Here is a 61256-nt window from a genome sequence, read left to right on the forward strand (position 1 = left end):
CTTCTGTGCATTGCGCTAGACAGGCGACTCCATAGACTGTGTCAGTTGGCACAGCAATTATTCCACCTTTATGTAAAATACTCACACAAGTTGCAACGATGTCAGAGTTATCATTGTGGTCGGTTAGAGCAAGCCTTTTCGCTTTTCCATCATGATAAAATGCTGTGTGGTTGGTTGTTGTTCTTTCACGATTGCGTCTTTGTAAAATCATCGACATCTTTCCTAAAATATGTATAACTATTAAATTCACTGTAACACCACTTAATATTTTAATGAATTAGAGTAACACCACGTGAATTAGAGTAATTAGAGTAACAAGAGTTAGAGTAACACCACTTAATATTTTAATGAATTACGAGTTGAAATGGTTTTGCAGAAAGAGCTGCTGAGGGTGAATAAGATCTGATTGAACATAAACATTTATTGCTAAAACAAGAGTAGAAGTAATCAAATTTCTTTTCACAAAACTCATAGCAAAATATTTCCAGGATTGTGCTTTCAGCTTTGTGAAAAATATTATTCATTCTTAATCAAACAAAAATACTAATGTGAAGTGAAGGATAGAATGCTGATGCTCAATTCCACATGTTTTCAAAATCTGGCAAGTTATAGATGCAAGAAGTCTAGCATGAACACTGAACAGTTAAAGACTAATTTAGACACAAGCCAAGGTGAAACAGCAATCAAGGAAAAGGCTAGAGACCTTTAAACAATAACCACATTTTTTTATAAAATACAGTATACCTAATTTTTCATTAGACAATAGCAATACCAAAACAAAGTTTTACCAATCCTGAAACAAAAAGAATATCCTCACCTGTGTAATATTCTCTGAGGGAATTATTTTGTCTGCAGCCAAACGCAAGCAATTGAGGACGCAAATAATGTTGATAAGAAAAAAGACTTTTTTTAAGCATTTAATGAAAATCTAAAAAGAGCAAACAATTGTTAAATCTTTAACTTGGTACTGAAAAAGCTGTTTTTGGAAGCTTATTCTTGGCAAGTAATAGTCTTATGGAGGCTTTGACCTCAGGGCTAAAGCCGAGATTGACTTGGTAAAGATTCTATTGGTGGTGTTGGACTGTTGGTGTCTCACATCAGTCACAGCTAGCTGCATGGTGGAGGAGTGAGAATATCTGAATGACATTCAAAATAACGTCGGTTAGATACATGGCTCTGGAGCATGTGGCTGTGTATCAGCACGATACAGGCCTCGAAATTCGTTTTTGTTGACGGCGGACAAACGTGTCCGGTCTGAGCAGCTATCTCGGCGGACAAATTAAGTCTCACGGCGGACACACCAATTTTAGCGTCGATCGTCAATCGTCATGCTCAAATCATCAGCACAACGACGTTCGCTTGAAGAGTCAAAGCGCCGTGTAGCTGCTTAATACGCCGCATAAATGATTAACTTCCACCGAACGAGGTCGTGTGGCTTCTTGCGTCACAATACTCTGGGAACGAATCGGAAAACTTCTACGATAACGTTACTATTTTCTGCTGTGTAAAGTTTCACTTGGCTTTTTTCTTTAGGTTTATTTTTGCGTGTCATGTGAGGGAAAGTAAATTTTCCCTGGGCCTTTTCTTTCTTACTGTAATACCAAAACTTATCAAATTTTGCGGCATCTTGCTGAATAGCTTACTCGTATAAATCTAATTTTGTAACCAACCTTGCTTTATCAATGTTACTCGAGATCAAAGCCAGATATTGTGACGTGAGACTTGAACTAAGTTGCGCGTGATTGGTGTAGAAGTACCGGTACTCTCATCGATTCTTAGCGAAGAATTCACCTTTGTTACACTGATTCAATGTCATCAATCGTTGAAGCAACATAAAAATCGAAGTTTTCCTGCTTCAATGGAAGCTAAGGGTACAGTATTCACATTTTCTAGATGCGCGGGAAATTATATTCTTGCAACAATTGTTCGTGCTATGCAATGACGATTTGTATCGCTCCTGTGTTATTTTTCGGCGGACAAATATGACCGATCTAGATGGTACTTCCGGCGGACATCACATGGTGTGACGGCGGACATGTCCGCGGTGTCCGCCGTGAATTTCAAGGCCTGCGATACATATATATTATACCGGTAATGGCCAAAATAACTTAAAGAGAGAGAGAGAGAAACCTTTTATTTTGTCTGCTACGAAAAATAGTACACGGTACAAATATATTCAACAACAGACAGGAAGCAGCGAAAGACTATCATCGAATCAGCTGCTTCCGTGTTTTCAATGTGACAAATGTAAAGCATCAGCATTACGCTGCAAACAAGATAAGCATAAGTTCTGTAAAAATGTAAACAAAAAAGTGAACTCCTGTGGTGACTTGGTGAATAAATGCCCCTTTGCTGCTTCTAACTTGCCTGTTGTGTTGTGTTGCATCTATACTACATGCTGTCACAACAGCGCAAATTAAAAACTTTTGGATTATTCTCTTGCTACTGCTGAGTGGAAAGCTAAACAGTTGGACATTGTAATTTAATCTAGCAATCAATTTATTGAAGGTTGGGTATTTACTTTGTGACCTAACAACGTGTATTGTTTGAAAAAAAAAGAAAGTGAACAATAAGTTGAAACAATCACCACAACTTCAAACCACAGCATGTTGATTGTTGAATAGGATGCAACCTACTGTAATTCGTACCATGAACAATTCGTACTGTCAGTGTCAGTTTGTACCTTATAAAAATCGAGAAAAAATAAAAAAAGCCGAAGTTGCTGATTGCAGTTTCCGCAAACATTTTAAAAATTTCCGCAAACAAACAAAAACTCTTAGGATCATTCCCAGAAATTTTAACATGTTTGCGGAAACTCCAATCAGCCCTAAGCCCTTTTAAACTGTTTGCGGAAACTCCAATTAACCCTAACTCTTTTAAAATGTTTGCAGAAACTGCGGAAAAACGGAAACTGCGATCAGCAATGTTCTATTTTTTTCTTCTCGATCTTTTTAGTTTGTGTGTTTGCAGAAACACCCTAACCCTTTTAAAATGTTTGCAGGAACTCCGATCAACCCTAACCCTTTTAAAATGTTTGCAGAAACTGCGACCAGCAACTTCGGCAAACTCTTAGGACCATTACCGGAAATTTTTAAATGTTTGCGGAAACTGCGGAAAAACGGAAACTGCGATCAGCGACTCATCAGAAGACCAGAAGACCTCAAAGACAGGACTCAACCAAACACATAGGGTGAAACTACTTTACCTTCGCTTTACTGTTCACACACTTCAATCCACATGTTTTGGTCAATTCTTCTTTGTCATGAGTTGCCAAGGGGGGGGACTTGTATACCAGCTGACTCTAAGATTGGCTTATTAAAATATTGTCACGCTACAGTACTTGTGCAACAGCGGCAGGAGGGCGAATCGGATAAGACAATGGCTTCCAATGATGCAACACATGGTTCGACATCCGGCTTAAGGTTGCTGTTGATTAACACTGCTCACGTTCATCCAGGGTGTAATAGATTGAATGGGTATACTTGTTGAAGGATTGAAAAACGGCTGAGAGAAAGTAACTGGCCACTCTACTCTCTTAGTGCTGAAGGCTTTGAGTGATGACAACTTTATCTTCTCTTTCCCAGATGCTTAGTGACGTCCAAGTATGGGACCACCTCTACCTACTTGTGCAACCTGATGTATTTACAAATTTAAGCAAAAGCATGCCAACAAAAAATGAATAAACTGAATTGAACATTAGCTATTCACAAAGTTCTTTTCCTATTTGCACACAAGTTCAATATGTTTTCTCAAAATTAGAAGGAATAGAAACCGCGCGAGCACCAACTCGCAAAGCGCGCCAGTTTTTTTTTTATTGGAGAGGTGTTGCCAAACGCTGGAGAATTTTTCCACAATCGCTCAGAAAGTTTTCTGATCCCAGCTTCATTGACAAGCTCTTTTCAATTGCAAATATCAGGGATTCATAAGGTAGGGATGGCGAACTCATTTTTGCTATTGGCAAGCGGAGTGTTAAAGAGCTAAGATTGCGACAACATTCTAACACTATTTTTTACACATCGCAATAAATCATTTCGATTTTCCAAATAATCTGAATGGTGTATTTTCAAGCACATTCAAAACATTTAAGTATTTCAACCCATTTCGAAGGTACGATTTGCAATAACTTTGGTATGCAATCAGTAAAATTACCATATATGCATAACGTATCGAAACAGGCTTTCTGAATCGTTATGCTACAGCTAAAAGATTTGTTCAAAAGCAGAACACAATGCAAAATTAAGCGTAAATAAGATATTTAGAACGGCAATGAACGGCAAACGAAATAGGGGCAGACCACCAAGAATTTGGACTAACGATATTGAAGACTGGTCAGGACTTATTTACAAAACTGCAGTAGAAAAATCTCACAACAGAGAAACTTGGCGCCTCATTACCTCCAACCCTCGACAAGAGGAAGGAACTTAATGATGATGATGAAGATATTTAGAACAAGTTTGGCATTTGGCTACGCTGTGACAGATCATATAAGAACGCCAAATAAACGCTTACGCAGTAGAACACGGAAACACAAAATGCAACTTTGCAAATCAACAAACACGTTTCCACAGCAATGCAAAAGCATCAACACACTCACGCAGTTGTGTGGAACAAACAACATATAGCCTAAGGTATCAAACACAATTACATTTAAAACAACAAAAGCAATCTTTGCAACCAAGGATTCATAAAGGTTGGGCTCGCTAACTCACTTTTGCAGCTGACTGTCACCGAGTGAAAGTGGACAGTAACACAGTAAAATACAGCGACACCAAATGCAATTTGAAAAAATACGAATTGAACATAGGCTACATTGCCTCAGCATCAATCACGTTGAAAATGTGTGAGTAGCTCTAACGGTCTACAAGTATGATGAAATAGCGTAGCATACAATAACTTATCACAAAGTAGAATTAGTGGAACTTCGGCTAGTGAGTTTTCGTACAGTGCGAGTCATCTTTGCTGGAGGCTCAATGACAACGTTATTCAAACGTTTCAATTCATTTTTTGCAAAGCAATTGAAGGCCGTTTGAATAATAAATTCAAAATTGAAATGGCCATCACAACACTTTTGTTTGACTAAAACACAATCAATGTCAGATGTCTCAGCCACGTTTAATACGCTCGAATAGAATGCAGAACGTTGATTGTGATACGTTAAGAACTTTTTTTTAACCTGTTCATCTTCTGAAATGCACTCAAAAGCTTTCACTCCCAAAGCACATAGGCTACTGCTAAGCAGAATTCCGATGGCTTCGACAAACCACCTCGATTTGCCATCTCCAGGAAACGTAGCCTACCATTTCTGGTGAAAAACACTGAGAAGGGTAACGATGTTCTTCCTCATCGCCTTTTATCAACAGGTCTGTACTTTCTTGACATTTTCTGCGACGGGAAATAGATCTTCTGATGTAGCCACTGACGTAGTATATAACAGAGCAATCTGAATCGGATAAGTCATGATAAGACTTGCAGAGGTTAAAAACTCACTAAGCCAAGTGGTGTCATCATTTTCATCTTCACTTCTATCAAGCAAACCACTATGCAAACAAAGGCAACCAGCGCCAACGATTGCCTTCTGCTGAAACAAACTGAGGCAGCGTATCTTTTTTTCAACTTGAAGCAACTGCTTTAAAGACATACAAAAGTTGCCACCACTGGACTGACGATACCATCCAAACCTGCCTTCTATGGGATTTGATGAAAACTTTCCCGGAAGAACATAATCAAACTCATGATTCAGCAGCAAATATTTTGCAAGGGCAGGCATAGCTTCTATGGTTTGACTGCAAGCTAAAAAAGTTTCTTTTGTCAAGCCAATGCTGTTTGATGACTTCCATTGCTTGAACAGTTTAGCTGCATCAGCCAACAACTTTAGGCCTTTGTGAGTTCAGCAAGTCGAAGAGGTTGGCACATTTCATCTCTTTTATGATAACCTGAAACACACACCGTAAAAATTTGAACAAAGGTTTTGAGCGGTCACAAAAGGTACTAAAGCATTTTGACATAGTTAATATATGGATATGCATCTCACATAGCCTACATTTATAGAAACATTTAGCAGTGCTATGGGTAGTTTTAACATGCATTTCCCATTTGAACAAGACATCAAAATAACACATGTTCTACATAATGTAAATTTTTTTGAATTGGAGGATTAACAGCCTTTAGGCCTACTGTACAAAAAGTTGTGTTGACACTGATCATGAATATTACTGCATAAAAGTATAAAGGGCTATCATAAAATTTTGTCACATAGGCCTAGTCATGAAAAGTGTAATTATGAACCAATAAACATACAGTTTGCAGGCCTCATAGCTACCTTTCATTGGTGATTTCAGTGACATGACTTTCCATACATCAACAATAAATTGCACATATCTGGATGCAGGCCCGCAACCAGCAACTATTTTCGGGGGGGGCATTTAATTTTTATCAAAGAACCAGCATTAAAATTATGCATTGTGACATTTTTATGTTAATGTCCACGCCCATTGATAAGGGACAAGAAAGTGTGGCACTACCATGTTACGGTTCAGTGGTCATAACTTATGTCAATCACGTTTTTGTTTAGTACAGCATTAAAGCAAACTAGCCTTTGTAACCTTTTCTCATTTAGCTATGACTACCCAAGGAAGAAAATTACGATAATACAAATATTTACAAATGCCTAAGCCCAACTGAGTAACTTATTCACCACGCTGTCGTAGCTGCTTTTGATCTCGAATTATTTAGTTGTTTTTAAACGCTTTTTATGGTGATGATGGATGCTGACATTATGTATACGCTAACGAAACAGATAATGAGGATGCCAGCCTAATTTATCGAACAAAATCGTTAGCATGGCTTCCAACCAGCGTAGCCTACTTTCGGTTTCGATAGTCTACACTCTACAGAAGGGTTTCCCAAACTTTTTTGGGCCACGAACCACTATTTGTGAATCTGTTTATTCGCGGACCCCCAATTTCAATACAATGGTAAAAATGAATAAAACCGAATTTTGTTTATTTAAAAAACTGACAACATCAATGGGATGGATGGGATTGCTTCTTATTGCATAAGTCATCAATTCTGGGAGTTATTTGTGAAAGGCAAACTCTTAAGTCAGGGTCCACGGAAAGTCTGGACCTGTATATTGTCTTCATGTTGGTAAGAGATGAAAATGCTGTCTCACACATGTAGGTCGTGGCAAAAGGCAATAAAATTTTAGTTTCCTTTTGCGATAGCAATGGATATTCCTCCACAACACTCAACCAGAAAGATGCAATAGCTGTTTCTGTTTGATTGAAACTAAGCATTAAAGTTCGATCAGATGATAATTCGGCTAATTCTTCTTCTTCGCGTCCTGACAGATCAGTCTTTGTTACAAAGAAAGGGTTTAAAATCCAGTCGAAATTCTCATATGTCTCTTTTAAAAAGTACTTCTTGAAATGTGCAGAAAGCAATTCCAAATGTTGTGTAACGTCCGAGTAAATCAACTCTGTATTAATTAAGAACTGCGGCAATTATCTTTGACTGGGTAGGCTACGTACTGTACAACGCATATGTGTGACTTTTTAATTTCTTGTCATATCGCCACGGACCACCTGTGCAGTCGTCGCGGACCACCAATGGTCCGCGGACCACAGTTTGGGATACCCTGCTCTACAGTATGGCTGTACGACTGTACGTGTACGACGCACGTCTATTCATAATACATTTCATACTGCATAGAACGCTTAAAATTTTTTCAAAAAATTTCGGGGGGGCAAATGCCCCCAATGCCCCCCCCCTGGTTGCGGGCTTGTCTGGATGTTTGTGTGAATCCAGGATTGTCGTTTTCGTAAAACTGGAGTCCACGCATTGTAGATTCACTAAATACACCTAAAGATATATAAATAAACAAACAAACAATAAATGCAGTTTCTCTAGTGGTTGGGGATAGTCATGTCCGGCAAACCTGATCAAAGAAACGTGGTTAAATTTGTGTTTTCAAAAATAATAAATGAGGCTCAACTAACCCCAGTCTGTGGCTCAACTAACCCTTACCGTGGTCCGTGGTGTTAGTTGAGCCATTTGACTACTAGTTTTTAAACACCTGTGGACCCGGTTGTCGTCGTTCGATAAGGCTTGTATTTCCTACAAATATTGTTTAATATACCCAGAAGGTAGAGCAATGTGAATGAAGAAATAAAAGCAACTCATATAAAAAAAATTGCAAAAATGCAAAAAGTGGCTCAACTAACCCGACCTTCCTACTAATCGAAGGTAAAACAAATAGCCTACATTGCATAATTTTTTGTACAGTGCAGTGCTTGTCAGCTGCCACAGAAATGATGTAGTGATTATGGTTGTAGAGTACCGTCGACCATTTTTTTGAACTTTAAAAAGTTTCAACTGTTCAGTAATAAATCCAATTAAAACACTGTCATGATCATCATCTGATATTCCATTTGCAATGAAACTTTCCAGTACAGTAATGTCACAGCTACACCAATACAATCCATAGTAGGCTTGTCTTTGCTGGACTGGGCATTACTCAAAGACTTGCAAAAGGCAAGTATGTTAGCCAGCTCAGTCATTGTTTTCAAGTATGTTAGCCAGCTCAGGAATCTGAGCTCAACAAATGTTTATAAGCACTTTTTGGAACGAGTACAGAAGAAACAAAAGCAGAAATCCTAAAATCTCCATTACAATAAGAGACACAAGTAATTGTGGTGCTACTGATGTATCATCACAATGCTGGATGTAGTGAAGTGTAACTATAATCTCTCTTCAACAACTGTTACAAACCCTGCAGGCAAAATCACATCTTTCAGTTGTGACACAAAGGAAGAAAAGTCAATTAAAACATCCTTCTTCATAAATTCTTTATTCAACTGTTTGATTTTGTTGTTTTCAGAATCTCGCCTGGAAGCAGAAGTGCTGGAAGTTGTTGGACGAGATTTTTTTTGTTTGTCGTATCCAGGCTTTCACCCGGTGGTTGAAGATTTAGATTAAGTGGATGGGAAGGCAAGAAAGCCAATCTTCGTGTCCACCTTCAGGCATGCCTTTAAGTGTCCTGCCACAGACACAGCCGCATGCTCTTGAGCGGTGTCGAACCGGCACCCTTTCGATTGCCGTCCCATTGTTCTCACCACTCAGCTATGCAGCCGAGATGTAGGCAAAGAAATAGAAAGATATTTTGGCAACTTAGAAAACTTTCGAGGAATAGCTGTAGCCTTTAAACGAATATACTGCAACTGTTGAGTTTCTCTAGCATTGCGTCGGTCGGGTCGCTTATCAGCAGAAACTTCTTGAAAGTTCTCCTCGTAAAAATGGTGTGCACACACTCTGTGTGAACAATTCAGTTTCCAGTCTTTTTGTGGAATAGCTCTATCCATTTTTTTGTAAGTTTTCTTCTTTTGGAAATCGAAAAAAGTGCTTAATGGCAAGTGGTTGCAAGAGTAGGACCTTATTGCTTGCCTACTATCAGTTCAGTTTGTTTTTATTTCTGACCATCACAACGAACAAAACAATACATGACAAACATCAGAGGTCCAGAAAAAGGTAGAAGCGACAACACGCGGACGTTATAGCGTGCATGATACCAAAGCAGGACAATCAGTTTAAAATATGGCACGGTCGCAACACCTTAATAATACTAGCCTATCCCTCCTCTGTCCGCCTCAATCATACTTGCAGTCGTCATTTGTGTTTTCATTTATTAGTCTGAATTGATCGATTGAGTCAGGATAAAACCTGATTTTTGCATAGGCTACACTTATGAAGAAAAGAAAGGAAGAAAAAGAAAACCAACAAAACCCTCGAAGAGAAGGCTGGAATATCTAACAAAGAAAACAACCAAACGTGAAGAGCTGTGGTTCTGCCTGGTGTGCAGCGAGCCGTATACGAACAGCCGTCCTGGTGAAGAGGGGGTAAGGTGTAATGGATGTCGTCAATGGGCACACCAAGACTGCACAGAAGACCTCCCAGACTATGTATGCCATAACTGCGCCTCAGATTCTGAGTGAAAACATGCGATGAGACACTTGATAGATATGAGACTGTAATTCGACTTGTGGCCGAACTTTCTTGATTTTCTGTTAATATTTGTGTTGTTTTTTCGATACACCTTGTTCTTTTTCTGTTTGTTCCGATCTAAACTGCGAAACTGCATTGTAACACGAAGTTATCCAGTTGGTAATGGCTAATCTTATGATTTTTAAACTTACCCCTTGCGCATTTAAACTTACCCCGCACACGGGGTAAGTTTAAACACTTGAAAAATATTTTTTATTTCAGTATAAAATCTAAACTGTAAAAAAGTTTTCATTATTTTTTGCGAGGTATCTACAAATGTTATAATAAAATATAATTATAATGTATGTTATGGGTATGCAACAAAGCTAAAACAACTTTATTTCATAAACAAACATGACTGTGAGACTAAATAACGTGAAAAGTGTTCAAACTAGCCCCACCCTCTCCTACTTTGGAAAACAGCTATTATATAGGCTTTCGTAGGTTGACACGCTATCTGCTGTAAAAAAAATGAGAACAGCGTAAGGCCCGAACCTTGAATAAGAACTCCAGCCAATCATCCTTTCCATGTCCATCCTGCAGCAGAAGCTTCGCCGCACACATGGACCTCAACAGTCATCTTTGCACCCAAGCACGCCAACCACATATTAAATTTTCTTTTATTGATTTGCTGTCAAAGGGGATTTCGGTATTAGTTTTGCTGTATCAAATCAAATTACCTTCCGGGTGTATCAATTTCCCTAGAAGGTAGCCTAAATTGATACATTTGAGTGAAGTTTTCAACATTTCAATTTAAAAAAAGTAACAAAAATAGAAAAATGAAAATGTTTTTAAAAAGTGTGTAAGGGATCAGACTTTCATTTCAGCCTAAAATCAATAGTTTGTGTCACGTAATTTTCAAATACCGTAACAGGCAAAAATGTATCAAATTACCTTCCCTTCCTCTACAGGTTAACTTAAACGGATAAACAAATAGAGAGTAAGCCTTACCATATAGCCTACTCAATTGGCGAATTCAAGTTCTTTCAATTCAAGCTCAAAATTAATAAACTTGAATTTTCCAATTTTCTGATAGGTAATTAGCGGTTAGCCTACTCTTCCTTTTTTTTGAATTACTCAATCGCATCCTGGACGAACCACATGTGGAACACGGAGTGACAAAATCACACCTCCACGCTCCGTGACTTTATACCCGACGCCGATCCCCGTCCATCAGGGATGTCCCTCGCAAGGCTTGCGTGGGTCAGGCTTAACCGCCTGCGAACTGGCGTCGGCCGCTTTCGTTCGGACATGCACAAGTGGGGCCTGGCTCCTTCATCAGAATGAGAGTGTGGTGCCACGGAACAGACCGCAGGCCATGTCATCTAATACTGCCTAACCCAGCGGCCTCCACACGGTGCGCATGGTCTGAGGGTCCTGGACGACGAGACTGCTGAGTGGCTGAAGAATTCCTGCCCTCCAATCTAGCCTGGAAAGATTGCTCATACGCCATCATCATCATTCGTGAAGTCAAAAGAAGATTTTAATGAAAAGTTTAGCGACAAAGCAATTATTATTTTATTTTGGTAATTTACCTATGTCTTGATTATTTCAGAAAAAAAAGTGCAATTTTGTTTCAGCATATAAATTTTAGACAAACACCTTGGACAAAAAAAACGAAAAAAGACGACTCACATCTCTAAGCTGACTACATAAAAAAAGTATCTCAGTTATTGTGTGACTTGATTATTTTCTGTTAGCTCAGTGGTTCCCAACCTTTTTGATGATTCCTGGCTTTGCTGATATTGCAACTTCATAATCTTCAAAAGCTGAAACCTGAATTGCTAAGGCAACAGGGATCAATTTCAGTAGATGTAGGGGAAGGTGGGGTTAGTTGAGTCATGTTTCAGATTTTTCCTTATATTTTTTTACCTATTGTAGATACACCTATGAAACTCTAAGTGAAACAAAGGTAATGAAGTATGCTTGCTACTACCCATTTATCAAAATGCTATCTCATGTTTAATTGCCATTTTTATTACCTCAAACATAGAGCACCGTTTGACTCAACCAACCCGCATGCAGGGTTAGTTGAGTCAGTGGGTGGGGTTAGTTGAGGCGCAATGGCATTCATGAGATGCATAACTTTTTGGGTCTATATTGCAGCACGGCACCGTGATTGGGCACCGCCCCTATCTGGCACCTCTGATCTATACCATCAATGAGCGTTTATTGTATTCAGAAGTGGGTAATAACCTAATTTGTACTGTGGGCCACAAAAATTATTAACAATACCAGGCGGGCCACATGGCCCCAAATTCGCCCGTTTCCACAGTCTTTCCCTGAAAAAAGAGTCTTCACTGCAACCAGACCCAAATTTTCCTCGGTTATTTTACCCGACTTTATGTCGTTTCTCTAAGAAAATAAAAATATATCTTTACCGCAACCAGGCCCTAATTTCTCACGATTTCTCCCTACTTCATGTCATTTCTCTAAAAAAAGTCTTCATACCGCCTAGACCCAAATTTCACACATTCTATCGAAATTAGTGACGTGAAATCGAATACTTTTCATGCTTTTTTCGCGGGCCACATTGTATTGCTTCGCGAACCAAATTTGGCAAAATTGGAAGTATTTCCATTGGAGACACATAAGTGATCTCTGAACTAGCTGAATTCCGAGCAGAAGTTACGCTGGAACAAGCTTGATGTGCAGCACTAATGTTAGGTGTTTCGAAGGTTGTGGACAACTGATTGGCGTGTTCATTGATTTCTGAAGCACAGTTTTCAGCTTGAATCCCAACACGTAACTCTAAAGGTCGGTTGGTCATTTCTGATGAAGCAAAATCTATGTCAGTGAAAATGTCTCTGTACACAAGGATATAGGCCTATCCCTGTTGTCTCAAAACCGGCAGCAATATTTTTGTGGGAAAAAGCATTTTCATAGGCTTGGTTTGTAATGCCAGCCACATCATATACTACAAATCTTTCCAGGATTATTTATTTGCCAGGAACTCAATGCTCTGTTGTAGTAGGCCTTAAACAGGCCATACACAGCCCTGTCCAAAGGCTGTAATTAATGAGATGTGTGAGGGTGTAAAAGTAAACAGAAAAGTAGGCCTAATGGATAATTTTAATCAAATAACAGCTCATTTTGTCCAAGTAACTGATTTAATAATGCACGTTTAGCAATTCAAATTCAAAAGTAAGATTTCAGCAGCCTGAAACTTGAGGTAGGGTTAGTTGAGTCACTGCCTCAACTAGCCCTGCAGCTATTGACTCAACCAACCCCAATCCTTCCTCGTGACAATTATTGAATACATTATCTATACGTAAAGCTTTATCGGTCTTACACAAATGTACTATGCCTAAGATAGCTATAAACTGTATGAAACTTTGACGCTATCTTCGCTTACGCCTAGCATAGCTTCAGCATCCCAATCAACTTTGAGCTAAAAATATTTACTTTTTAGTCCAAAAAATGGCATTTAGCTGACTGTATAACCTGTATAACTTGCACAGTTGCTAAAGCAAGATGGACGCAGTTACCCATAATGCTTATTGTTTCTAGCAATTAATCTTCACAAAGTCATGCTTGGTTAGTCAGAAAACAATGGTGACTCAACTAACCCACTGACTCAACTAACGCCACCTTCCCCTAACAGAAAATATATTTCGCACTTGCTAGTGCATCGTCAGTTTTGATGATATATTCCTTGATAATCCTCACTTAGAAAACAGTAGACACAATGACCGAAGCCGAAGCCTATAGCATCATTTTAGGAACGACTTGGGTCACATATAGCCCCTTAGTAGGTTGAACCACTCCCCTACCTGTCTTTCAGTCGCTATATTGCAAAAGGTAACAAATGTCGCATCAGTTCAGTTTGTTTTGTATTTCTGACCATCACAACGAAAAACAATTATATGCCAAACATAACATCCAAGTCTCATGGGCAGTGTTCCCTGAACTGAAAATTTCCAGCGCACAATAACTTTTTTTCCGCGGGCATTGGTCTTTTAATGTTGCGTTTGCAAAGTTGCTAGTCAATTACGAACTCAGTGAATTGTTAAAAGTAATCTAAAAGTAGTCTATCAAAGAGCATCAACAAATTACAAACTTAATTCAAACAATTCTTTTTTACTTTCGAGCTTTTCTGATCATTAGGATACACACTTTTTACTGTCGTCATCTCTTTCTGATGCTTTAGTCAAGATAGGTTTGACTATTACTCAGTGGCGGATCTAGAAATAAAACTTGGCGACAACAGGGCCGTTAAGATAATTTGGGCCAGATCCTACTAAGATCATCTGGCCCCAAATCAAGACACCTCTAAGAAATTCGCATTATATCTAAAGCATATGCTGATGTGGTTTCTTTAAACTCCCGGGCCTCTGGGAAACGCTACGGGCCCCTAAATGATCCCTGTTCCAAAAGTACCAACTTGACTCCCTGCCAACGCAACTAGGTGGCGTCTAGGTCCGTCCAAAAAAACACTGTAAAGACGAATGGAAAGTACCGTACCTTGAAAAAGTTGAGGTACGAGGACATATGAAATTAAGCTGGGGTCTCGCGGCAAGCCCCGAGAAAAATTTGACAATTTTTTAACTTATTGTTGTCGTTTTTGACTGATAATGTTTTTTTGTTTTAATTGCATTGAACAAGTTTAATTGCATTGTAAGTATAATTCAACAGATCACAGATACGTTCTGTAGAAGTTAAAATTAAAGGTTCGCTTTAAATTTGAAGCTTTGTAGGAGCGCAGAAATTAAATCACTCTGCGGAGATGGCCTCACGTAACTGCGCAGTTACACACCTTGGAGGGAACACTGCTCACGGGAATTTTTCAACAATTTGATAAATAAATACATCGACGATTGATTGAGAGTAAATTTTCAAAAAGTTTTGCCATGTTGTATTAACTTGCTTTTCTATTGTTGTTTGTCCATCAATGCAGCTCTTCTGTATAATTCGTACTTTAAGATGCTTGGTGGAATTAAGTCGATGATTAAGTTCTGAAAAATAAAAGCCATTTAAAATGTTACATGTTCAAAGCAAATGTAGGCTATGACGAAGTTCAAATAACGAATTATCTTGTTATATCTCGCAACTTTGACATTGTATCCTTTGGAACCGCAACTGGGCTCCTCTCTTGCACCAGCTTGACTGGGCGTGTAGTTGTTCTGTAACACGTAAAGTTGCCTGCCTCATTTTTTGCAAGATTTTAGACTTTTCGAAAAGACATGTTTAGTCTGGGGACGTATTCTCCGTAGATGCAAAACCCGCGCAGCAAGCCTTAATGAAGTTTAATAAAAACGAATATTTTTTTACTAAATGTTATAAACAATTTTATCTTTAGGCTACCAAACAGTAACAGTTATAGGCTACAAAATCCTATTTTATGTGAAATTTTACATCTTGCAGAATTAGGCTATAAAAAGAGTCTGTGATTTTATTTGCTTTTCTTTTTTTGAAGTTGCTGACGAAAGAAAAGTGTTTAATCACTGGTTCTATCTTTGGCCCTAGACAGGAGGGGAGAGGAAGAAGAGGCAATTCCCTCCCCCCACCCGATTTTTTTGTATATATGCAACTGATTAACGCACTTGTAAGTTATTGAAAAGCTGTAGGAAAGTTTTATTAAAAGAAGATGTATTTCATTGACCAAATTTGTGTGGCAATTAGCTATGCAACATTTACGCTGCTAACAGTATAAGCTTGCCACAGGCAATGATATGCAATTTTGTTGTTAAAGGCTTGTTTACTGGTAGCCTACTGTAATGTTGAACGCAGGGCCGCGTGAGCATCATCTCGGCCCTCCCTCCGAAATCCACTGGTGGGCCCCTGTGTTTAGTGATTAAGTCCAACTTAAATAAAAGTTCATCTCTGTTACAGCACCATTTGACAAACTTTTACTATTAATTTAGGCAGACAAATGCGCCCATGCCTGGTGCCGCAGTGCCCACACCCGCCTCATCGACCTGGGGGAGATGCAGGACCTATTAATGCCCATTCAGTGAACGTGAAATACAATTAATTTTATACTCTTGGTATGGAACCGAGCGGTATGTGGTAGACTATCAAATGACCAACCAATATTGTAGATTTCAAACAATCATCGACTTGGTTCTGTAGTTTTTGGTCCCAAACTTCTCACCTTCTTTTTACGTTGTAAAGAATATTTTTACTCTCTTTTTTGCATGTATGGGCTATTCCAGAAAAACAAAATATAAGATTGCATTGGCAACCCGCATGATTTGAGGTGAAATGTGACGCATTAGCTTGGTGGCATTCACACAGATTTGAGAGATTTGGTTTAATCTTAGTAGGCCTAAGATAATGCATTGGTACCGTAGCAAATATAGCATCGAATATGTTTTATTAGTGTTCCAATATATTCTCCCCCCAATTGACTCTTTTAATTTTTTTCGCTATCAATTTACTAATCGCTCATTTTAAGAATCATTGTTTTATAAGACCACAGCGTAGGCTACCACAGATTTGAACAAAATCTGTTTATAAATTATATCACTGCAATCGTGAAAAGAATGCACAATGAAATCGCAACAACAAACACAATTCAATGCGATGGTTGCACTCAGTGGCGTAGCTAAGGGAGGGGGGGCGGCACTTTTCGACTACGATTTTTGATTTTGATTATAATCTGATAAAAAAACGTATTTCATTTTCACATGCTTTTTCTTGAAAGGGCGGCAAAATCTGAATCCGCCCCAGGCGGCACATTCCGGCACATTCTCTAGCTACGCCACTGGTTGCACTACCTTACCCAGACCCGTATTTGTGTCATGCCCCAATTTCTTATAGTAGTCTATGGGTCTCCACAGGCTTTGACATGACAGATGCTGGTAGTTGAGGTCTCAAAAATATCGTGTAGATAAGCCAATGTTTTTGAAATCTGTAGTTATCTGGCCTACATATACAAAACAGTCATCCTAAAATCGAAAGATGCTTAGTCGTGTTCCCCTGGAGAGCCAACTCATTGAAGCCACAATCTCCTCAAATCAACACAACCGAGCAGACTGATACAAAACCAATGTTTTGAGAGAGATTATCATTTGATAACTTAGCTCAAAAAAATGTTGTTACTTCATAAAAAAAGTAGCTTACTCGTACTCACACAAGCCTATACATTCTAAAAGGTCCTCGCATATCATTAGTCGCATGCGTTGGCCTTACACAGGTTGAGAACCACTGACTTAGTTGATCATTGAATTGAATATGTTTCCTATTTTAAAAACATCAGCAAAGCACCACTGTTTTTCCTTATCAAATGACACTAATTAAAAAAAATGATGCCAATGCAATTACCCTGATATCAAATTGAAGGCTCCCAAGTGTACACCTTTCTTTTCCCACTGTTGCAAGCATAGATTTAACATATTCTTTAGGACCTGGCATCGTCTTCCAGGCTGGAAGATTGCTTGTCAGTTTTGTTTTGATGAAATATGGACAGCAACACTAAAGTTTGTGTAAATATAAGAATTACCAATTTAAACAGTCAAAGAATATGCAAGTTCAAATTATTTCGAAACAAAATTACGACAAATGGTTACATGCGCCAAAACGCAATAGTCCAAAGTAGGTTATATCATAAACATTTCAAATTTCAAATTAAACTGACGATAAAGTATTGAGAAGTAGGACATGTGTGCTAATGTCTGGCACCGACGAACATTTGGTACAATAATACTACCTGCGTGGCGGTAAGTAGACCTAAGCCTTCGGTGACCAGAAAAGAGGCAATGAACTACAACGTTTGGCAGCTCTTTGAGACGAGGTGACAACACAATTGATGAAAATTTAATGTCGTTTGTCTGAAAGCTATTCCAAGGCTGGTGCATCACTTGTCTTTTGTATTCGTCAAATTTTGTAAAACAACATGTCACCTGTATTATGATGCCTTTGTCTTCGCATTCGTTACTAAGAGTAAGCGAAAGATGTCTGATAAAAGCTTTGGTGGCTCCATACAGTGCTAGAGTTACCATTGGATGAAGACAACTAGCTGACGACATGTTGATAATGCAGCCACGCCTTTTGTGCTGCATTCCAGGTAAAATGAGCTGAATCATCTGCAACGCGGTTGTAATAATGTGAATTAAATGTGAATAACTTGATGTCTATCATATATAGGCCTAAACACTAACGGAATTTTAAACAAAACATTTATTAAGCTATAGTTTATGCATTTGTCAAAATTGTCTAGGTGTAAAATGGTGGCCTAACGGATCGCCTTACCTTAACAGCACTTAGCATATTGACTCTAGTCAAGTTGGTTACGACATTTGAAAGATTTTCAGTTTCTATAAAATTGGAAATCGGGGCAGCCATTCCAACATTATTGACCAGAACTCCGATGTCGTAGCCTTTGAGGAACATTTCTATATTTTCGTAAATCGATTCATCTCCGCTAAAGTCGATTTGCAAATGTCTGGTGACGACGCCATGCAGTGAAGCTGTGATAGAATAATCGTAAAAACTGTTTAACAGAGTATTTGGCTTATTCATATTTATCCTCGGAATGGATAATTCTTAACGCATCACTTGGCACCACAAAAATACCGAGAGGTTCAACTACAATGGTTCTTGTGGTTGAGCAACAAAGTCTAACAGCACTTCCATTAAATATTGGATTATCCATACCTAAAGCAAATGGGTTGGTTTTGGCAATTGAGGGAAGTAGTGAATAGAATTCAGATACAAATGGTCTTTGAGGTGACTCACTTTAATGTGGTGATTTGATGTCAGTTTTATGTGGTGATTTTGAAGCCGCTTGTTTGTGTGGTGTGGGATTCGGAAAATATAGATTTACATGGTGATTTTGAAGCCACTTTGGCGACATTCTTTGTTGGATTATCAAAATATCATAGTTTGTAGGTCATAGTCGATCCGTCATTTATTGATTACATGACATCACCTCTGCTTTCTTTATAATCTTCCATTCGTAGATAAATATGGAGAGTTGCGTCTATGTATAGAATGGTTGATTAAATCTTATTTTCGGACCTGGCCAGCTTTTTCGAGAGATTAATCCGGACAGGCTTGCAAATTGCAATAGGCCTACTTTTAGACTTGTAGAGGCTTTGAACCACTGACACAGGCCCGGTCGCAATTTTTTTTCCACGAACTTTCTGTCTCATTTGCATATTTCGGTAAGTGTAGTCATTATTGGTTACCGCGTGCGGTTAATTTATCTGTCTGTTACTTCGCATAGAGTTGTATTAATACCGTGTGAATGCAAATATTTATTCGTTGGCTTGTTCAGTTCAGTGGTTTCATCTTGGAGAACGATGGTTCGACGCTCATCGAAGTCAATTTTTTTTCTTTGAATTAATGTTTGTGGTGCACAAGATCTTTTCAAAAAAAGTAGGGTTAGGTTAAGCTTATTTTTTATTATTATTGCAGAATTCCATCGGCAAATAGTTATTTCGGAATCTGTAGGGCCTATCAACCAATTTCTCAAAAAGCTTTCGGAAAATATAATTCGGAAAATCTTACATTTAGAGTGAGCAGAATCAATTTATTTGAACTAGGTGTTTCCAGGCTTTGTTTTTTCAACTTTATTGTTTAGATTTGGACCTGGAGGGCAAAAATTGGCTGCTGACTTTGAAAACCGCGCGAAAAAAAGAGTAGGTAAAAGCAGTTACCGTGCGCGGTAACTAGTAATGGATACACTTACAAAAATATGCAAACGAGAGAGAAAGTTCTTTGGGGAAAAAAATTTCACGGCCAGGTCATAAAGATTGACAGAGCAAATTTCCTGATTGTTAAAGTAGGCTATTGTTGCCGGGGAATTATTCCATGCAATAGTTGCCGCTGATTAGAGAGGGGTTCTTAAAAGCGTTACTCAAGCACACGCCCCGAGAATCGAACCAGTGCGGCTTAAGCGTGAAATTTTTTCGTTCACGAAGTCATGTGCTAACCAACTGAGCTATCGGGGCGGACGGACAAGCCAAACCAATGAAACCAAACCTTGACAAATTAGTTTAAAATATCCAGCGCTAAAATTCTCACTAACTGCTATTTACACATTCAATGGTAGCCTACATATCCGTATATACAAGCTGTATGTTTTAGTAAAAGTTTAAAATCAAGCTGAAATATCACGCGGCGCAAGTTCGACTCTCGGGGTGTGCGCTTGAGCAACGCATTTAAAAACTGCTCTTCATTCAGTGGCACCTAGTAAATGGAATAATTCCCCGGCAACAACACTTCAACAATCGGAAAACTTCACTCTGACAATCTCGGTAACCGGCCTTGTGTCAAGAGCCTCTACAAGTGTGCGAAACTACCAGAAATAACCTATCAAAGATTTTGTCATTCCGAGGATAAAGATTCAAAACTAACCAACCAACATAAATCAGTGCTTATTTGCTGTGCGGCCCTAGCAAGCATTACATGTTTCTAACTGACCCTTATTGTGTTAAAATGGTTACCCACCCCTGGTCTAAAAAATGCAAACCTAGCCACTGGAGTTAATTTTCAAAGGAAACTTTTTGAGTCTAAAATACGTGTTTCATCACTCCAACAAACGCTTGATAATTTACAGTTCAATCATAGAGATGGCTTGCAAAATGCCAAATATTGTAGCCTAGTAGAACTTATTCGTTTTAAAGGAATTGAAATGTTAATGTTTTGCCCACCTATTTCTTTCGAGGTTTTTCTCAACCCTTCCTCGTCCATGTCAATCAGAATAATGTTTTGGCCTCTTGATGCAAGCTGAAAAACATTTTCGGTTGTCTATAATAATTTGTAAGATTCTTCAATTTGAAAAATGTGTTTTTTGTTGTATTTATACTAAATGCTGAAAGGCTGTGCTGTCTTCAAACAAATAAAACGTAAAGTCTGCGTCTCTTGGATTTTGATACGAAAGGTTGGTTGCTCTTTAAAAGCCTTTTTATGTATTCGTGAAACATCGCTTAGCCTACCTGCGCCTGGAGTGGTGAATGAATAGCAAGGCTGTGGTGCAGTCGCCGTCGTGAAGTCGGAAGAATTTTGGCATGCTCGAAGTCGGAGTCGTTAAAAAAAAGGCCGACTCCAACTCCGGTTTGATACAAAAATTAAACAATACAGTTTTTGTTTGCAATCTTTGTTCTAAATGTACTCTCTTGTTCTGTGTAGGCTATTGCGCTTTAAACTTTTACCAGAAAGTAGAACTGTTCGTCCTTGTCAGTTTTTGTATAAGTCATTGTTTCAATTTCAATCGCAACTTTACTGAACTTTTGTTTTAAAAAAAATGAAAAAGAAGAAAAATTTTAAAAAAAATCCGGTACGGTAACTCTCAAAAATTTGGAAACACTGAAGCCGGAGTCGGCCAGTTATAAATTGAAGAGTCGGAGTCGTATATTTTTTGCCCAATTCCACAGCAATTAAATTGTCCTTAGGCACAGAAAGATCAAATGCAAATAAATCTCACCTGCAATGCTATTTCCTTTCCTATACCTCCTGCAGCTCCAGTAACAACTATAAAAAAGTATCGTAAAGTAGCTTTAAAAGAAAGTCATTTATTAATCAAAAATTTAAAGTTACGGCATTGATTTTAGTTTTGTTTAAAAAAGTATGACGTAATATTTCGTTTCGATAGAAGCAGCTGAGTTTTGTTGTGTATTCGAAGCAGTACACAACGTTTAGCCAAGGTTATATATTCATCCTAAAAGAGTGCTCAGCATAATATACTTAAAAATTATTTTGAAACATTCAAAGCTCGTTATCTTGTTATAAGATGTCTGCAAAGAATGTTGTTTCAACCATAAATAATTTTGAACCTACTAAATGAGTATTAGTTAAAGACGAACTTTGGCTCCCATGGAATGTCGCTTAGTCTTTTATTCTTTCACGACTTTACAAGAGGTTTGTAACCTACCAGAGCAGCTAGCACACATAAGGGGTTAGGTCAGTGTTTCTTAACCTTTTTACCTTAGAGCGCAACTGTAAACTTCTGAAAATGTTGTGGCGCACAGGGCGAGCGTGAAATTTTTTGCTAACCAAGATATTTTTAATGTTTAGGAGTTAGACCAGGCAATCTAACTTATATGTTCATGAACAATGATTCAACAACGACGATCCAGGATTTGTCGACACTTTCGGCTCAGAGATGGAGACTGAAGCTCAGCCAAACCAAAACAGTGACGACAGCTTTCCATTTAAACAACCGGGAAGCGAAACGTGAGCTCAAGATTAACGTCAATGGAAAAACCCTGCCTTTCTGCCCAAACCCTAAATATCTAGGGATAGTCCTGGACAGGTCGCTCACTTACCGTCAACATTTGGAGTCACTACGCAAAAAGATCTCAACACGCACAGCTTTGCTAAGGCGTCTGGTCGGCTTGGGCTGGGGAGCCGGAGTTGACACCCTGCACATTGCCACCGTCTCACAGTCTCTACGAGTCTGTGAGCGAGCAACCCCGGCGGCTGAAATCGAGACACCCATTTGTACGTGAAGCACAACTGATGAAAACTGATGAAGACCAATCCATCAGTGCGGCTACCTGGGCGGACCACCAATGGAGCTCGAAGTGGAAGAAAAACTCCAAAGTTTCATCTCCGACACCGGCCCTTACCCAACTGGAATGCATTTGCCAAGGCTTGCGTACTGGCGTCAGACTATTCCGTTCCAACATGCACAAATGGGAGATGGCTCCATGCGCGATCTGTGAGTGCGACAAGAAGGAATAAACCGCAGACCACACCATCTGCAACTGCGCCATCTACCGTGCGCCAATGGTATGCGTTGTCTGCGTGAACTGGATGACGAATTAATTCAGTGGCTGTTCGACACGTGCCCAAACATCTAGACCGAGCCGCCGCCACTACCCAAGGGTGGTAAAAGGCAGAGCCTCTCGACCCCTGGAGTGGCGAAGGAGGTTCAAACGAAGAAGAAGACTCAACGACATCTTATTGTTCAGATGAAAGCTTAGTGCAGTGCCTAAGACGCTTAGCCTAATGTTTCTGAATTATTATTTTTTTCTGACTAAACATACTGATGAATACGTTTGTGTTGTTTAGTTTTATAATATGCTTTGGGGACAACAGAGGAAAATTTTTACTGAGTCTGTATCATGTTTCATAAAAACATTTGTCAGCAATTGTAAATCTGAAAGCTTGAAGTTTATTAAACGTACCACAAACAGCACAAAAAGTTAAAACAACAGTATTTGTAGACTACTTACCTGACCACTTTCCATACTTAGAAAAATTAGGATAAGTGGGAAAAATATAAATCCTCAACAATTTGTAAAATTGGTAAATTATTTTCAAACCATAATACAGAGAAAATAATCCTCCAATCCATACCAGTGAATGACGAAGAAACATATGTTGTTCAAAGAAACCCAACATATTTGAAGGCATTGAGAAAATTAGACTTTATAGTAGCTTATCTTACACTGAACTGTAAAATAAAAACTGGGTAAAAAATTTACCTTTAGACTATCAATCATAGATTATATTCATCGTAAAACTGGGTTAAAAGCCATTTGCGGATTAATCAGACAACCTTAGTGACTGCGATTAATTATCCACCGAGGCTACACATTGTAACAATAATATGAGTGCCCAAGCCTCTGGCCTTCACCAACCCAGCAAACATCAACCGTTTTTAACGTGTGTTTTTCGGCTCGGCTAAATATTAAAACGTTTACAAATAGTTTAAAAACTTATAAATTCAAACTTTTAGTCTTATCAATTTGTTACAATTACCGGTGAGTTCGATTGTCGCTTGATCACTGGTTACAAGAGTAGAAGCTTATTGCTTGCCTACTATCCCTTCTCTGTCTGCCTCAATCATACTTGCAATCTTCAATGTGTTTTGATTTATTGAGTATGAATCGATCGATTGAGTCGGGATGAAAACCTGATTTTTGCACACACTTATGATTCTTCACAACGATTAAACTCAAATCCAAGGTACACATTACAAAGCTGTTCTGGCATTCCTCTAGCTTGCTTTACCGATACTGAGTTAACACAAAAAGGTAGATGGTCTCCAGACACAACGGCTCCCGGCACGCGGCAAAGCAACAATTAAGAATGAAACATCTAAGTCATCCGGCAAGCCACGTCACGGAGAACAAAGAAGCAACGCAAATTCAACGTTACTTAAATCAGCCAGCCAAGTTACAAATTCATCACAATTACAAATTAAGAGGGCAATTGATCCGCCGGAACAGACAAGCAAAAAGCCAAGTAGAGCAAATTATATCAAATATAGCTATTATTCATTAAAATCTTCTACAGCCTGTTTCACACTAAAAGGGGAATCATCAGAAGGTTCTTATTCAAACAGAATCATTGAGTATTTTTATGAAAACTTCAAAGCGTTTTGATAAAAAGAAATGTTTCTATCGGGTTTCAATGGTTTTCTGTTAAAAAAGATCAACAATTTTCCAATTTCAAATCTTATCCCTGTTGACTTTGAAAATTCTTAAAGTCATAGACAGAATTATTCATCTGGCAACACTTGATTAGACCATTCCATTTAGTGTTGCCAGACGGAAGCCACTTTAACATGAAGAAATTCTGACATTGCCACTTTAACCTCGAACCAATCAAAACAAGTAATAAGAGGCTGACGTCCAATTGTGACCTTTCTAGCACTAGGCCAGAAAGTTAATTCTTGTTTTAAGCTTTATTTGAAAGTTACAGAAGAAAAAAAGAGTAGCCCAATGCAGTGGTGGCCTTAAGGTTTTGTGGGCCCTGGGCAAGAAGTAAAATGATCCCTCCTACAGCCCGGTATCGACAAATTAAAGTACGCAAACTCAAATAACCATAAATCACAATAACACAAAAAGGAATTAACATGACACAACAACAAACAGCGATGGTAAGCGAGAAAGGTGTATTTCATGCTGTGACATCTTCACACTCTGATGCTATGTTGTACCACCACACCCAGTGCTCTCCGAGTCCTACACCACCTGTCTGCAGCAATTACACAAAATGCACCTTTCTAGCTTTTATTTCGGCAAACTCTTTAATCAGAGAAGCATTGTCCAATGTTTTTCCCACGTTGTGCCCAAATGAAACAATAGCTAGTCCAACCAAGCGTTCTTGGCTCATTGTAGAGCGAAGGTAATTTTTTATCAACTTTAGTTTAGAAAATGGTCTTTTCCCTGAAGCTACAGTGACTAGCACAGTAAGAAATAGTCTTAGTAACAAACACAAGTTAGGGTACCCAACATTCAGCCTTGATACAGATAGCCTACTGTAGAACAGAGAGAACTGTGGTTTCGTTTGTTTCAATGATGAATATATTCTTGTGAAGCTCTGCACTTCAGTGGAAAGTTCTTCACTGTCAAGGTCTCCAGCAAATTCTGAGGATGCTTCAGAGCATTTTTTTAACAAATTTTCTTCTGTGATGGAGGTCGGCAAACAATTGTGGTAGAAAAGTTTAAGTTAGCCGACTGCTTTCTGCTAGTAAGCTTACTTAATGTAAATTTTATTTGTGCATATTTTGGATAAGCGCGGGCCCTGGGCGGTCACCCAGTTTGCCCACCCCAAAGGCCACCACTGGCCTAATGGAAGAGGTGGTAATCATTCAATCAAATAATCGAACCCATTGGTCACAGCGGAAAACCATAATATTTTCGTGGGAAAGTTGTAACATAAAGTTCCCGGATGCTTTCGTCTGTATGCGATGACACCGAAAAAATACTCTTCTGAAAACGTCTTTTCACGAATTGTATTTCAAGAAAAAATAGCCACAGGTTGTCGAAAAGGAGGCGCAACACGTACGCATTAAAACTTTTCACCACAATACAGATTACTGAGGATAAAAGACGGAAATTGCGTCTAGTTGGTAAGCACAAGCAAAACAGTTTTGATATTCGACCAACTTTTCAACTGTAATTCTAAAATGAGAGATTGAATTGATCACAATATTTCAAATGCACGTAACCAGCTTCTGTGACGTAACAGTGATAAACATTGTGAAGCAATTCCCACAGGTGTTGAAAAGGATTGTGCAATGTTTTACAGTTGTTACGAAGGATTGTGCAATCTCTGCTAATTTTTTAGTAATATTCCATGACGTAAGACGCCGTGGAATATTAAGTTTAAGTAAGTTAAGTAGACCTTAACGTAAGTTAAGTAGACCTTAACGGTTTTATGCGACGTTTGATTTGGAAAACGATTGTCCGTAACACCCATGTCCTGGAAATGACTACTTTCTATCCCTAACCCCTAAGCAGGGCCGGATTTAGCTGATGGGGGGCCCGGGGCACTTTTAGATCGGGGGGCCCCCGTGCAAAAAACTTTTTTGCGCCTACGGCGCGTAAAAACCATCTCTACGTCTACAGTAGCATCAGTCCAGTACTGCACAGCATTTTGCAGAAAACTTTAAAGGTCAAAAGGAATAAAATAACACAAAATCACATTTTTTCCACATAGGGGGGCCCTTCAAAAGTCGGGGGGCCCGGGGCAACTGCCCCCTCTGCCCCCCCCTAAATCCGGGCCTGCCCCTAAGCCAACCAGCTGACAGAGAACCCATCACTTGATTTGTATCATCTTCTTTTGTATCATCTTCTTTTGCATCATCTTCTTTTGGCCCAGTTTCACGTCACGGAAAACGTAGCTTCTGATTGGTTCGAGGTTTCAGTGGCAATGGCTGAATTTTTTCTTGTTAAAGTGTCTACCTTGCCAGACACTTATTGTACTTAAAGACATTTCCCACGTCCGTTTTACAAATTCTATTTTTACTATTCTTTTCTTATTGCAGTGCTTTGTCAAAAAAAGAACTTTACCCATACAAACGTTTAAAATTTTGCTTTAAACCTCCAAAAATTGCATTTTTATGTTTTCAGCGGTCTTGCAACGCCTATTCTTTATTTTTTGATTGTTATTTAGGCTTCCATACTGTGGAGGCATCTTGTAAATTCCTTATAAATTCAATAGAAGATTTTAAGTGAAAAGTTTTGAGACGAAATTGTATGTAGGAATTTAAAATTAAAACTAACATTTATTCAAATTTTGTTTTATAGCCTACTAATGTGTGACATCATTTTGTATTATTACGCAACAGAGCTTCATGCAAGCTACTTCAGTGAAGAATTCCTGAATAAACAGAAAAAATCTATGGCTTAGGATTTTAAAAAGGAGTAAGCTACAGGTAAAGATAAAAATTAAAGATTCTTTAAATTGAACAGAATGTTCAGTCAACTCAAAAATGTGTCTTTTCCAGTGCTCAAACACTGGCTTGACAGGAAAGATGGTTTGGATAAAAATGAAGATATAAAATGTATTGTGCAAAAGTTGCAAGATAAAGTGAATTTGGAAATGGGAATGAAAAACCTTCCGAGCATGCCCACGAATGTCAGTGACACTTCATGTTTGCATAATGACATCGCAGATGGAAGATCATCAGCTGAGAGTTGCATTCAAAATGCATCTGCTGGTGAGAATCTCACATCTAATGAAAGTTACGAAATTCCCCAAGTCAGTGGAACCCCGGTGACTTTCTCAAATCAGAATCCACGCAAAGCACCTGGGAGTAGGCCAAGAACTGTTCATTTTGACAAACCTATACAAATGCAAGAATTGGAGAATTCCCCAGGATTCCATGATGAACCACTGCAGTATGTCGATAAAAGTAATCTAGTTGGACCAAAGGAGGAAGAATCCTCTGGAATGGCTAAAACCTTCCTGTCGGCTTGGAAAAACCAATTTCCAGGTTTTAATCGACAGCGACGCGGATTATCGTCTGACACTGACAGCGTCACAAGTGGTTCCTATCGCAGCAGAGAAAGCGACGAGGAGTATCCTGGTGATAACAATACCAGTGGCGGTCATACTCTGTTTCAAAAGTCCTCGAGAGAATTCTTTACGTCCCATGTCGAAGAGTCGAATTTTCTTCAAAGACTTTTTAAAGACCAAAAAGCTGTAAAACCAAAGAAATCTTCTCCCTGTCGTGAAGCGAAATGCTGCGCAAGAAATGAATCCAACGCCGCTTGTCAAGGAGGAAAGACAGCTGCACCTTCCTTGCCTGGCGACGATTACGTTTGGTCTGGTACTTACCCTATGGACCCCATCACCGCGCTGCCACTTCTCCAGAAAACTGGATCGGAATTTAACTTTTTAAAACGCGAATCGATGGAATTCATAGCAAACAGAGAAGACAATCTCCCAACGACTGAGCAGCCGTGCAAATCGAAAGTTACACGACCATGTCGCGATGAGGATTGTTGTACGAGTTTCAGCAAATTAGGAGCCGATATCAAATGGGAAAAGTCAGACAAAGACGTCGCGTACAAACGAGATCTTAACGAAATAAATTCACCTAATGAAGAAGTACAAGAAGACGAAAGTGGCTTTCAAAATCCCGTCGTTAAATTCTTCCGCAAGAAAACTCGCGAATATGGGTTCGGGAAAAGCGGAGAAGCATCTGAGAAAGGAGGCTTCCTACAGGACATAGCTCCGATAAAGGGAGTTCTTCGAAAACCGGAGGAATCCCAACCTGCAACACCATTATCCGGGAGGAGCAGTCCAAACGAAGACGTTGCACGTAGTGGAATGAGTCTCGGCGCTTCTTCAGGTGCCTCCAGTCAACCTGGGTCCAACCAGACAGTATCCGGGACTACCATCGCCAGTTTTATGGCTCGAGATTTGGATTTTCCTTGCGACCTTAACGTAACAACAAAAGAGCAGGTGGAGACTCCAGAAGCTAAAGTAGATACGACTCCAATGCATCTCCGTGACAGAGACAAGTTATTGGACAAAACGTAAGTTGGCTTAGGCTCACCTGCCTCAATTATTTGTGAAGACATGAAGCACTGTCGCTAAGCTGCTCTGAACGCCTTTAAATTGTATGTTGTATTATTTTGTTTCGTCACAAAACTGTAGCAATAGAACAATTTATCATAGCTAGATGTAAAGCAAATAAACGGGTAGTTGAATTAACAAGTAACCATGAACATGCAGTGAGTATCCAGGCCTGATGCTAATAGCGCAAGTCAGGTTATCATAACAAGATTTATTATACTACTATCGGTGTCAATTGTCATTTTATGATAAACAGAAGCCCTTCTTCGGTCAGACGTATTAAAAGCCTTCGTATCCCCTTCTTTAGATATCCCTGAGCATAGCCTACCCAGACTGCAAATCAGTCGTTCTTGGCATTGATTGAACGTCTGCAAACGTTGAACTAATGTAAAAAACGACTGACTTGCTGTCTTGGTAAGCTACAAAGCCGATGGAGGCACACCCACAGCCCAATATTGGATTTCGCACATGACTATTTTTTTCTACAATGAATCCACAAAGAATTGAAGTGAACAATCTCAGCTACAGTGGTTACAATAGCCTATTGTTGGCTGAACAAATGATTAGTCGTTAACATTGCAGGACCTTCTTTACCAGTACGTCAGTGCAATGTGTGTCGACCCTTATGCCTGAGGGTGGCATTTGCAAATATAAGAAAGAAATTCAAAAGAAAGCTGAAAAGACTCCAAAAAAATACATGAAATCTTGCCAAGGTAAATGAACATGAAATTAGTTTAATCGCTCTAAGTCTACAAGAATCATGAGCTGTGATGATTCACAATTTGTAGCCTATTTCAAAAACTGTAAATAGTTCTAACAAAGCAAGTAGGATAATACAGTTCTCAATGTTCAGTTATAATGACTCTCACACTACCAACACGTCATACACTGGTGTAGTCTAAAGCAATGACTTTCAACCGGTGTTCCTTGAAAGATCGTCAGGCATTCCGCAAGAAATTTATTAGTTTGACAAGTGTTCTATGGAACACCGGTCGAAAATCAAAATCACAAGAGCTTCGCGTTTGTCTTCTGCGATTTCTGCCGAATATCAACTTTATGAACATCCAAACAGGCTCAGATATCGTACTGACAAAAATTAAAAGTGAATGAATTGTTGTTGTGTTGTTTATTTTGCTGCATGATTATAAAATTTCGTTTGGTGTTCCGCAAGATTATTTTAACGCATAAAGTGTTTGGTGACTCAGAAAAAGTTGAAAAACACCAAAAGTTAAAAGTCTGAACGATTCTAAGGTCAAGTTTTACTCTATTTTGATGTTTCCGTAAGTTAAGACTCTCGGAGTGTGCGCTTGAGCAAAGCAATCAAGATTCAATTAATCAAACCTGCTTGCATTCAAACATCAACCCAGAAAGCAGAATATCTGATAAATTTCTTCAGTAGACAACAACAGTCAACTTAGGTTTATCACCTTAAACATTACTTTGATAAGTTGACTTTCATAACTGACAATAATAGTCTGGAATACAATTCCATACGTCACTAGAGCGCTTGGAAGATGAAATCGAGAACGAATGGCGTCACAAGAAGTTGGTTATCGGCCTTCTCATTGTCAACATGATCCTGATGTTATGCGCAACTGTACTGGTCAATTATTTAAGTAAGTTGATTGCATGCCTTGTTTCTACGTAATTTGGTTGTCGACAAACGTTGAATTGATGTAAGCGTAACAAAATTGTCTAGATTGATAATAATTATGATCCTTGACAATTTTCAAATACTTTACTTCAACAAATGACGAACTGTTGCCCTTTTGCTCAATGTCTTCCCACCTGGAGATGGAAAGAGCTTTTCAAGGATGTCTTCAAATGAATTGATTTGGAAAAGTACCAACGTTTCACTTACTGTCAATTTTGATGGCCAAGAAATACAAGAGTTTTTGATTAAAAGATATTAAGAAACATCTAATTAGTTCAACCTGCAGCAGATAACTTGGCCACAAATTCGGGAAACAGATAACGATCCCCCTCTCTCCCTAGGCTTAGTGGAGGAAAGTTTGGCAGCTCTGTTGAAACAGGGAGCTTCATTTCAACAATTATATCAATATTGTTTGCAGTTGCAACTTATGTGGAAATTTATGGAGTTCTTCGAAACATTCATCAAGTTTTCAACGAATGGAATGCGGAATACCTTCCATCCTGAAGGTGGCGCTACACTCAACGTTGGTGAAAACTTCAATTTCAAAATGCACTTTCCTGCCATCTTGCGTCGTATAATTTGTAATAATTACAACAAACTGTCAACCATCAAGAATATCATCGATCGCACACTGCATATCCACGTCTCAATGTTTTGTCATAAACCTGAAGTAGGCCTACTATTCGATGGGTGACCGACAAAATGTCTGCAACTTGGGTAAAGAGGCCACTTTTTTTAAACCATAGACAAACATAGCTAAGCAACAACACAACATTTAACATTATAAAAACAAAATAGCGAACGTTTTCGGCTATGCATACAGGACCAGCTATAAATACATATCAATCTTCTTGGTTACCATTTGGACGTCTTAATTGAGGCTTTTATGGTATCTAATGGAGGTGGCCCTTTGTAATTCTGAGTTATTTTGCAGTTCAAAATAAGGTTATAGTATTTAATATCTTTTCAGGTAGCCTATTATTATCGATTTGTTGCTTTTGCATATTTTTCAGAACCTTCTGATGATCCCCCTTTTAGGGTGAAACAGTCTGTAGAGGTTTTAGAAAGTAATAACTATATTTGATGTAGCCTATTGTACGTATAAGATTTCTGTCAAATAATTTCAACAAGTTTCTCTGCCGAAGCTTTTAAAAATAGGAATATATGGCAGCCTACAGTATATTTGCATTACGTACAAATCCAAAGCTCGAGACGCAGTTCACTGTGGCACAAGAGAGCAACTACACCAAGCTTATCGTGGAAAGGAACGTAATGTGGTTATAGAAATAAGCGACATCTTGCACCTATTTTGTGGTTTTCAATCTGACCACAATATAAATAAAGCAAGAAATTGTTGAAAGGGGGGTCCAGAACAACCTCTCATCCACATACTTTTTATCAACACCACTCAAAAGCACGTGGAAACACTTAAAATCGAAGTCGTTAACCTCGTTTGAACCTGGATACAAAGTATCAGACCAGTGCAAACTAACAGGAAAAACGACTTCGATTTTAAGTGTTTCCACGTGCTTTTGAGTTCTTTACCCTGAATGCAAAGCACAAACTACTGCATATAAGATGTTCAGTAGATTGGGTATCGATCTATCACCCACTTAATTTGCTAGTGCGACGTTAATTGGAAACTTTTGTCATAGTCTGAGCAATATCTTGTTCATTCACACTCGGGAGAACTTTTATTTATTTATTGCGGCAACAAAATCTGATTAATCCTACGTTGTCACTTCATACGTCATCAAATGGAAAATTCTCTAACACCGCCTAAACAAAACATCAACAGCAATACGTGAGATGTTAACGCGATCATAAATTTCTAAACACAACGGCCGTGAAATCGACAAACAAGTAGAACTTCACTAACGGTACTATTTACATATATAAAAGTGAGTTGATAGTTGCGCGTTCGGTTAAGGCGGATGAGTACAAACACAAGATGTCGAGTTGGTCTCACCGGTCAAGAAACTTACAAAATTAAACGCGAGATGGGATCGGTGAAAACATGACGCAACAAAGCACGTTTCGCATCAACTCCAAGCGATGCGATGTCGGATCAGTGGCCTGGTGCTCCCAGGGAGGATGACCGGAGACCACCTCGGCTTCTTTAACTCGCAGCATCGAATCACGCTTTGTTACGTCACAAAATGAACAGGGCAACACTCACTTGGTTTGCAGTGTTTGAACATTTCAGAAGTTTTGTAATCTCATCCAAACAGCATAAAACGAAAGAAGTTGGAATTGCGTTAAACAACGTTTGATTCAAAGTGAAGCGGCGTTGAAGAAGCGAACACAATTGGGTGAACGGGGCGGGGCCACATCTAACCAAGGCCGATGAACACAGTGGAACTACCTAGACAGCAAAACCCCTCATTTTAACATTAATTCAACGCCTGCAAACGTTGAATCAATGAAAAATAGCGGGTTTAGTTGTCTGGATAATGTTGGGTCGCCTGATGGTGAGGTGAGATGCAATGACATCTTGTACGCTAGCGAGCATTCAACAGGTAAAAGATTGCTTGAACGATTTAATCATATGATTCATAGTGATGCGAAATATGAGAAGTGTCATTCCAGGGGCGGTGTCAGACGATATTGCAATACTGGCCAAAGAACAGAAGTCGACGCAGCGATCGAAACAATAAATACGAGAGCTTCATAGTCGTGAGCCTACATCTCGTAGGTAGCTACAGATTGCTTCAGGTAATCTTTGTAAAGAATCTCCTGAAACATAAAGAAATCATCATGGATGGTGGCCCTCGTGACATCGTCACCATAGCTTCAGTGACGTCACAACCGCAGCCCTCCCACCCGAGCAACTCCACCAATCAATGCACAACACGCGGTTACAACAGCACCAGGTGGCTGCAATGCTAGAATATTGTATGCTGTGGCTGGTGGTGTAATAATCGTCAATAAGAGCAACAAGTTTGATCATTGAGAGTTATAGGTCAGTTTTGAATTGATTTTAAACCAGCAACATGTTGTTTACATTTAATACTAGTTAGGCTACTGCGATTCTAATTTTGTTTTTTGGATATGATTTTCTCTGCTAACATTATTTTCTTTTTGAATGTTGATTTCAAGGGTTTTTATTTATGCTTTCTGGAATACGAACGAGGCCACTTCCATGGCGGCGAAAGCGTTATAAATAAATTCAAATAAATTTACAGTTATCAAACACGCCTGTTTTTATTTAATAACTAAAATGAACTTCACCTTTCTCTTCTTAACCTCCGATAAAACAAAATCTCTGCTATGAAGAAGATTCTTTTTCCTCTTCCTGGACATGGTTGGAAGAGAGCGGGATACCACTCGTGCAGCGATAAGGAGGAGCAGGGTCAGGAGGAGGAAGGCTCCACTCAAGTGCCAGTAGTAAGCAGGAGGAACAGCTGACCACATCCGGGATATCGGCGACTGCAACAGGTCAAACGCTTATAGACCCAGCCAAACAGCATTGTGACGTTTGCTGATTAAAAGTGGCAACGAGGCTCTCTGGCAGGTGGCCATCCAAGGGCACGTCAGCACCGTCTCATTGTATACACAACAAAATACTGTCACTAATTTCGCTCGTGCGCTGACAATATTACCCAGTGTGACGCCACATAAGCGCTCACCGTATAAGCCTTCAGCGCTCTAGCTCCCTCTTCCCCGAGCGTGGACTTCAAGGTGTCATCAGACATCCCGATGGCAAGGAAGTTGGCGAGAAGAATAACGGGAAGAAAGCATCCAGTGATGAAGAAGAGGAATCCCTTTCCCTTGGCCCGCAGGTTATGGGAGCAAGCATAACTGGAATAAAATATTGATGCACTACAAACAGCGTTTGGTCGTTTCTAATAAATACTGTACTTAAATGGAATCCCGGATATTGTTTCAATGCTGTCTGTGGTGTCTAAAATTTACGAATATGTTCCTTTGTGAACATTGAATGCTTGAAAGAAATGCTCTCTATGAAAATTTAACAAATCAGACTTTTGAACAAGAAAAATAATGAAGAAAAAATTAATTGTTGAAGCATCTTCCAACAACCAGATGACGTGGTCGGATGAAACTAACTTATCGTTTTGTATCAATCCGTCTATCTTGGTGGCAATCTCATCACAATCTCTTTCCAAAGTATTCAAGGTCTTCTGGATCGTCGCGTTGATTGTCTTCTCGACTTCCTTACAAACCTGGAAGGGAATGGAAAGATTTGGTGAATTCCAACATTCCTAAGGAACAAGACGAAAAATAGGAAGCTACTTGTAATGGACGGAATGGCCCGTTTCGGTGAGTCCGATCCCTTAACGGGGGATTTTTTCAATTTTTTTTTAAATTATTGGGTACCGTAGCCTAATTATCATTGACGTTTTAGAATTAGGGGTTAGAGGTTAGGGACTCACCGAATCGGACTCACAGCATAGTAGCAGACCCTGTAATGGAATAGCATCACCAATCACCATCACCTACCGATTCTATCTGGTTGACGCATCTGCTCTGCTTGCCAAGAGTCGGTACATATATGGTTGGCATATCGAAACCGGTGCGGTTCAGGTTCGGTCGCTTGCACAGTTCTTGAACGATCTGCATCATGACGCGCTGGAAGGACAATCAAGTATTGTGAGGTTTGCTTCGATGAGTGTGAGTAGACAATAGGGGAACAATGTAGTGATGTGATGGGACAATACTAGGTTAAAGTGAGTGATTAGTTCTGCTGCCTTGTGGACTAACCTGACAACATCAAGAGACAGTGAATTAGATTTGTTGCTAAATAATGCATCCAAACGTCAGCTCTTTCGTCATCTGGTAAAGGAATAACTGGTCGCAGACTATTTGAATTGCAAGTGAGGTTACCATTGGCTGGTCGGTCAAGTCAAGGCGGATACCAGAAAATTCAACAGAAAACACAAAAGTGGAGAATCAGACTCTAATCATAAGCAGGGAAGCTTCCAAATCCAGCAACGTCGAAGATGCCTGCCCCCACTCCCCCCAAGACACCCCCTCCCAGCAATCACCTGTCTGTCGCTCTCGTGACCGGCTTCGTCTGCTTTGCTCAAGTAAAACTTCATCTTCTCAGAATGATGCTCGCTTAGGTGCTCCACAATGTTAAGGGTTCGCTTGCAGAGAGCTTGCCTGCGTTACACAAGTTCGATTGTTTAATTTTTTAATATTAATGATCTAAGAAAAATCCAGGGCTAAGATAAATATCTTAAGTTGGTCTTCGTGACCGCTGCAGCTTCAGGAATACCATGGCGTACACAAGGGGATCTCCCTCTTCAAATTTTTACTAAGACAATTAGACAACTATATAAGTGTTATAAGCAAGCGATTTGACTAGTTTTTGGCTAGTTGCTCAGTCAAAAAACTACAAAATCTCCCCAGAAACACATAAAAAACTAAAAGTTTGGCCAAATACCGCCATCTTATCCACGCAGTGCTTGCAGCGCTTTATTGGTGTGTGCCAGAGCTGCCAGATTTGTTGCGATACCAGCTAATAAATCAACAATTTACGTCTCTGTTGACAGAAACAAATGTTCCCTTAAGTTACAATCTATTAGTGATAAAGTAAATTTAACACAAACAACCTAAAGAAGTCAGGTTTTTGCTTCTCAAATACCCAAAACCAGGGTTTTCAAATTTCACCCCAAATTGGAAACATTAACCACAACCAAAAATTATGTACATGCTGAATTACACACCCAATCGGATCAAAGAATACAAAAATAAGATCAGCAATATTTTCGCCAATCCACAAGATGCTTTTGTTCACATTGAATGGATACTTCATGTCACCATCCACTAGACCCGGAGTATCAATGAATGTGACCAAGGAAAACTTCTTCTGCTTTGATGTTGTTACTTCAGTGGCCATGTAGTCCATGACCCCTAAAACAAAAATGGGAGAAAAGTTTTCTTTTATGCAGTTTTCTTCTTACGCCAACTTCTCACTGACAATGCTCACCATGGTGATTTAATAAGGTATTTTATGGAATATAACAACAACAGACGCATGCATCATAGCGCAGCAATAACACATAACACTAATCAGCATAACTCCAACTGAGCGATTGTTTGTCAAACTCACCCTCCATGTTCTGCAGGGGCTGAAGATGAGGGTACAGATGAAGTGTAGCGTTGCCCTGTGTTGAAACACTGGTTTACATTTCAAGTTAGGCTGTTGCATGCACTGATAATGTGCTCTATGGATCTAAGTGGCTGAAAGACCATGAATCTTGGAACTGACAAGTTATTACACATTTACATATAATGCTACAAACAGGCACAATACCGTAAGTGATTCTCTCTTCTTCCCGCTGGTGACAATGGTAAATCCTTGCGTCTCTATGGCAACACCTGTCCGTTGCACATGCTCTTCAACATACCTGGTGATTCAAGAATCGATCAATCCTGGTTAGCAGTTATGTCAAATGCGATGTCACAAGCACAACACTTGCAGACTATACCCCAAGTCTAGATTTTTTGTTTGATTTCTCTTGAACAAACGTTACCACAGAGCAAGAGACTGTATATTTATTTTCTAAACTTGACAGAAAGTGTCAATCTACATTATCCAGTAACATCAGAGGTTGTGTACATACTAAGACAAATTCAAGATGATGAACTGTTTTATTTCGATCAACGACGCACGAGTACAAAATAATTGACACGGCGAGAAGAACACAATAAACATAGCCAGGTCAGAGACTTTAAAGAACCGGCCTGCCACGCCCCGTGGAGGCGGGGAGCGGCGTGATTATGGGGTGGCGATGCACCCGGAAGGGAAGTCCACCAGCTTAGGTCGCGGGGGCCAGGCTGGGGAGTCTAGGTACCTGTGGAAGGAAAGTGTGGATCGAGAATTTTGTGCGACTCGTCCGCAAAAGTTAGAATGGCGGAACGGGCCAGGGAGACGGGCTTTGCTTTCTGCAAACGCAAAAAGGTCAGCTCACGACGGGCCGGGCGACAGAAGTTTTATAAAGCCAGGCAGCGCCCACGTCTCCATCACGTGACCGTAACACAGGTACGTTTAACTCCTATACCCGGTCTGCCCGTAGGCAGACCGGATAAACTTTGGGGTCTCCCACGAGGAAGAGATGCTTAGCTACAAGGACGATTTGAATACTCGTGGGAGACGAAAATTATATAAAATTTGGAGCAAAGGCTCAATTAATTGGTGTAAAAAAAAAGATGGTAAGTGGGAATATATTGTAATAATTGTATGCTTTACCTACCGAAAAAGTGTTGACGTTGAACCAACGAGCACGGATGTGCACTGGCCAGACGTTGAGGCAGGTTCGCCCAGATGGGTCGGGAGACTAGCGATCGAAGCGTAGATATGACTAGGCTACGTTACCAGGAAAAATATAGAATAGTGGGATAAAACTTTGGAGGTTGCATCGAGTTGATCGGGAAATCATGTTTATCGATGAGTTAAAAGCAACGCAAGGTTGATCCGAGCGGGAAAGAGCAGCATATCGGGAGAAGGTTGTGTGTGATAATCTAAAATATTGAAATATGAAAATACAGATCCAGTGTTGTTAATGATATTACGTCATTGATAGATGATATGAGTCCATTCACGATATGCAATATATACTTAATTCATATATTGCTATTTTATTTTATTAATGATGATTGTATTCTTCATTGAGCTGCAGCATGCTGGTGAAACGACAATTGTTTACAGGTAAATTGATAATGAAACAATGGATTTAACATACTATGACGTCACACAATTACTGGCGGGTTTTGAGGTTTGCTGTCTTGCGCGCTCGGATGCTTACTGCAGAGCTTCTGCTGTTGGGGAATTGAGCTTCTGATCGCTGGAATCGTCTTTTCTATGACGTAGCCCCTCCACGAGTGAGCCCGGCGTTCCAAGCTTTCCAGACACGGAGGGAACCTTCGATTGAGAGGGAGGCCACTTTTCTAGCCACCTCTGCTACCCCACGAGCAGGAACACCCAAGGCCGCCAAAGCCCGAGAGCTCAACGGAGCATAGCTCCCGAGGGAGCCTACGACGAACGGAAGTGACAGGACGTCCCTGCAAGGGCGCTTCCTGTCTTCCAATATGTTTACACATAACTCGCCGTACTTGTCGTGTTTCCTGTCGGCGGCTTTTCGAAGGGAATCCGCGCCGTAATCGAACGGGCAAGTGACGTCACATACAACCGTGACACCGTCAGGGCGTTGCAGGACAATGTCAGGGCGCAGATCAGCACCGCCCGCTTCCACGTGTTGTGGAACCGTACTATCTATGGTAAGCAAGGGTTGCCATTCGGCAGGTACATGCTTCACGATCTCCCACAATACTGAATTGTGTCGTTCCGTGACAACAGGCATCACGGTAGGGCAGTGGTTCAATATATGAGGGAGAGTCTCTTCCGCTTTCCCACACACGCGACATATGGCAGGTTTATATGGGTGGCCATGGCTTGGTTTTGATTTCAAGGGAAGTAGGTTTAGGCGGGCTTTATAAGCAAATGCACGGTTCGCGTGATCCAGGAGCTCCGGTCGCCGAGTCCAAGAGTTCGAAAATCCGGACAGACAGTGGGCACTGACCGTCTTGCCTTGGTCAGGTTTGGATTCCCACTGTCTCCTCCACCACAAGTCATTGTGTTGGTGGAGGGTCGGAACCACTTTTTTTCTTAGGGGAGGGGTGATTTTGGAGCTCCCCGCGGTCAACTCGAGACCGCCATCCGGGCGTGCGGACCAACGTACATTTAGACGACGGGTAGCCGCCGGGACGCGGCCCCACAAGCTTTCGCCTGTTGGGCACGGTCGAGAACGGGCACCTTCAGGAGGGGGGTCCTTATTCAAGTAACTGGCTAGTTGGCACAGGGTATAATCTGGAGTGCCGAACCTTAGACTGGCACAACGCCTAAGCTGCCCGAAGGCGATGGCAGAGACACGGTCGTCAGGAGACGTCAGCATCTTGAAGGCCTGGGCTATCGAAAGCGTGTCGCTTTCGCGACACAGATTCAACACACCAAAGCCCCCCAATGCAGGCTTACAGTAAAAGAAAGCGCTGCACGCCCACCTGGGAAGACGCCACGCCACCTTCAAACACTGCAATACCAGTCGATCGAGCTTCAGAAGCTCATACTGTCTGAAGCGCCGCACTCGCAGATGGTATGACGCGGATGGAAGAATGATAGAATTAAGTGCCAGAAGTTCCTGGCTTGGAGTAAGGAAAGATTTCATTAAAGAGGAAATGTGTTTCTCCAGGGTGGAGATGAAAGGTTGGGTAAGGGACGCATCCGAGGCGTAACCGGTTCGAGCGCCAAGATATTTGTACGTTTCGCCTTTGGGGATGACTCGGATTTCCTTCCCGGCTAGGGAGAAAGGTTCCGGGTCGACCCGCAGACGGGACGCCGACGCTTTCCTATAGGATAAGGTGCCACACTTGCGTGGGTTGAACCGTAGCCCGGACCAGGAAGAGAAGGGATCAGTAGTAGATAAGAGGGAGATCATCTGCTCGCGATCGGAAGAAACGAGACAGATGTCGTACGCATATGCCATACAACGTACTTTGATGTCTTCTTTAGCAGGAAGGTTGTAGCCGCAATCCGTTTTGTCACGGACGCCCCTGAGGAGCACCTCGATGACCAAATTGAATAGCAGCCCAGACAACGGGCAGCCCTGACGGACTCCCCGCCCCACAGGGATACGGTCGGTTTCACCATTGCCACAGCGGACGGTGCAGGTGTTAGCGACGTATATGTCGGAGATGCACTCAATAAGGTCTGTGGGGGCGTCGAAATGACGCAGGACCTCGGCTATGCATTCGTGCCGGACACTGCCAAAGGCGTTTCGAATGTCCAGAAACGCAACCGACACAGGCCTTTTGCGTGACTGTGCATCCGAGAGGATGGTGTCGAGCATGAACACATGCTCGTAGACGCCCTCCGTGGGCATGAATCCCTTTTGCTCTCGGCTGATAACATTCCCCTCCACCGCTGCAGGCGTCGGGCCAATACGGCGGCGTAAATCTTATATATGTTTTGGCAGATGGAGATGGGCCGCCAGTTGCTGACGTCGTGCAGATCACCCTCAGGGTCTTTGCATATGAGTGTGATCCTGCTGGTTCTCCACTGGTCCGGTACACGACGGTTGATCCGGCAGGTCTCGAAAAGGCTGGCCAAGAGTCCCCCTCTTGGGTCCAGGGTCTTCCAGAAACCGTAGGACAATCCGTCAGAACCAGGGGCGGAACCGACATCAAGCGACTGGAGGACCGCCTCCACCTCCCGGGCCGTAATGGGACCTTCACCGTCATCGATGAGGGAGAGGTTTACATTGCCATACTCGTAACGGTGGGCGTTCATCCACTCAGGCATCCGCGAGCAACTCCCATCAAATATACATTATATATTTTTTTAAATGCAACACTCATAAAATATGCAAATATTAATTCAGAGTTTCACACAGACCAGTTAATGAAGGTGCTTTTTCCAGCTGAGTGGTTTCCAATCAGCATGACAGTTATCTTCTTCCTCGGCGCAAGCAAATGGATTCCAATATCTTCAGCAATGTCAATCAAACCTGTAGACAAAACTTGAAACAGTTTATAACTTTTCACAAGACATGCAAAATCAAGATGCCTGGAAAGACATAAAATATTGTTTAAAGCATATATATTGCAAAATATCTTAGAAACACAATGCAAGAAACAACTTTTTTATTTTAAAGTGGAAAATGCAAAAGTTTTTATATCTATAACACTTTCATTGTAGCCTACACCCCTAATATAACATCAATTCAATAACTTATCCAAAAATACAACAACACAACTAAAAAAATAAATTAAGATAATAGCTCAACCTACAATATTCTGAGTCATTCTAAACATGATGCTCAATGATCCTTCAGCTTATTTTATGTAGCCTAATAGGGGGAATGAAAAGTTTCAAATATATCAAAAAAGGTTGGGAACCACTGCATTACATGAAAAAGTTATAACATATCCTAATGTAATGTAAACATAACATATGTTTCATTTCACCAAACGTTTCTGAAAATCTTACCAACGTCTGTCTCGGTGTACAATTCATGGCATTCCCTCAAAATCTTCTCATTGACAGACAAAGTAGCATTTTCCACGGCAGCAGACGTTCTAGTTTTTCCCTTAGAAGCCATATTTGAAGCTTAGCTACCACTAAAATAATAACAAATTATTTATAGCTTTTGAAGTAAACTAATCCACACCAATTGACATGAGAGTGGAATCAGACAATCAGTTTTAACTTTCACAATTTTTCAATCCTTCCTCTTTATTTTAGAATTTGCCACTGTGGAAAAGAGTTGCCAGTGCAAAATTAAAATATAACAAAAAAGCCTGCTTTCGCAAGGATGTGTTTTGAGCAATATTCACCAATAGAATATTATCGCTCTATCGACGTAACTTTATATCGAGGCAAGCTTGATATCTGCAAAACATAACTTCCCTGAGTATAATTGGATTTCCGCAAGATGATGATGTTGTTTTTGCTTTTGTTTTTGTCATTGTTTCGTATCGTCAAGTAGCATAACTATTTTATAAGCCGTATAAGGTCTGGTACGTTGCGCTTGAAATGGCTGTGCCGTGGTAAAAATTCTTAGTAGGGTTTTCTTTGCCAGCCTTTCTTTTCTTTGCTATCAGCTAAAGACATCAAGATGTGTTCCCCTCACGACCATCAGCACTCTTGATAACGCACCATGGCCGATCTTTATAACTGGTGTCTATTTTATACAAATCTTGAAAATATCAGCTACCGCAAAGCTATATGGGCTAAAAAGCTATTGCCTGAATAGGCTATAGCCTATGCTGTTTTTTTTATTTTTGTTTGTAACTTTTTATTATTTTTATTTTTCATTTCATCTTCAATTTTTTTTGAAGGTGTTGCAACCGTGCCAAGTTTTTTCAACTTAATAACTTATTTCGGTCCCAAAACACATTTTAACGTTCTCGTTTTGTCGCTTCTACCTTTTTGCTCGACCTTTGTTATGTTGACGTGTATTATTATTTTTGCTATGATGGTCAGAAAAAAAAAAAAAAACTGAACTGAATGGTGGTGAAGAATGTGGTGCATGTATGGTGAAGAAAGCGTTTCTCTGCATAAACTACAAGGCTGCTACTTTTTGGAACAGATTTTTAGTTTTAGTTCTGGCCACAAGTTTCCAATCAATGTAGGCTACAAAAAAAAACGAAGATTTCAGGCTAGTTAAAACCATTAGGCTACACATGACCATAAAATTAACAAAAAATAAATTTTAACAGATCATGCTTCTCTTTCGTCCGTGTTAATTCTCTAGCTTGGTTTTGAATCTTCATTTTTGAACCGATAAGAACCCTTGATAGGTTATTCCTGGCAGTTTCGTTGGCTATACTTATAGAGGCTTGAACCACTGGCACAGGGCCGATCACAGAGATTTAGCAAAGTAAACTTTCTGTTAGCTGTTAAAAGTTGTTGCAGGGGAAATTATTCCATTCACTATAGGTAGGCTACGGCTGAGTGGAGAGCAGTCCTTAAAACGCGTTAGGCCTACTCATGATCAAAGGCACACCCTGAGAGCCGAACTAGCGCGGCTTGATCTTGAGTCGGGCGGGATCGATATGCACAATTGCACATGGCTAAAAAATGTCGAGGAATGTTTTGAGACACTAGTTTTCAACTTGGAGTCGTGAATATGTTCTGTTTTTCACCACAAATGTCGGAAGTTTTACTAAAACTGTGAATTGTATCAACACGTCAGCTCTTCGATCATATAGTTTGGCTCTCTACGGAAAACAATAGCGCCGATTTTTAACAAAGAAGGAGGAGTTTTTAAAGGAAACAAACTACAATGGGGTACTTAGTTGAAACATTTGCTGTGAGAGGATTTTGTTAGCAGATTATTGGCCTTTCAGCCAGACATAGTAGGCTAGGCTATATTGTTGTAGCCAAGGAGTTCTCTGCCATTTCAAAAACAAAACTTTTGTAATGGAGTTTAATCTGTTTGTAGCCTACATGTATCTCTGAATGTTGAACGTCTCTATAAAGATTGTAGGAGCTAGCGCTTGGAATTTTAGCACTCCTTCTCCTCTCGTGTTGTCGCTATATGTCAGGGCATCCGTTCGTTAGCCACTGCCTGGTGTCGTCATCGATAGAAACTAGGCCTTCCATACCATGAGGAAGTCTGTATAGCCGGCAATCCTTGATAATGTGGGCCGCCGTCTGCATTTCACCACACTCACAAGCAGCACTCTCTACCAAGCCCCAGCGCAACATGTCTGCACCATAGCGTCCAACACCAGTGAGCAAACGGTTACACCTTGATGAGGAAAGTCTAGAGAAGCCATGTCCCAGCTGGTTCTCGGGCGGGGATCTGAATACTTGGCTGCTGCTTGACCTGACTACCTTTGGCAACTAAGACAAAATCGCTCATTAGGTGCACCACTGCTCAATGCTGAGTTTATGCTTTTCTCGTTACATGTGAAATGTTGCGCTGTAGGTTATGTATCAACAATCCAATCAGATTTGTTTCAGAGTTCAACCAGCTTAGTAGTTAGAACTGGAGCAGCCCTAAAACTGCGTTGCTCAAGCGCACACCCCGAAAGTCGAACCAGCGCCGCTTGATCTTGAAGCTTTTTTATTCCAGAAATCACGCGCTAACCAACTGAGCTATCGGAGCGAACAAATAACAGTGTGAACGAATGATATCGTACGTTTTCACGGTCATTTTGACGTCACAAAGTTCTGTGTCGGTTTAAGAGCAAAGTAACGGCAGCGCGCTACTTTTAAACTAGCGGATACCCACCTTTGAAAACGACAATAGAGAGTATTTTATGCGACACACCGCGAACGCAGCAGCAGATGAAACGCGACCGCTCCGTCAAGTATTTCGATATTCACTGGCAATGGTGACAGCTGGATACTAAATTGTCTGTACGGAGAATGAATCAAAACGATTAAGTTTGCGTGGTTTTGCGGGTGTATTAGATTGGCAGTGATTAACTTGAAGCAAAATTATTTCATTGAAGTAGCTCTTGTCGGCCACTACAAGGCGCCCTCTAAAACGTTGTGGTAGATGGTGTCGCATGCATGAAGGTGTCATGTCACAATGACGCAAGGTCGATTGATTTCATCTGCCACATTACTTAAAACAACATCTCTTTGACGTACACTAAATAAAGTTGCCAGACATTCAACAATCAATCATAGAATCAGGAGTAACCTGACGATAAATTACGGATAAAAAAACAACAGCAGATTGCCACAATATACAAACTAACCACGTCACAGAGAAGGCTTCAGGATATCCATTCGGTCTTGCTTTCTGGATTTCCGGTAACCAGCGGGAACTCGCCAGTTCACTATAATTACGTCAACGCAGAGTAACTGAGCTACGCAAAATAAGGAAAGATGACGACCTGCACCGAGCACCACTGAAATTTTATATCAGAATGACAAAAATCTTTCACCCACCGCATACCATGTTAAGGTGCAATGACATCCTTGAGGAAACATAACTAACTTTTTACCGAATTTGTACAAAATAAGTTAATGTTATAACTCTATTTCACTAATGAAAAATGCAATTGTGGAAAGCAGGTTTAAACATAAAATTATGACATTGGCGACAGAGAGAATGACAAAGCACGACATCAATCAGTCTTTTTATTCCCTTCATCCGGACCGGTTGTGACTGGACTTTTTGTTGCTGAACCATTAAAAGGACACTGCAAATAAATACAAAGGTTAGAGTGGCTATGCCCACCATGACAGTGAAAGGAAGTTGGCAATGTATGTGCCAATTACGTATAATAAAAATAACGTTACTGAGACTATGCACAATATTCTGAACATTGAAAGCAAATCATTTACTTTTCCTAATTTTAAAGACCGCAAACAGAACTTAACTACTTCACACCAAGCCGGAATGAAGTCAAACAAAAACTCGTGGAAGGTCACCTTAATGGCTGACAATACTTTCACAGTGTGGCTACATTCCCAGCACAAATCAGTGATATTTTATTCTGACATGGTAGAAATTTGTTTCTGTTCATACAAAGTAGATCTATGGTCTACAAACAACTTCATAGCTTGAAATTCAGTCACAAACATGACTATTGACTACCGTTACAACAAACTATAAAAACGAAAGTTTTTATATTATTTTATATTGTGAATACTATGCACCTTTGCACTGCCATTACTTGATTCAGATACGGCTTTCGGAGTCCAAACTTTTGAGATAATTGGATAGAGCCATGGCTGGAGATACTTGTGGTAGACCCATAGAAGAAAGGGAATTACAATACAAGGAATACAAACCATCGCAAACGTGTAATTAGTCAACTTATTGAAAAACTTATAAACCTTCAAACAACATACAGAAAAAGTACATGGACTGTTGAATAACAATGTTGTGTAAATGCGAACAAAGTCACCGTATTAACTTTCGTAAAATACAATGCATCGATTTTGACAGGGAGGCAAAGATAAACTTTTTTTTTTACCGAAAATTTAATTCTTGCAAGATTAATAGTTGAAGCTCATAAAAAGATTGTAAAACTAGGCTTGTAAAAAAAAGTGGTGGATTCCATTCAATGAATAGATGTAATGTAAATGGCAACCAGCCATCATGTGAATCGCAATAGATGGATGTTTTGCGCTAAAGCTTGCTTTTACAAATCTCAGTTTGTCGGAATATTCAAATTAAGCATTTATGTTGCAAAATATAACAAAGATCAATATAAATGCCGCAACATTTAACATAAAGATGACAAACAATATGTACATCACTTGATACTGTAGCAAACTTATCAGCCTGTCTTCAAAATTGCAGTGGTAGAGTCCCTCCGATCATATCGAATCTTGGCTAACAAACTAGAAAAACATGGCTTATCATGGAAACCAATGCGTAACCTACGCATTTGCGTATGTGGAAAAGCATTTTCAGCATCACCTGTAGGCTACTAAAATCAGGACATGCTACCTCTGGTAAAAAAAAGGCAGTGGCTATTTGACCGGCTCCGGTCTTTGAATCTGAAACACTATTTGACCGGTCATGACGTCACTGCATAAGCACTTTTTCTTTTTCTCTTTCAAAGCAAAAGACGTGAAGCGCCGAAATAAGTTCTAAATTCAATACGTTTTTATCAACTCAGTCTGTGGCGCGTAGGTTACGTCTCCGACTGCCATTCTAGAGGGGATGAGTTCGATACTATCCGGAAGCATTCCTTTTTTTTCATTTTTTTTTATCTAAATTTTGACCCGAAGCGCATTTTTGTGGTCAATTTTTAATTTGAGTAGCCTACAGCCCATTTTTTTTATATCTTTTCAAACCGTGTTTGCCGAACGACCATAAGTGACCTTTTAAAAAAAATGGTAAAGGTAAAACCATTTTTTAAAGAAGTATTGTATATAACTAACTTGAGAGCAAAAATGTAATTGGTCGTTCGGCAAACACGGTCACTTATGACGATCGGAAAATTACCAAGAGAAATTCTCAAATTCCAGAAAATTAAAAAAACTCTAACTTTATTACTCACATTTGAAAAGACATAAAAAAATGGGCTGTAGGCTACTCAAATTAAAAATTGACCACAAAAATGCGCTTCGGGTCAAAATTTAGATAAAAAAAATGAAAAAAAAAGAATGCTTCCGGATAGTATCGAACTCATCCCCTCTAGAATGGCAGTCGGAAACGTAACCTACGCGCCACAGGCTGAGTTGATAAAAACGTGTTGAATTTAGAACTTATTTCAGCGCTTCACGTCTTTTGCTTTGAAAGAGAAAAAGAAAAAAGTGCTTATGCAGTGACGTCATGACCGGTCAAATAGTGTTTCAGATTCAAAGACCGGAGCCGGTCAAATAGCCACTGCCGGCTATTTGACCGGCGCCGGTCTTTGAATCTGAAACACTATTTGACCGGTCATGACGTCACTATACAGTCACTTTTTTCTTTTTCTCTTTCAAAGCAAAAGACGAGAAGCGGATATAAGTTCTAAATCCAATCGCCTCATTCAGCTCGTTACGTGGCGCGTGCGATACGTCGCCGCCTCCGACTCTAGAGGGACTGAGTTCGATACTACCCGGAAGCGTTCTTTTTTTTTTATTTATTTTTTTTTAACTAAATTTTGACACGAAGTGCATTTTTGTAGTCAGTTTTTAATTATTTTTTATGTCTTTTCAAATGTGAGTAATAAAATTAGAGTTTTTTTAATTTGCTGGAATTTGAGAATTTCTCTGGGTAATTTTTCGATTGTGGCCGTGCTAACTACTGATACGGTATATAGTCTACATAATTTTTCAATTCAGGCACGTTTTAAACTTTTCAAGGTTTTGCCACCTTTTCCCGTTCATTAACGTGCTGGTAGGTCTATATCGATTTTTGTAGTTAGTATCTTTTTCGTCCCTGACGCGTTAATGACGAAAAATGAAATGATTGATTGATGTGACCGTGTTTGCCGAACGAAGCAATACATTTTTGCTCTCAACAAGTTAGTTATATACAATGCTTCTTTTAAAACAAATCGTAATGATATGTAAATGTAATGCAACTCAAATTAAAATTGACTACAAAAATGCACTTTGGGTCAAAATTTAATTAAAAAAAAAGAACGCTTCTGGGTAGTATCGAACTCAGTCCCTCTAGAATAGAAAGCGGCGACGTACCACACGCGCCACGTAACGAGTTGAATAAAATGGTTGGATTCAGAACTTATATGCGCGCTTCTCATCTTTTGCTTTGAAAGATAAAAAGATAAAAAGTGACTGGACAATGACGTAATGACGGTCAAATAGTGTTTCAGATTCAAAGACCGGCGCCGGTCAAATAGCCACTGCCTAAAGAATATCAAAACATATATCAATCAAATACGTTTTTGTGACACATTACCAATGACATCAAATAATAATCAATCTGTACAAAGCCACAACAATTGTTCTTTGTGAACAAAAAGTTTCATTTTAAAATTCCCGGTTGGAGAGAACAACTGGAGCAAACAAGGTCCAAGCGTAGAGAGCAAAGCAAACCCAACTTGAAGAGATTTTGACCCAGACAGCAGGCCATGCATTCTGGAAGGTTGAGAAGTCATCACCAGGTCGATACCAGTTGGTTAGCGTCATCATGATGTACAAGGATGCCAGAAAGAACATACAGTGAAAAAAAGAGTAACTGTACGCAACTCCACCTTGTTCATTGTCATAAACTTTTTGTCCATTTGCTTCTTCATCCTTTACGAGGTTGTTGGTGTCTGCATTTGAATCATCATCGATGATGACATTCTCATGCAAGGTTAAGCGATCAACGTTGTTTGATGTTGATGAACGAATGCTAGAATAAAGCACACAGACAAAGAAGACAAACAAACCAGCAATGCTTTGTCCATCCCAGAACTGAGCTGAAGTTGGAGGAGATGCAGTGGTGGCAAGAGAAGAGCTATTACCCAATCCAGGTGATCCTGCCCCACCTCCCGTCAAACTCTCCAAAACTCCCATAATTCCTGGATTGCAAACTTTATCAGGTTCACTATTCATTGCTGACCAGGTCAAGTAAATAGCATACAAGGAAACAACTGAAGCTTGCAGAAGTCCGCTCCGTGGTTGGGATTCCTGGACTTTGGGTAGAACAGCACACACAGACACCACAATGCACAGAATGAAGTTGAAACTGATGAAAAATTTATTGAGAGAACAGTCACCTGCAGTGTAGTAAACATAGAAGAGAACCACAGCAACTATGCAAACAATGTAGTTGAACAAAGTTGCAGCCAAGAGCAAGATAGTCCAACACCTCGGCGAATCGGCATCATCTCGCTTTTCCAACATGTAATCATTCCAAGCATGAGCAAAATCTACCAGTAATACCAACTGAATCAAGATGAAGAAAAAAGCTCCGACCATTCCAATGTAATACCAAGCTGTTCCAAAATCTCCTCGAGGGATGAAAAAGGCACCAACTGTTATCCCAATCCAAATAAGAACTTTGAAAAACCAGAATCCATTGTGGATCTTTGCACGAGGATCTTTGCTGGTCTTCACACAAATCATTAGTACACAAAACAAAAAGAAAAATCCAGCCATTCCAAAGCACATTCTGTAGACGGCAAGATAGCCAGCCAAGGAATCACAGTTGACCAATCCGTTAACAGGACTCAATCCCCCAGTACCAGAACCTCCTTCACAAAATGTTGGAATCTTTTTCAGTTGCTCTTCCAATCCAGGAATAAGCATGAGTGATGATATAATAGTTCCAAGAAAGAGGAACAAAGCATAAACAATTCTTGAGGATGTTGAATTCTTGCATGATGGACACGCACTGCAACAAAGGCTGCATGCGGCACTTCCACAGCAACAAGCAAGCTGACCGGCAGCACACGCTCCTAATGACAAACACATATCTTGCCAAATATACTCACACCAACGCAGTAAAATATGGTTGTATTTTAGTGGGCAAAAATATATCTAAAATTAAATAAAAGGTATTGATTAGTGTATAATATGATACCAGTTCTAGTATATATATATTTAAACATACCATAGGCCTACTTGTTTTAGGCTGCTGTATGTAAAAAAATCCTTCCCAACTAGCTTGCAATCTAAGCTTGTCTGAAACGTCTTCAATCAAATAAACTCTAGTAGTACAAGAGAGTCATCATCAGATCGATGACAATGGTTATCAATTAAACCATTCCGGAATATGATGACTACCGACATGTCAATATATAGGATCAGTTTTGAAAATATTAAAATGTTTAAACATCATTTTTGCAAGAGCATGGTTGCTCTGTTTGTGTGGCTACCACTTATCGCTACCGGTGGTGCAATAAACAGATGGACTTTAGGGTGCAGAAAAGAAACAAATAACCACTTTGTGCTTGCTACCCAACTTTGCCATAGACCAAGAATCCCATACTTTTTTCCATCCAATGCTTAACCGATTAGGCATAAACCTAAGTAATTTCAACCTTTCTTTGTGTCATTGACATGAGCAGTCAAAATGTAGCATAATGGTACCAAAAAGGCTTATAATCTATTTTTGCTGAAGTACCGTACTTTTGTACGGTATCATATTTATATGACCGCATTATTACAAAAACTTATCCTGATTGCTTCATAAAGGAAAAAAAAATTGGTAGGTCTACACTTTTTAAAGTCTTTGGTACGACCCGACCTGGAACCACACCAGACATATCAGAAGCAGGGCGAAACAATCCATTCCTCTACTGAGGTGATATGACTGGTGAAAATATAAAAACACTTTCACAAACTAATACCGCAATGTTTCATTAGCCACGTAACGGTTGTAACCTTCAGTTAATGTACTGTAACAGCCTTTTCAAATATCGATTATTTCAATGGCTGTCAGCTGAACAAACTTGTTCGAAACCCATGACCTCACAAGTCTCAAAACAAAACAACCAGCAACAAATCACTTGATCAAGTTGTTGTTTCGTTAGCCCACGTCATGTTATATATTCACACGCATCTAAGTAATGTATTTATGAAAATCAAAGCATTAAAAGAATTTATCTTGAAACGTTGTGAAACATCTTCTGGTCATATGATACAGGTCGCCTGTGCAATGGCGTCATCTGACGTAACACGCATTCAAGCGGAAATGACGAATTAAAGTTTAACCAGAGCTGCCATTGAAACTTTGTTTAAAAAATAACTTTACAGAAATTTGAAAATATTCAATTCAATTTGGTTTGGTTTGGTTTGGTTTTGGTTTGGTTTTTGAATCTTTATCCTCGGACTGACAAAGCCTTGATAGGTTATTCCTGGTACTTGTTCGCATACTTGTAGAGGCACTTGACGCAGGGCCGGTTACCGAGATTGGCAGAGTGAAGTTTTCCGATTGTTGAAGTCTTGTTGCCGAGAAATTATTCCATTCACTAGGTGCCGCTGAATGGAGAGCAGTCCTGAAATGCGTTGCTCAAGCGCACACCCCGAGAGTCGAACCAGCGCCGTGTGATCTTGAGCCCGGCGCGTAACCACTGAGCTATCGGGGCGGACGGATCGGATTTGAAAACAAGCTCGCACATTTGCTAAAAAAAACACAAAACTAAAATATTATTTTGTCCTAAAATAAAACTTTGTGGTTCTTCGTCGTTTTGTCAGTAATGGATTTAGGTTTGAGGGGAGGGCAAAGTTTAAAAGAGGGATCCATTTCAGAAATCTATGATTCAATTCAACTTATTTTACTTTGCCAGAATGCAGAAGAAACGATGTTGTAGAAAGGAAATACAGCAACAAAACCAACAAAGGGAAAAGGTGAAAAAACCTTAATGGTTTAAAACGTGCATGAAAAGATCTAATTGAACAGTATACATCGATAAATATAGTTAAGCAGGGCTACCAAACCGGATACTTTAAAAAAGATGAATTAGTCAAAACAATCAGTCGTCCTCTCGTTCCTAAAAAAAGTGGAACGCCAATTTTTGTAGCAATGAGAATACGACTGAACCTCACAACATCACAAGAACAAACTAATACACACACACATATTGAAGTTAAGTAACTAACTATCAAAACAAGGACTATTTAGCCTACATATTGCCTATGAAGTAGCCTAAAGTGTTAGACAGACAGACAGACAGACAGACAGACAGACAGACAGACAGACAGACAGACAGACAGACAGACAGACAGACAGACAGACAGACAGACAGACAGACAGACAGACAGACAGACAGACAGACAGACAGACAGACAGACAGACAGACAGACAGACAGACAGACAGACAGACAGACAGACAGACAGACAGACAGACAGACAGACAGACAGACAGACAGACAGACAGACAGACAGATGCAAAAGCTCTATTAATCCACTTTTGCGCAATTTTATGTCTTCCACTTACTATTTCAATTCTACATTTTGTATTCACTTTCGCAGTGTTTTGTATGTTGTTGATGTAGCCTGCATGGTGTTGTGTGAGTCTGATATGATTAATTGATTGATTTTCTATCCTCGAACTGGGAAAGCTTCTTGCAGAGCTAAATCCTTGCAGTTTCGCATACTTGTAGAGACTTTGAATCACTGACGCAGACCCGGTCACCGAGATTGACAGAGTGAAGTTTACGATTGTTGAAGTCTTGTTGCCAGGGAATTATTCCATCCATTACATGCCGCTAAATGGAGAGCAGTCCTCAACGTGCGTTGCTCAAGCACACTCCCTAAGAGTCGAACCAGCGCCGCTTGATCTTGAAGCTTCTTTGTTCCAGAAGTCACGCGCTAACCAATTAATGAGCTATCGGGGCAGACTATAGGCCTATCATCGGGACAGATATTATCATTAGCTCAGTGCTCCCGATTATGAGTCAAAGGCACTGGTTCGACTCTCGAGGTGTGCACTTGAACAACGCATTTCAAGTCTGGTTTCCATTCAGCGGCACCTAGTAGTGGTGTGTTGTGTAGTAACTTAGTCCAGTTTTAATCCAGTGATGTCCCCGTTACCGAGGGTGGCCAGATTCACCTCCAAGTGTCGCAATCGCCTTCACACCCAGCCTCCACATCGATCTGTCTAACGCTCTTCTCTTGTCAAGCCCACCTTGCTGCTTTCCTCCTCAAGTTGCCTTTTCGACGTTATCTTGGGTCTTCCTTGTTTTCTACGACCCTCTTCTTGCAACTCCAGCCCTCTTCTCAAAACATCATCTTTGTCCCTTTTCAAAACGTGCCCATACCACCTCAAAACGCCCAAAACGTGCCCATCGCCAACTTAATTCAGTAGTTTAGAGCCTCTACAAGTAGGCTTTGCGAAACTGCCAGGAGAAACCTATCGAAGGCTTTCGGCCGTACGATGATAAAGATTTAAAAACCAAACCAACCAAAACCAATATGAACATGACATGGCCTAAGTAGCCTACTTTGCAGTTTTTTCGCAAAGGGAATTTATTTACAAACTGAAGCCTACCATCTGCTCCGTTTGCTCAGTGGTTAAGCGCCCGACTTAAGATCAAGCGGCGCTGGTTCGGACTCACGGGGTGTGCGCTGGAGCAACACAAGAACTGCTCTTCATTCAGCGGCACCTAGTAGATAAAAGACCTCACAGATAACACTTTAACAACTGTGGAAACGTCGCGCTGCCAATCTCAGTAACCGGCCCTTGGTCAGTGGTTCCAAGCTTCTGCAAGTAGGACTATGCGAAACTACGGTACCAGGAATAGCATAGGCCTATCAATGACTTTGTCAGTCCGAGGATAAAGATTCAAAACCAACCAATCACTATTTATTCTAAGAACTGTTTTGGTTATAGACTACGTAACTTAAACAAACTTTTCACCAAGTAACAGATTGTTAAGATCTTGCAACAACAAAAAAAGATTTAGCCTAGGCTACTCAACCGGGATAGTAGGCTAACAAAGATAGCATGAAGTACAATTACTAAGCAGATTTTATTTCTACAGTTTCATCAGACGGATGACGAGGATAAACTCTTCTGGGGTGAAGCTGAGGGGGGTTACCATCACTCAACACAAGTGAGACAATTATTCAACAATAAAGCTAGATCTACCTTTCACACACCATTCTAAACAGAACTAACCCGTATACAATTGTACATGATTGCAAAGATAAATATTAATAGCAGTATCATCATTAAACAATTTGGATCTTTTGAAATTTTACTCTCAACATCATTCCAATTGTTTCGTGTTTTTATTACTTCCACTTCAACTTTCCTAAAATTGTCTTTCGAGCTAGAAATTCTCGACGATTTGCATTCTACATTCGGCCAATCACTGGCTGTGTTGTAGACTTCAAGAGCTTTTGCGAAAGCGGTTTTTGCTTTTAAAAATTTGTTGGTGTTTTTAAGCGCAACTCCCATGTTATTGTAGCAATGTCCAAATACACGATATCGATTTGCTTCAAACTGAAATACTGTCTTCATCAGTGTGTTGGCAGTTGTTGGCAGTTTTGTACATTGTTATGGCTCTCGACCAATCAGCTGCTTCGTTGCAGCAGAAACCGAATCTCAGCAAAACCCAAGTAATTAGTTCGCATTTAATTTTTGGATTCACATCGTTTGTGTTTTCCATCAGTTCAACGATTTCTTCCATGAACGAATATTGCTGTTCCATATTTTTTTTATTCTTGCTTTTCTCGCATATTTTCTTGATCAACCAAGCGATACTCTGAAGCTTCCTTAACCGACTTTCCCCGTCGTAATGATTCTTAACAAATTGAAATCCACAACGTGCCAACGACATTGCGCAATCGCATTCTTTCACATTCACAAATTTCAAAACTAATTTCCTAATATTCTCATCATAAACGTCACGTGATTGATCGGTCAAGTGTGACGATTGATTTGTATCAACAATGGATGCAATCGAAACACAAACAACTTCAGCTTCTGGAATCTTTTTCAAACTCAAAAAGCGTTCTGCTAGGTCGATGCTTGGTTGTAACTTGTCCCATCCCTCGACATAGTCGATGATTATTTGCAGGACTGCCACTGTTTTTGGGAACTTGTTTTGTTGTTGGTGCGTCGACGCTGATTCTATAAAACAAGGACTTATTCAAATCTCTTCATATTTCAAATTGAAAAATAAAGAAACAAAAAATAAGAAAATAATTATTGAGCATTTCAGACAGACCATTTGTACTAACTTCTGAAATGATATCAAGCTGTCATCTTTCATGAGTAGTCTGCTAAATTGTATGACATCACACAACGCTGCTATGCCGCGGCACACTATTTGTGGAGCGCTGGTCTAAACTACAAAAACAGTTACACAAAATTTTGGAAAGTATATGTTGTTGAAATCCTTTCGTCGTCATAAAAGCAATGATTTACACTTGAACAGTGATTTCTAACCTATAATTTTTAAATCCAACTTATCATAACTTTAGAACTAGGCTATCATCATCCATTGTGCTTCAAAAAATCCTAGTTTTCATCCCAAAACATCAGGGTCAACAAGTTGTCTGCAGCGACTCTTCCATCTCTCTCTATTGTTGGCATCTTCGATTTTCAGGTTTCTTTTGTCAGATCATCTTTCGCGGTGTCATCCCACGGTAGCCACTTTAACAAGTCGAAATTCTGCCACTGAAATTGACTACAATGCAACCGCCAACCAATCAGAACGTGTTATAAGAGGCTACCGTCCAATTGTGATCCTTCTAGCACTCATCCAGAGAGTTAATGCTTGTTTTGAACTTTATTTGGTAATTACAGAAGAAAAAGAGCAATAGCAGTGGTGAGAATCGAACACGCGTCAATGAAATGACTATTTCTAGCCCTAACCCTAACCCCTAAGCCAACCAGCTGACAAAAATCCATCACTTAATTTGCTTTCTATCATCTTCTTTTCGCCATTTTTTACGTCACTTAAACCGTAGCTTGTGATTGGTTAGCGGTTTCATCCTAATCAATTTCAGTGGCAGAATTTCGACTTGTTAAAGTGGCTACCTCATCCCACGTTTTCTTTGATCTTCCTTTTCTCATCATTCCTGTCACCACCTTATTCCAGACTCGCTTTGTAAAATTGTTCTCATCCATTTGTTGAAGGTGTTCAACCCAGTTTGGATGTTTGCGAATTTTCTCTGGGAGATAGAGGCTAACAGTGGGCTACATTGTGCACAGCAGTCTTAGTCCAGTATTTTTTTATTAACAGCGCATGGAGAATCAGCAGAACCGCTGTCCTGTTGCTTCTTAGTGAGAAGATCTCCTATCCTTAACGGAATTCAATAAATGTACAGTCTAAGTCCTTGTATATCCTTGTGCACCAGTTTAGTGTCACAGTAGCCTATTTACCGCCAAAGCTGCATTCTGTGACTGGATTTCTGCCTTTTGCACCTTTAGATCATCTCCCACTTTTTGCTGGTACAGTATCTTCCATGGTTGATTGATTGATTGAATCTTTATCCTCGGACTGGGAAAGCTTCTCGCAGAGCTTAATCCTGGCAGTTTTGCATAGCCTACTTGAAGAATGTAGAGGCTTTGAATCACTGACGCAGGCCCGGTCACCGAGATTGACAGAGTGAAGTTTCCGATTGTTGAAGTGTTGTTGCCGGGAAACTATTCCATCCGACTCGAAGACCCTATCCTGTTACGGGGTGTGCGCTTGAACTTTGGAGCCAAATCGATTCGATTGAACTTTGGAGCCTAACCACTTTTCCACTTCAACATTTGTGCTCCCTCAAACTAATAGTAGGCTAGCAGTGTCGTTTTTATTGATGTCCCATTTATTGATGATCCTATTAGATGTTCCCTATTTTTGTCGGTTTGTTGTATGGAATCCCGGAAGAGCCATTGTTATGTCGGTGATGACGTCTCTCTTTGGAAAGTCTGCTTGCCAGTATTGGTTCCATTCAAGATGCGAATCGAAATTGTTGTCGTTCGTAATATAGATGGGTTTTCGTGATTTTAGTTGATTGGTTTTTGGGGCTTGTTTAATTGTTTTTCGGATGGGTGCGTTTTTGGAAAGAAAATGAACTCTTTTGCGCTTGACTGAAATGAAGACACCAGCTCGCGCCAGCTTTCAACGTCTCAGCAAAGTTAATCAACAAAACAAAGACCAAATACAACGAGGTCTCTTTTGTTCATCTTCGACAATCTCACTGACCTGTCCCTGCTGGCAAGTTTGGCACTAAGAGGCTAACCGTAAACCCGTATAAACCGGGAAATATCGCCAACATTGGGCGGTATAACGATAGACCTTCAAGGCTTCAGCCCCAGAGGCACATGAAGACAGCGATAGCAATGGACGTTTAACAAAGTCGTTTTGTTACTTACTTCGCAATCGTTTGATCGTTGAGCCGGCAAACACTTGCTCAGTTTGTGGCATTGTTTTTTTCTGAAAATTGAAAATATATTTCACTCCAATTTCTTGATATAATTATGAAATATTCAAATTCGAGTGTTGCCAAATGTTGGTATTTCCACATAATTTGTATTTAGTTTTTAGTTATATAACTTTTGCATCTTCAAAGACGTTTTACCTTTGCTAACTTTTCAATGACGTTTTCCAAAGTGATGTTTCGAGAAATTCCATCCACTCCATTGCCAGGCAACGTAATGAGACTTCTACACGTTGGACATCTGCAATGAGTTCATTGAGATTGTAACATAGCCTACTCCAATAGCGGATGAATAGCCTAGTTATGAAAATAGAGGTAAAAAAATAATGGTCCTGATTTTAAAAACACAAGAGTCAATGAAATACAAACAAATCATGTAAATTTTTCGATGTAATGTTTGGCTCACTTTTTATTCCGGTTGTTCCCACAAAATCTATCCAAACAGCTGTGGCAGAAGTTGTGGCCACACGTAAGCATACGAATAGGCCTCTGCAAAGGTTCGATGCATATTGGACATTGAAATTCTTCAGTAACGCTGGACGCCATTTTATAGTCTTACAAATTAATTAATTTTTCTATAAAACAAGGGGATTTTGTTGAACCATAGGCATACGAAGCCGAGTAACGTGATCAAGTTTAACATATTCAAGTTTATTACATTTAGGCTACAGAAACACAAAACTACGTAACAAATTAAATATCGAACGTATTCGACATCACAAGATGTCCTCTTCAGGAATAACATCAATACAATTTAACTGCATCTGAATAAATTACAATGGTTTAATAAATCTATAAACAGGAAAATACAAACACTGCACAGTACTTCTGAAGTTCTGACTAGCTCAAACTCAACGATATAATAATGCTCTTCGAGAATCAAAGGTAACTGCATCAACAGGTGTTGAACAGATGTGATGATGTGGTAGAAAGCAAGGTGCAAAAAAACTAATTTTAAAATACAGAGAGCAAGAAAGATGAGCCGCAAGCATACAATTGTCTGTTCAAAGATGGATTGTTACGTTTTATGTACAAGGCTTCTAAGATCTTGGTTTGATACTCAAACCTGCCTCTGGACATGATCTATAATTGCTTGAAAGAAACGTTTTCTGCACATGAGAAAGTTTTGCATTCTGTAGGCTACATGAGAAAATGTGATCTTTAATTGCACTTTTCTGTACAGAATTCAAATTCAGTTCCCCAGCTCTAGTCGATAAATGTCTTGTTGACATACCGATGTGCCTATGTCAGGCTTGCATCACGCAAACAACTGAATTTATATACGACATTAGAACATAGAGCAAAGGGCGTAAGCTAATTTAGCTGGAAATATCTGCCTACTTTGAACATTCCATATGCAGGGTAAATGTTACAATCGAATTTCTTTTTAACAAATTTCTTTCTTTTTTTTAAACAAAACAACGTTTCTATCAAGCAATTTTAGAGCATATCCAGAGGCAGGTCTGAGTATCAAACCAAGATCTTAAACTTGTACAATGTAGGGGAGACTGGGGTAAAGTGCGCAATGGGGTAAGATGAGCAACCCTTGTTTTTGGAAAAACGACTTGACGGAATTTTTTTATTTTTATTCTGGATGTATCACTCATAATGCCACTTCACTCAATGTATTTGTTATGTCCACTGAGAATTGCATTTTACAATGGCATGCAATTATATCATATTATATTGCTTATGTCGAAAATTCGAAATTTTTATTTTTTTGCCAAAAACTGAATAACCTTATTGTTACACTATGTAAATCAAATCTGTTTTTTTGTATTGGTAAGCATAAGTGTGAGGATATTCAATAAAACGTTCAGGTTGGTTAGTCTTGTAGTTTTTTAAATATTTGTAATTTTGTCACAAAAATCAGGATGGGGTAAAGTGTGCAATGCTAGTTGAAGTACTGTATGTTGGAGCAGTTGCTCAACTTACCCCAAAAGAAATAGCCTTAGCTTGTTTAATGTTTGAACTGTTGAATTTGTGTCTTTTTAGGTTCGTATTGGATAAAAAAAACAGTGTTGTGTTGTGAAGCATAATGCCTCGCAATTATACAAACAAACTGACAGGGGAATGCTTCAACTTAATCGAATTGCTCAACTTACCCCAGGTCATTGCTCAATTTACCCCATACAATTTATGCCGGGGTAAGTTGAGCAACACGCGAATAAGTATCAATATAAAAATATATAAAAATCGCAAGGTGATAAAACTCAATCTAAAATGTAGTTGATTCACTAGTGCTTTAAGTTCACCCATGGTTCACCCTATTAAAATTTTCCAAAACAAACCGTTCTTTTGTAAAAGCGACTTAAGCAAAAATGTGCTCATCTTACCCCACCCTCCCCTACATAACACGTAACAATCCACCTTTGAGCAGATTATTGTATGCTTGCGGCTCATCTTTCTTGCTGTCTGTATTTTAAAATTAGTTTTTTCGCACCTTGCCTTTCTATACCACATCATGTAATCTGTTCAACACCTTTTGATGCAGTTATCTTTGATTCTCGTAGAGCAGGGGTCACCAAACTTTTTTCTCTGAGGGCCGTATTGCTGCGAGATTAACAGCTGCGGGCCGGATGCAAATTGCAAAAAGATATACAACTATTTAGAATCTCCATTAACTTGAATCGAGCACAATAAATAACAAAGTCAGCCGTGGAATAACAAAGTTGTGATGAAAATCGAAAAGTTGCTGGAAAAGTCATTTCCTGCTGTGATACACTACAGGGCATCGTGCTCTTACAGGGCAAACAAAAAATGAATAGAACATACACAAGGTTGATCAACAAAGACAAAAGATCCCTTGGAACGAGACTTTTTTGAGAAACGAAAAAGTTAAATTCCTCCTTCCACCTTACCTATCTTCCACGTTCTATCGGATAGCTCATGGAAGATACAAATGGAGTGAATTTGAAAGATCACTACAATCCGGAAAAGTAACAAATTGCAAATTCTGCAGAAAACCAGACGACAATGTGGCCCACGCCCTCACCGAGTGCTCCTTTGCGCTAGCAATATGGGAGCGCCTGAAACAACAATTGTCTGATTTAATCAACGAAGACATCGAAATAACAAAAGACATGATCCTCTACAATCAATTTCCCGGCGGACAAATGAAGCATCCAATACTTTTCATAATGATGAATGTCGCCAAGCATACCACCATCCAAAAGAAGAAACCTTTGTATATACTGGCAACACATATATATGGAACACAAAACGGTCCACCATCCAAGCCCTGTGGGTGATCATGACGAAAACAAAAGACATAACACAAAAACATAACATTCCTTTGTCATCTAACATTTCCCTTCCTTCCAAACCTCCTCCTACGGTCAGAAGAAAGAAGAACCAGGCGACACTCTCTCTTCAACCGCCCTCGATGGTACGGACGACTGATTGCAGCGGCGGGTCTCATTAGCTCAGTACGGTTGTAGAACATCTTTGAAAAAGCTTAAACAGAAAAAGGCGTAACATCTCATTTTTAGCCAGTCCCTCTCACTCATCTAAAACGACCCGATGCTGGAAGAGTGATTGCAGCGGAAAAATCTTTAACCGTCCCACTCTGTCGTCCCACTCGCTCTGGGATGACAGGATTGCAGCGGTCTATCCAAAGAAGACTCTGGGGTCAGCAAAAGCTACCCTCCCTCTGGTTGCCCATTTGGCATATCCGCCAATTGAGACGTCAGACTGCAGTGGCTCTTTTCTACACTCCGATGCCCTTCTTTAAGCGGGCATCAAAAAGAAGCACACACATAGACAAACTCAAATGAAATTAATATTAATTCTCTACCAAAACGGGCTAGTTCTCGAGTTTAACCCGCCACTTCCTAGTCTGCTCCAACATCAGCAAGAGGAAAGTTGAGACAGGGAGATAAGCTTGAGGCAGCCAATTACTTTTATTTTGTATGCTCACCGATTACCATCTACTGCGGTGGGTCCCTTCGGTTGGAGTAAGTCCCTCGCCTCCCAAGTAGGTATTTTCCATGCAATTATAGTGTGCCTGGTGAGTGTTTGGGTGTGTGGACGGCTCACAGAGCGGACGCAGAGATGAGTCAGGTAAAAAATCCATTTTATATGGAAAACTGTAAACC

At 39.9% G+C, this 61256-nt stretch overlaps 4 protein-coding genes across 4 annotated transcripts in view; 1 reads left to right on the forward strand and 3 right to left on the reverse strand.

The window, feature by feature from the left end:
* The window catches only part of LOC145785711 (threonylcarbamoyl-AMP synthase-like), a 3218-nt gene extending 2290 nt beyond the window's left edge, over positions 1–928 (reverse strand). Inside the window, exons 1-2 of the mRNA XM_082597406.1 lie at positions 818–928; positions 1–222 (exon numbers count right to left, since the gene is read on the reverse strand). The exon at positions 1–222 is cut by the window's left edge and continues 2290 nt beyond it. Of these exons, the coding sequence (XP_082453532.1) occupies positions 1–222; positions 818–917 (322 nt within the window). The 5' untranslated portion in view covers positions 918–928. The remainder of the gene's footprint in view (positions 223–817) is intronic.
* A 25056-nt stretch (positions 929–25984) lies between these two features.
* On the forward strand, positions 25985–31024 carry LOC145785638 (uncharacterized). The gene is made up of 5 exons (XM_082597317.1): positions 25985–26049; positions 27170–28706; positions 29329–29459; positions 30249–30362; positions 30819–31024. Coding segments are annotated over exons 1-5 (1869 nt in total). The 5' UTR covers positions 25985–26048; the 3' UTR covers positions 30905–31024.
* A 1067-nt stretch (positions 31025–32091) lies between these two features.
* Positions 32092–41550, reverse strand: LOC145785563 (uncharacterized). The gene is made up of 11 exons (XM_082597222.1): positions 41409–41550; positions 40815–40926; positions 36681–36774; positions 36477–36531; positions 36091–36277; positions 35407–35524; positions 34862–34990; positions 34469–34584; positions 34030–34201; positions 33632–33829; positions 32092–33136 (listed from the first exon to the last, which is right to left on the reverse strand). Exons 1-11 carry the CDS (start codon positions 41518–41520, stop codon positions 33083–33085), a joined length of 1347 nt encoding a protein of 448 aa, XP_082453348.1. The 5' UTR covers positions 41521–41550; the 3' UTR covers positions 32092–33082.
* A 4172-nt stretch (positions 41551–45722) lies between these two features.
* LOC145785051 (putative serine incorporator) lies at positions 45723–49810 on the reverse strand. Its single transcript, XM_082596754.1, has 2 exons — positions 48797–49810; positions 45723–48751 (listed from the first exon to the last, which is right to left on the reverse strand). The coding sequence occupies exons 1-2, from the start codon at positions 49746–49748 to the stop codon at positions 48318–48320; spliced, it is 1386 nt and encodes a 461-aa protein (XP_082452880.1). The 5' UTR covers positions 49749–49810; the 3' UTR covers positions 45723–48317.
* Between the last annotated feature and the right edge of the window lie 11446 nt (positions 49811–61256).

The sequence above is a fragment of the Aplidium turbinatum genome, chromosome 16 (assembly GCF_918807975.1).
Source record: "Aplidium turbinatum chromosome 16, kaAplTurb1.1, whole genome shotgun sequence".
NCBI classification, from domain to species: Eukaryota; Metazoa; Chordata; class Ascidiacea; order Aplousobranchia; family Polyclinidae; genus Aplidium; species Aplidium turbinatum.

Excerpts from the sequence above, each read along its gene's own strand:
- LOC145785638 (XM_082597317.1), top strand. Across the intron at positions 28,707-29,328 it reads GACAAGTTATTGGACAAAAC|GACCTTCTTTACCAGTACGT; the intron begins GTAAGTTGGCTT and ends TTAACATTGCAG. Across the intron at positions 30,363-30,818 it reads TGTACTGGTCAATTATTTAA|TTGCAACTTATGTGGAAATT; the intron begins GTAAGTTGATTG and ends TATTGTTTGCAG.
- LOC145785563 (XM_082597222.1), bottom strand. The coding sequence starts at position 41,520 with ATGGCTTCTAAGGGAAAAACTAGAACGTCTGCTGCCGTGGAAAATGCT. Across the intron at positions 34,991-35,406 it reads GTCACGAGAGCGACAGACAG|CGCGTCATGATGCAGATCGT; the intron begins GTGATTGCTGGG and ends TTGTCCTTCCAG. Across the intron at positions 34,202-34,468 it reads GGATTGATACAAAACGATAA|TTATGCTTGCTCCCATAACC; the intron begins GTTAGTTTCATC and ends ATTTTATTCCAG.
- LOC145785051 (XM_082596754.1), bottom strand. The coding sequence starts at position 49,748 with ATGTGTTTGTCATTAGGAGCGTGTGCTGCCGGTCAGCTTGCTTGTTGC. Across the intron at positions 48,752-48,796 it reads GGCAGGATCACCTGGATTGG|CTCAGTTCTGGGATGGACAA; the intron begins GTAATAGCTCTT and ends CTCCAACTTCAG.